The sequence below is a fragment of the Triticum aestivum genome, chromosome 3D, assembly GCF_018294505.1.
Source record: "Triticum aestivum cultivar Chinese Spring chromosome 3D, IWGSC CS RefSeq v2.1, whole genome shotgun sequence".
Lineage (NCBI taxonomy): Eukaryota > Viridiplantae > Streptophyta > Magnoliopsida > Poales > Poaceae > Triticum > Triticum aestivum.
In genome coordinates, this window is record NC_057802.1 from 105,280,484 (window position 1) to 105,352,572 (window position 72,089).

At 46.6% G+C, this 72,089-nt stretch overlaps 1 long non-coding RNA gene and 1 pseudogene across 2 annotated transcripts; one reads left to right on the plus strand and one right to left on the minus strand.

Annotated features, from left to right (window-relative positions):
* Positions 1–10,141: 10,141 nt before the first annotated feature.
* On the plus strand, positions 10,142–45,753 carry LOC123076181 (probable RNA-dependent RNA polymerase 4; annotated as a pseudogene).
* Positions 17,960–23,644, minus strand: LOC123077714 (uncharacterized). Of its 2 annotated transcripts, XR_006436789.1 has the most exons (5): positions 21,269–23,644; positions 20,867–21,086; positions 19,068–19,202; positions 18,403–18,478; positions 17,960–18,306 (listed from the first exon to the last, which is right to left on the minus strand). It is a non-coding gene; the product is annotated as an uncharacterized lncRNA (long non-coding RNA). The 2 variants fall into 2 exon arrangements; XR_006436788.1 differs by having other exon boundaries at positions 18,403–19,202.
* Positions 45,754–72,089: the final 26,336 nt, after the last annotated feature.

The window sequence follows — 72,089 nt, forward strand, 5'->3', positions numbered from 1 at the left end:
CGGCCCTGTCGGCCACCCCACCAGACCGGCCCAACACCCCCACTACACCTACCCCCACTTCCCAGAAACCCTAACCACCCCACTCTCCCCCACTCCTCCCTCTCCCCGCCCCGTTTCTGGATCGGGGGAGCGACCCCCTTTTCCCCTCCCCCCCGCGCGATCTGGATCGGGAGCGCCCCAGCGCTCACCGCCTCGATCCCGCCGCCGCCCGGAGACCCCGTCGCCGACCATCGCTGCCTGAGGTCTCCGCCGACGCCGCCATCGCCCCGCGTGCCTCGGCCTCCTCCTCGTCCCGTGCCGAGGCCGCCGTTCCTGCGCCGCGCCATCGACCCCGTTGTCTCGCCGCACTCGTCGCCGGCGACCCGGACGCCGCCCCTTCGTCGTCCTCCTCCCCGAGCCCACTGCCCCGTCCCTACGAACCCCCAGTGAGGCCCCCATCTTCTTTTCTCCCCACTCGTGGCCTCACCGTGCGCGCGACGCGCCCGCACACCGTCGCCGTGTTCGCCTGGCCCAGTGCTCGCGCTCACCGCGACCTCGCCCCGCCCGGCGTGCCTCTGCACGCACACCAGGCCGCGCCCCTACCTCGCGCGCACCCTGCGGGCTGCCCCCCGCCGCCCTGACCCCGCCGTGCCCGCCCGCGCCGGCCATGGCCTCCTGCGACCAAGCACCGACCGCGCCCAGCCCCTACCGCCGCCCGGCCACCACCGCCTCCATCCCGCGACGCCTGGCCGCACCCGCGAGGGCCGCCGCCGTCCGGGGCCGCCCCTGCTCTCCGCCTCCTGCCGCTGTCGAGCGAGGCCGCCGGCGCAGCTGGGCCTCGTGCCCTCGCTGCTGTGGCCTCGGGCACGGGCACCCATCGCCCGAAACCACAGCGCCCCTACGCCCGAATCACCCGTCGCCCGCGCCCTGTATGGCCTCTAGGCCAATGACAAACGGGGCCCACGCCCTGAGAACGAAAATGAAAAAAAAGGTTTTTAAAAAATGATAATAATAAATAAAAATACTAAATAGTTAATTAATTAATAAATTAATTAATTAACTTAATTAATCTAGTTTAATTAAACATATCCAATCCTGCTTAATTAAACCCTAATTAACCTGTTTAGTCTATGGCAGGTGGGTCCCATTGGACCCACATGTCAGTTTGACCAGTCAACGGTCAGAGTTGACTGCTGATGTCATGCTGACATCATAAATGCAATTTCGAATTAAAATAATCTGTTAATTCTAGAAAATGATTTAAAACTTTAAAAATTAATATAAAATAATCCGTAACTCGGATGGAAAAACTTTGTACATCAAAGTTGCTCAGAACGACGAGACGAATCCGAATTCGCAGCCCGTTCGTCAGCCACATGTCCCTAGCATAGCAAACACGCAACTTTCCCCCTCCGGTTCACCTATCAGAAAACGCGAAACACCGGGAATACTTTTCCGGATGTTCCCCCCCCTTCGCCGGTATTACCTATCCCTGCGTTAGATCACCTCTAGCACCGCGTATTGCCATGTTATGCTTTGTGATGCTTAGATTGCTCTGTTATTTATTGTGTTCCCCTCCGTTACTTCTTTCCGGTAGACCCCGAGGCCGCTGTCGGTACCCCTGTGATCGACTACATCAACGACGACCCCTCCTTGCCAGAACAACCAGGCAGCCCCCCCCTTGATCACCAGATATCGCCTATTCTTCTCTATACAGCTTGCATTAGAGTAGTGTAGCATGTTAGTGCTTTCGGTTAATCCTATTCTGCTGCATAGCCTGTCATTGTTGCTACAGTTGTTACCCTTACCTGCTATCCTACTGCTTAGTATAGGATGCTAGTGTTCCATCAGTGGCCCTACACTCTTGTCCGTCTGCCATGCTATACTACTGGGCCGTGATCACTTCGGGAGGTGATCACGGGTATATACTATATACTTTATATACATGACACATGTGGTGACTAAAGTCGGGTCGGCTCATTGAGTACCCGCAAGTGATTCTAATGAGGGGGCTGAAAGGACAGGTGGCTCCATCCCGGTAGAGGTGGGCCTAGGTTCCTGACGGCCCCCGACTGTTACTTTGTGGCGGAGCGACATGGCAGGTTCAGACCACCTAGGAGAGAGGTGGGCCTGGCACTGGTCAGTGTTCGCGGATACTTAACACGCTTAACGAGATCTTGGTATTTGATCTGAGTCTGGCCATTTGGTCTATACGCACTAACCAACTACGCGGGAACAGTTATGGGCACTCGGCGTCGTGGTATCAGCCGAAGCTCTTTTTGACGTCAGCGACTGAGTGGCGCGCGCCGCATTGGACCGTAAGCTCGCGCTTGTATTAAGGGGGCTAGGTCTGCTTCCGGCCGCGTACGCAACGTGCAGGTGTGCAATGGGCGATGGGCCCAGACCCCTGTGTAGGGTAACGCAGCAGAAAACAAAAAATTTCCGACCTACGCACCAGCCCAGGACCACTATGGAGACTGCATACATGGTTTGATCTTTTTCGTTACCGACTCATAGCGCAGCGGGAAGTAGATTCGATGACGATCGGCGGTGCAGATCCCCGCAGCTAGGATTTACAACCTCCCAACCGCGAGGATGTATACCCTCATCTGCTCCTCGGACAGCCCTCCGGGAGGCGGTCGAACAGCCCCCCGGACGGTGTCGCGGACAGCCCTTCGGGAGGACCTTCGAAACTCGAACGGTCACTCGGACAGCCCTTCGGGAGGACATTCGAAACTCGGACGGTCACACGGACAGCCCTTCGGGAGGCACTCACGAACTAAGACCGAAACTACGATCTCTCTACAGAGTTGCACACATACGGTGTCATCTATCCGGCAGGGCTTCGCCGTCCAGAACTAGTTCCTGCCGGAACCCAGACAGCCTTACGGCTCTACGAAACTCTTTTCGTGGGAGGGAGAGAAGAAGCCAGATAATGCATGGCATGTGTATGAGAGCAAGGGATGATCCTTTAGGCAGCCCCCTCCACCCCTATTTATAGGCCAAGCCCAAGGGTGGCTTCTCCAAGAAGCCAAGGGGGGAAATACCAAAAAGGCCCTAAGGTGGCTTCTCCAAGAAGCCAAGCAAAAAGCACTTTCACTATTCATGACGACATTTTTCAGCGTCCGTTCGAACTGAAAATATTTATGTGGGCTCAGAACATTTCCAGTACCCACTAAAATAATTTTCAACGCGTTCCGAAACAATTTCGGTTTAGTGATTTTCATCTGCGAAAAGCAAACAAGAATGCGTTTTCACTATTCATGAAGACAATTTTTCGCGTCCACTAAATCCGAAAATATTTCTGTGGGTCTTAGAATAATTCTAGTACCCACTAAAATGATTTTGGATTCGTTCTGAAACAATTTCAGATTAGTGAATTTCATCTACGAAAAACAACCAAAGCGGTACCGGCAGCTCCGAAACATTTTCGGTTTTTATTTCTGAAAATTCCAAAAAGTTTCCAAAATGATTCTGGCACCCTCCAAGAATTATCAGGCATGTGCCGAAACCAGTTTGACTTAATGGCATACCCCGAAACAACTTTTTCGGTTTCACCGAAACTCATCCGGTGACCTCTCTGTGCGGTACGATTCCGCTGTCCGAAACTTTTCGGTGTCCGAAACTTTTTCGGTGATTTTCTCTCAGACTCCTTGTCTAGTATTCAGCAGATAGATGACCCTTAAGCGTGTGACCCTATAGGTTCGGTGAAGTATAGACATGACTGGAACCCTTTCCGATCAATGATCAATATCGGAGCCGTGGACACCCATATTGACCCCTATACCCACACGAATAAATATTCAAGTGAACCTCCAGTTGCCGTGTGCTATTCCTGTTGCTTCGCGATATGTTACAAATACCCGAGGTGAGACATGTTGGCATTCCCGTGGATCAACAACTTGTCCACTATGCTAGTTACCTCGTTACCGGTATTGTTCTCTTTTCTCGTTATCGTGTTCCGGCATCCCCGTGATCAAATCACAAAGTGTCTGGCCAGACAATGATGGATACCGTAACACCGAGAGGGCCCAGAGATATCTCTCCATCGTCGGAGGAGCAAATCCCAATCTTGAGCTATCAAGTTACTTGACACACTTTTCCATGAACCCGTAAGCCGCCGTAATAGCCACCCATTTACGGATGACGTTTAACAAACCCCAAAGTTCATGAAGCAAGCATGAAGAAACTCGATACTCTCATGGTCTAAGGAATAATGCAAACATTAACCATCTCTGTGTTATGTACCATTAACTTGTAATGAATGAATCTCATAGCATAACATCAATCCGGGTCGATTCAACACAAATGTTCTCTTAACATTTTGCCCTCAAAGTTGCTGGCATAGACATGCCCATGATCAGGAAAACAGAACCATCATGCAACACTTGAGCTAGCCTTAGAGGCCAGACTAGGAATACTTCTTACCGTTTATTATTCCACACGTGCATATGAGTCTTCCTCCGAGCCTCGTGGATATTGCAGACTCGAGAATCATTGCAGTTATAGCATGGAACATAAACATAATTGTGAACTCGGAGATAAATAATATCATTTATTATTGCCTCTAGGGCATATCTCCTACACCCTGCGCATAGGATTTAGACCGGCGTGCTGACCTCTCTGTTGAGCCTAGGTGGGGCTGCGACGTGTTGATCTTCCGAGGCCGGGCATGACCCAGGAAAGTGTGTCCGGCCAAATGGGATCGAGCGTGTTGGGTTATGTGGTGCACCCCTGCAGGAAAGTTTATCTATTTGAATAGCCGTGTCCCTCGGTAAAAGGACGACCCGGAGTTGTACCTTGACCTTATGACAATTAGAACCGGATACTTAATAAAACACACCCTTTCAAGTGCCAGATACAACCCGGTGATCGCTCTCTAACAGGGCGACGAGGAGGGGATCGCCGGGTAGGATTATGCTATGCGATGCTACTTGGTGAACTTACCATCTACTCTCTTCTACATGCTGCAAGATGGAGGTGGCCAGAAGCGTAGTCTTCGACAGGATTAGCTATCCCCCTTTTATTCTGGCATTCTGCAGTTCAGTCCACCGATATGGCCCTTTACACATATACCCATGCATATGTAGTGTAGCTCTTTGCTTGCGAGTACATTGGATGAGTACTCACGGTTGCTTTCTCCCTCTTTTCCCCCTTCCCTTTTACCTGGTTGTCGCAACCAGATGCTGGAGCCCTGGAGCCAGACGCCACCGTCGACGATGACTCCTACTACACCGGAGGTGCCTACTACTACGTGCAGGCCGCTGACGACAGCCAGGAGTAGTTTAGGAGGATCCCAGGTAGGAGGCTTGCGCCTCTTTCGATCTGTATCCCAGTTTGTGCTAGCCTTCTTAAGGCAAACTTGTTTAACTTAGGTCTGTACTCAGATATTGTTGCTTTCGCTGACTCGTCTATGATCGAGCACTTGTATTCGAGCCCTCGAGGCCCCTGGCTTGTATTATGATGCTTGTATGACTTATTTATGTTGTAGAGTTGTGTTATGATATCTTCCCGTGAGTCCCTGATCTTGATCGTACACATTTGCGTGCATGATTAGTGTACGGTCAAATCGGGGGGCGTCACACCATCGGCGTCGACGCCTACTCCATGGGATCGTAAGCCACCGCTCTGCTTCTCGCCACCGCCGCCAGGATTGGACGCTCTCATTCTCTCGCCGTCAGGATTTGGACAGGGGAAAGGGGAAATAGGAGAGAGCTAGGGATTTGGACAGGGATAAAGTGACAAGGGAAACAGGGACCGCGGGCATCATTTTCACAAACGTTGAAGGGTTTTCCGCAAAACAGCCGGTCCGACCAGGTGTGCCACGCAGCAGCCAGCTGGGCGCCAATTGTCCGGCTCTGATTGGCTGTGGATGAGTTGATCACCTTTTGCAAATTTATGGACTAAACCATCACATCCAATGCAAGTTTCTGGGTCTCTAGTGCTCTTGCCTCTTTTTCTACTCCAGTTTGGCAAAGAAAGGACCGGGGAAGCGTCGCGCTGCGAAGGCGGGCTGACAGGTAATGAAGGCGGAACGGCGGCCGCACAATCTGAGCTGGTCAGACTACTTTGAAGGGGAGTGCCAGCAGAAGCTTGCGAGAAGCCGACCCTGGTCACCTCGCGGCCGCTCTCGAGTACGTAATCTTCATGGAGTACTTGGTTGGTCGTGAAGAGGACCCCAAAGCGAATGCCAGTTCCATGAGCATAACGCACGCTCAACGGGCGAGGGACCTCCTTGCAATTGTCGAAGCCGAGGCGGCAGCCGCCCGTGCTGGCAACGGAGAGGACTCTCACGAAGACGACCTCTCTCTGTCAACCCCAGGAAAAACACGAGGCGGTGAAGACTAAGGAGAGACGGGCCCTCGTTCGTTGGTAGCCAGCCTTGTGTAGAAAACAATGTTTTGAACAACATGTACGTATGAAGAAACCTTCAATGTAGCAATGTACGGACACGAGCGTTTGCGTTTTTTTTTTTTGAATCATCACGAGCGTTTGCGTATTAGCACAACACGAACTACGGGCAGGCTGTTCTCGTGAATGGCGTCGGACCAGCCAACGCCCGCGTGCAAAGAATAGCTCAGAGCAACGAACTGAGAAGGCTATACACATACACACGACAAATCTGCGGCCGGTGCCCGCACGATTCGTATCGTGGCAGCACGAACAGCAAGCGTACATGCAGGAGTCAAAAAGATATATAGACATTCGTCCGTGAAGCAATTTTGATTTATTTACGATGGTTTGTGCAATTTCCTATTCGACTAAAAGGAAGTCATGCCTGACTGCTTGAACTGACCGCTCAGGCCTTTTCTACTGGCCTATTCTAGCTGCCGCTGCCGCACAGACTGTGAGGCGAGTGGACTACTCGGGCTGCAGCGTTGACGAAGAGTTCAAGCGACCTGCTATCCACTGGCACTGGCAGTGGCAGGCAGCCATTCCCAAGCGCGGCCAGGTCCCGCCACGTGGCACAAGGGCCCGTCCCGCCGTCCCATCCTTGCCGCACCACCTTCCTTCCCCTCCAAGGCTTGAAGCGGTACTACTGCTGCTCTGCTCGCGCCCCTGTTTCCAAACTCTTTTCCATCGTCGTCCAAAAAAGCTTCAGCAGAGAGTGGAGAGGAGAGGGGAGAGCACGCCCCGCCGCCGTCTCCCTTCGGTGAGGACCTAAACCCTAAACCCTAATGAGCAGCCCCGGCCCGGCCTCCCCGGCGCAAATGCGCGCCCCGCCGCTCCCGCCCGCGGTGGGCTGGGAGCTGGAGCGGATCGAGGCGCGGCTGGATCAGCACGCCGACCCGCGTGCACGGCAGATGCTGGCGGACGTCGGCGAGGCGGCCGTGCTGCGGGTGCTGCGGCTGATCGAGGGGTCGCGCAAGCCCGTGCGGAACTTCTCCGGCTACATCATGTGGTGGGCGGCGAGGAACGCGTCGGACGCCCCTGGCGCCGAGAGCGCCGTCTACGCCTCCGGCCCCTCCAGCGGAGGTGCGGATTGCTTTTCTTTCGAAAAGGGGGACTCCCCGGTCTCTGCATCAGAATGATGCATACGCCATAATTATTGATAAACAAATAAGTTCAACAAGGTCGTATCGTCTGAAATCAAAATAACGGCAAGCTCACAAAGAGCCACAAGGCCAAGCACAAAAGGCCGAAAAGCCACAACCGGCTGGCAAAACAAAGATAGGTAAACTAATGGCCTATCCTATTACATGACCGCCATCCAAACCGGTTGAAGATATCCTGCGCTAGCATCTACCACCGGACAGATCCAGTACCAAACGCTCCCTGGCCTCCGTCGGAGTGAGTAAGGACCACATACGGATCAGCGCCGTAGCTCGGAATAAAACCTGCAAAAATGAATATTTGTTGTTCGGTTAAAAGCCAAATCATTTGTGCAGTTCCAAATTGCCCATAACAAAGCACATACTCCTACGCGAATGTGTCTAGCTGTTTCGGACTCTATCCCAACAAGCCACGTTCCGAATAACGTACCGACCGAATTCGGAGGAGTAATGTTAAAGGCAATATGAACCGTGTGCCACAAGACTCTCGCCAACGGGCAGTCAAAGAAAAGGTGTTTTATGGTTTCGTCCCGAGAAACTACACCTAGTAAATCCTGTCCAGTTGCGCTCAGCTAAATTATCCTTTGTTAAAATGACTTGTTTATGTACAAACCACATAAACACTTTGATTTTCAGAGGAACCTTGACTTGCCAAACATGTTTGGAACTAGGAATAGTGCTAGAGTTAATGACATCGATATACATCGACTTAACTGTGAACTCTCCAGACCTAGTAAGCAACCAACACAACTGATCGGGCTGATGAGATAGCTGAACCTCCATCCGTCTACTCACCAAATGAAGCCAAGATTCCCATCGGTCGCCAACAAGCGCCCTCCTAAACTGAATATTAAGAGGAATGGACTGCATAATCGTTGCAACAAGAGCATCGCGACGTTGAACAATACGGTACAGGGACGAATACTGAATCGCCAACGGCGTTTCACCAAGCCAAGTATCCTCCCAGAAGCGAGTGGTGTTACCATTACCGACTATAAATTTTGTTCTCTTAAAGAAGGCAGCTTTGACTCTCATAAGCCCCTTCCAAAACGGTGAGTCAGTCGGTCTCACTGTCGCCTGGGATAAGGTCTTGGACTGCAGATACTTACGATGGAGAATCTGTGCCCACGTGGCCTCAGTCTCAACTGATAACTTATACAGCCACTTACTGAGAAGACATCTGTTATTGACTTCAAGATTCTCAATACCAAGGCCCCCCTGGTCCTTTGGTCGACAGATAATATCCCATTTGGCTAATCGGTACTTTCTCTTGAGTTCATCACTCTGCCAGAAAAATCGGGATCGATAGAAGTCCAGCCTTTTCCTAACACCAACTGGGACTTCGAAGAAAGATAAGAGGAACATAGGCATACTCGTGAGCACCGAGTTAATAAGAATAAATCGGCCTCCATATGACATGAGTTTGCCTTTCCAGCAACTCAGTTTCTTCTTAAACCGATCCTCGATGCACTTCCATTCTCTGTTTGTTAACTTACGATGGTGAATGGGTATGCCTAAGTACGTGAAAGGTAATGCCCCCAATTCACATCCAAACAATTGCCTATAAGCCTCTTGTTCCTCCTTGGCTCTACCAAAATAGAACAACTCGCTTTTATGAAAGTTAATTTTCAATCCGGTCAACTGTTCAAATAAGCATAACACCAGCTTCATATTTCTCGCTTTTGCCAAGTCATGCTCCATAAAGATGATTGTATCATCAGCGTACTGCAGGATAGACACACCACCATCAACTAGATGAGGCACCAGGCCACCCACCTGATCGGCCTCCTTTGCCCTACCTATCAAGATTGCCAACATGTCGACCACAATGTTGAATAAAATAGGGGACATTGGATCACCTTGTCTCAGGCCCTTGTGTGTCTGGAAATAATGACCAATATAGTGAGGTGCGGATTGCTTAGCTGCTCCGGACTTGCTATTTTGGGTCGTTTTGGTGGGAATCGTTTCTGTTTGATTTTTTCCCCTTATTTGGGTTTCATTCACTCGTGGCGGGCTTTTGGGTTTTCTCTGTACTAAAACTTACATTTTCAGCGGAATGGTGTTTCAAAGATCCTTTTTAGTACTGATTTTGGTTTGTTCGAACCTACTGATAATTAGCACAGTATTTCGCGAGGGGGGAACGCCTGTTCTTGGACTGAAATTTAATTCTAGAGTGAACTACTTGGCTTGCGTGGCTACAACGATTACTGCTTCGAGCAATCAAGCACATTGACCGACTTCCTCTTTGCCACCTTATTGTTGTGGAGCTTGTTGTGTTCGAGTTCATCTGATCCGTGCGTGTTCTTCAATAAAAATGTCTCTGGCATGCCAATCTACACCTTTCTCTGGATCAAAATTCTCCTGGTTATTTTTCTTCGTTTTACCACCATGATACTACCGTTACAGTACTCTAATCATGAAGTCTTTCATCCAACAGATGACTCTGTACTGGGACCAATGCACGATGATGATGTTCAAATGGACGATAACGCTCCAGGCAGTGAATTGGCTTTCAATCTCAAACCATGCCATGATCGTGGTCGAAAGCCCTGCCCGTCAGACGCCTCACGGTTTACATAGCAACAGCAACGGGAGCCCTGTTGGGGCAGTTGCTTGCTTGTTGCCGAACCCAGTTGCAATGGAGGTTGATAAACCTGATTGCAATGTCCCAGAAATGTTACCCGTGATGCCAAACCAAGGAGGAATGGAAGAGTTTGTCGAGCATCCGTCTTTCAGGATGCAAGACCAGGTACAACCGTTGCAGGTTGATAGTCCTACCCCGCCATTGGCCCATGGGGTGCCAGACCATGCTATGGTGCAAGTTGGGAGCCCTGGCCTCGGCATGGTGTCTGGGTTGCAGCATCAGGTGGGGTTTGATAGCCCGGTCCGGTAGATCATTCCTACGTCTCCAAGGATGGTTTCCACCCCAAGTCCAGTGCGCGAGATCACAAGGCGTGTGCATGAAATGGGGTGCCCATCAGGAACTGTGGGGGTCCAAGCATCACCAACCATGGAGTGCATGATGCCAGCAGACCCTCTTGTTACTGCAAACGCATCAAGGGCAACCGCGAGCCGTCAGTTGTTAGCGCTGGGAGAGCTAGAGTTTGTTCAGATTTCCATGATATATGTCTATCTTGCAGGGTAAGTCTTAATTTGGTTTATATTTTACTTTAGCGAACAAATAAGCTACCGTACAACACGTGCACCTATTGTTGTGGATATCTGTTGTCTTCATTATATTGTTACTGATCTCTTGCCCTCATTTGTAGTAAGAAGATAGAAGATGTGGGTGTACTACATGAGGACTATATTAGGTCCTTGAATTCACTGCCCATGGATCGTTTTGAGTTGGAAATATGGAACAAATTTGGTCACAAGTTTCTAGCAGAGTGTGATAGGAGACAGGTTTTGTTCTCTTATTCATTATCTATTATGTTTACTACTGGCTGCAACTATCATGTATACAGCTAACACAGGATGACTCACGCCCCCACCCACCCAATATTGTTACATGTCCATTTATGGCATAGTTTCTTCTATTTTGTTGGATATATCCGTTCTGTGCTCTGCCTCTGACAACTTCCTGTTTGTTAATTGTGGATATTTAGTCAGTTTACTTAAAAGCCAAGAATTTCTTACCTTTTTATCTTGCTGACTCATGTATAAGTTTAATGAGAATAAATGTTTAGGCCATAGCCCATATTATGCATCTCCCGGAATGCACCTGTAGGCTCATGTTGCAATAGCACCCACCATTTGATGCCTATTGATATGTGAAATTTATAGTCCCCATTTGGATAAGTCAAATATATTTTCCTTGTTCGCGTGTTCTCTTTCTGTAAATGCCAGCATGCGTCTCATGGAATTATCATTGAACTGATACTTGTAGAATCTTGATTGGGACCCAAGCAAGACAAGAGTGTACCATTGCCATATCGAGCAAAGAGGTGATTCCATAGTTACGGTTTTCAAGGTTCGGAAGTTTACTTTGTTCTCTTGAGCCTTTGTATCCATTACCCTAGGATACACATCAGTTTTTCCAAATCTCCTAATTACAAAATTATTTGGTGCTCACGGGTGGCCTATTTTGTAGAAAGTGCTTGATTTGATGCTCCATTTGTCTGACAATTCACCGATGTAGTGTGTGCAATGTTATTAGTATGTGCAAAGTTTAAATATCATCATGTACATTTCAGAAACATGAATGCGGGCACTCATGGGCACCAAAACAGTGTTCTGTATATACACAGCTGTCGAGTGGTATTTACATCTTGTTAATCAAATATCTAACTGAACATTTTAATTGCTCAGTCATTTAATAAATTGAAGAAATTAATTTGGATGGTCAAGTTCATGTGTCATTTCTTCTCTAGCGTTGCAATATTGGAGAATATTTATGAATTTATCTGCCTATTCTTTTCTATATTAATTTCAAATTGTCAACTGCGATTTTTGTTTGGAGGATCTTACTTGAAAGTCCTTAAAAAAATGCTAGTCTTAGTTGCTGACTTGCTGTGAATAGGTAGTAGACACCATCTGTAAAATGTTCTTCTTTTTTTCTTAATTATTCTATTTTTCATATTGAGCATTGGTTACCAGTATATTGAGATTGCATATAACTTCGTTTTGTTTTATTTTGGCTTTAGGGGCCATATATAGAGAACACAAGGACTAGTCTACAGAAAGTTGTTGGGGACGACAATGTTCTTGTTGTGAACTTTTCAGATATATCTGGGCACACCAATGCTGGTGATAACTTCGAAACCGGCTGTCACTTTTACCATCACGTTTTTTAAGATGGCATCATCTTGGGTGTGCGTCGCTATCGCTTTTTGAGTAAGTTTCAGTATCTTGGAATGAAGGTTAAATTTTTTACTAGACGTAAATTCCTTGTTTTTCCTCTTGCTGGCGCCTATCTCACCTAAGCACATGCCTAGCAGTGTTTTTTTTATCATCACTTTTATCTCGAAAAGGGGGAGATCCCCGGCCTCTGCATCAGAACGATGCATACGGCCACATTTATTAATAAGCAAATAAGTTCAACACAGGTCTTGAAGTCTCAAACAAACGAACCAAAAATGCTAACAAAGAGCAGAAGAGTAAAAGTAAAGCCACAACCGGCTGACAAAAGAAAGATAGGAAAACTAATTGCCTATCCTATTACATGACCGCCATCCAAACCGGTTGAAAATAACTCGTGCTACCATCTCCCATCGGATAGATCCAGTAACCAAACGCTCCCTGGCCTCCGGAGTGAGTAGCGACCACATACGGATGAACGCAGTGGCTCGGAAGATAACCTGCAAAAAATGAGCATTTGTTGTTCTGTTAAAAACCAAATCATTTCTGCAGTTCCAGACTGCCCATAATAAAGCACATACTCCTACACGAATATGTCTCGCTGTTTCGGAATCTATCCCGTCAAGCCACAATAACGTGTTGATAGTATTCAGAGGAGTAATATTAAAAGCTATGAATAGTCCGCCATAATTTTTTTTGCCAACGGGCAGTCAAGAAAGAGGTGTTTGATGGATTCATCCCGGTCACAAAAACTACATCTTGTAGATCCAGTCCAGTTGCGTTTTGCCAAGTTGTCCTTAGTTATAATGACTTGTTTGTGTATAAACCACATAAACACTTTAACTATCAAAGGTACTTTGACATTCCAAACATGTTTCGAACTAGGAATAGAGCTAGAGTTGATAACATCCAGATACATGGATTTAACCGTAAACTCTCACTTCCTAGTTAGCTTCCAGCACAACTGATCTGGTCGTTGAGAAAGCTGCACATCCATTAGTCGTCTCACAAGATGGAGCCAAGCTTCCCAACGGTTTCCGGCTAGCGTTCTCCTGAAGTGAATGTTGAGAGGAGTGGACTGAAGTACTGTCGCAATGAAAGCGTCTCTCCGTTGAACAATGCTATAAAGAGAAGGGTATTGAAGCGCGAGGGGTGTTTCCCCCAGCCATGTATCCTCCCAGAATCTCGTAGAGGTACCGTTTCTGACTATAAACTTTGTCCTATTCAAAAAAACTGATTTAACTCTCATCAGTCCTTTCCAAAAAGGCAAGTCCGTCGGCCTCACTGTCACCTGGGACAAAGTTTTGGAGTGAAGGTACTTATTACGCAGAATCTGCGCCCATGTGGCCTCCGTCTCTAGAGATAGCTTATACAGCCACTTGCTGAGAAGACATCTGTTCTTCACCTCAAGATTTTCGATACCTAGACCCCCTTGGTCTTTCGGTCGACAAATAATATCCCATTTAGCAAGTCTATATTTTCTCTTCAGGCCATCACTCTGCCAGAAGAAGCAGGAACGGTAGAAGTCCTGTCTTTTCCGAACTCCAACTGGTACCTCGAAAAAGACAAGATAAACATGGGCATACTTGTGAGTACCGAATTAATGTGAATTAATCGGCCCCCATATGACATCAGGTTGCCCTTCCAGCAGCTCAGTTTCTTTTCAAATCGATCCTCAATACACTTACATTCTCTGTTTTTTAGCTTACGATGGTGAATTGGTATACCCAAATACGTGAAAGATAAGGCCCCCAATTCACACCCGAACAATTGTTTGTACGCCTCTTGTTCCTCATTAGCTCTTCCAAAGCAGAACAATTCGCTTTTGTGGAAGTTAATCTTTAACCCGGTCAATTGTTCGGATAAGCATAACACCAGCTTCATGTTTCTCGCTTTTGCCAAGTCATGCTCCATGAAGATGATAGTTCATCGGCGTACTGTAGGATAGACACACCTCCATCAACTAGATGAGGTACCAGGCCACCTACTTGACCATCATCCTTAGCCCTTCCTATTAGAATCGTCAACATGTCGACTACTATGTTGAACAGAATAGGTGACATCGGATCTCCTTGTCTCAGGCCCTTATGTGTTTGGAAATAGTGACCTATTTCGTCATTCACTTTAATTGTAACACTCTCTTTTTGTGTGAAAGATTCTACCCGGTGTCTCCAGGCCTGATCAAAACCTTTCATACGCAAGGCCAGTTGAAGAAATGGCCATTTGACTTTATCGTACGTTTTTTCGAAATCCACTTTGAAAACAACCCTCTCTAGTTTTTTGTGTGAATTTCATGGAGCGTTTCATGAAGGACCACAACCCCTTCTAGGATGTTTCTGTCCGGCATGAAAGCAGTTTGGGATGGCTGCACTACAGAGTGCGCAATCTGCGTGAGTCTATTAGTCCCAACCTTGGTGAAATTTTTGAAACTTACGTTAAGAAGACAGATCGGCCTGAACTGCTCAATTCTCACAGCCTTTGTTTTCTTCGGAAGCAAAGTTATTGTTCCAAAATTTAGATGAAACAACTGAAGCTGTCCAGAGAATAAATCATGGAACATCGGTATCAAATCCCCTTTAATAATATGCCAGCATTTTTTATAAAACTTCGCCGGAAATCCATCCAGCCCCGGAGCTTTATTATTCTTCATCTATGAAATAGCTTCAAACCCCTCTTTCTCCGAAAATGGGGCGGTCAATAAATCGTTCTCATCCGCAGCAAGTTGAGGAACATCCTCAATCCTAGACTCATCCAAGGACACGAAATTATCCTCCGGAGGCCCAAAAAGCTGCTTGTAGTAATTGGTTATGTATAATTTTAGGTTTTCCTGTCCTAAAATCGTCCCCTCGTCTTGCTCAAGCTGAAAGATTCTTTTCTTTCTATGCTTGCCATTGGCGATCATATGAAAGAATTGAGTGCTGGCGCCCCCCTGGACAACTTTGCGAACCTTAGCTCGCAATGGCCACTTCAATTCCTCCTCTCGCAGGAGTTCTTTCAATCTCATCTCCGCGTCTACTTTAGCATGAAGCTCCGTGGTTTCTAAAATTGTGGACTTGGCTTTTAAATCTAGGGACTGAATAAGTGTAAGGAGCCTTTCCTTTTCAACCTTATAAATCCCACTTAGATGCTTAGCCCACCCTCGTAAGAAACTTCTCAAGTGCCTTATCTTATTCTGCCATCTCTCAACAGAAGTCCTCCCTCCTGCATCTTTAGCCCATTCCCTGGCTATCAGATCCAAGAAACCTTCTCTTTCAAACAACGCTAGTTCGAAAGAAAAGGTATTTTTATTCCCCACATGCGTTGCCTCACCAGAGTCAACCAACAAAGGGGTGTGGTTCGAGATACCGCGTGATAACGCTTGGACTATTACCAGAGGGAATTTCTGCTCCCAGTCGACGCTCGCGAGGACTCGATCCATCTTCTCAAACGTCGGGTTTGGCAAGGTATTAGCCCAAGCGAATTTTCTACCCGAAAGCTCTATCTCTCTCATATCCAAGCTTTCTATAATGGTATTAAACATAAACGACCACCTGCCGTCAAAATTATCATTGTTCTTTTCTTCTCCTTCTAATAATGTTAAAGTCACCGCCAACCAAGATTGGAAGCTGCTCAGACCCGCAAATACGGATGAGATCCGCCAAAAAGTCTGGTTTGAGTTCTGGCTGCGCGGCACCATATACTGCCACCAGTGCGCAATTAAACCCATCGACCTTGGATCTAACCCAAAACTTGACGGCGAAATCTCTCATAACCACACTTTGGACTTCCAACGTCTCGCATCTAACCCCATGTAAGATCCCACCTGATCTTCCTCTCGGGGGAAGGCAATTCCAATCAAAATCAACACCTCCCAATAAAGTACTTAGAAACTGGGGGGAGAAATTGCCCCTTCCTGTTTCAGAGAGGGCGATAAAATCCAACCTATGTTCAATGGAAGCATCCACTAGAAACCTTCTTTTAGCCAAGTCTGCCAGACCTTTGCTATTCCAAAGATTCCTCTCATAATTCATCATGAATTTTTTTAGTAGTACGGATCCTAGCACTTCTACGCACCGCCGATGCTGGATAAATCTTTCGCCTCCACTTGCGTTTAGGCTTATTCTGATCCTCCACCCGGTCCTCACAACCGGGCTCCGTGGACCTAACAACCTGATCCTCGATCGGGGAAATATCCCTTAGGGGTATAGAACCGTCATCCTCCTCTGTCCCAGGGAGGGATGGGCCAAGATCCGCACAGAAAGTATCTAGCACCCTCACTCCCAATGCATCTATGTCGGAATCGTTCATAGGTTTGACCGCTGCTAAGTTGCGAATCAGTTCTAAAGCGCGTTTTGCTTCAAGATCCAGGATATCATTAACGGATTTAGAAATTTCCCTATCATTACTACCTAGTGAAACTCCTAACTGATTTGCATTATGAATAATCTCATCATTAGAAAAATGCAGAATGGAATTGGAAGTGTTGACCGGCATACCATTAGTGACCTCAATGTCACGAAGCTTGGCCGCCCGCCTGGCGCACCTCAGCTGCATGTCATCAACATCCGGCTGGTCCTGGAGGCGGCAGCTCATCCGTTGCCCTTCAGACACAGGACTCGGAATGCCTCCAAAAGCTATGACCTCCTCCCGAGTGGCCCCGTTTGGGGTAAGGCCTCCAGCCCCATCCCCAACGCACGGCCAGGCTGCAACACCCGGAGAGTCACGAAGATCCATCGCACACACCGGCGGGATCCCCAACGCCCCCGGCGAGCGCGGGGGAAGTGAGTGCTGGGCCACCTGCCCACGCTCCCCACCCGACCCAGCCCTCCGACCGGAGGGAGACACGGCCAGCACGTCCGGCGTCCCATCCAAAAGCCCGCGAGGGGGAGTGAGTGCGGGGGCCGCCTGCCCCGCTCCCCACCCGACCCGACCCTCTGGCTGGAGGGTGACGTGGCCACCCCGGTCGGCGTCGGCTGGATCAGCACCTGCAGTTGAGCGGGCGTCATCCGACTCTCGGGGCCCATGGATGCCGCAGGCTCGGCCACCCTGGCCGCCACAGGAGAAGAAGGGGCCGAGGCCACCTGCCCGGGTCCCCCTCCCAAACCGGTCCCGTCACTGATCGGCAACACACTCACCTCCGCGGCCGGCCTCGTCGGAGTCCTCACATGCGGCGAAACAGCAGGAGGGGTGGGAGTATGGGGGCCTCCTGCCCATGGTCCTCCCCCCCTCGACCGAAGTCATCGCAGTGACAATCGCCTCCAAGCACCCATCCACTAGTAGAAATCCACGTTTTACCTAGAGCCATATACCCTAGGTGAAAGGCAAAAAACCATAGGGAAAGTCTCTACCTAGAGCTTGCCCTAGGTAAAGAACCCAAGGTATAGTATAGTCGGGAAAGAGCTCTTTCCCTAGGGTGCATGTGGCAAGCTCTAGGGAAACTCTTTACCTAGGGGAACATGCCCTAGGGAAAGATTGTGGGGTCCATCAAAATTATGCCACCCCACAACTTTCCCTACAATTCTTTCCCAACCATACGTTTCAATAATACCCTAGGGATACATCATATACATATCTCCATATACAAATATGAAATTTGAATTTAAATCTATATCCAGCAGAATTAAAATAATCAAATTTAGAGCCATTATTCAAATTTATAAATTGCATTCAAAATTCATCATACAAATCAGATTATCAGCGAACACATGCAATCACACTTATGGTCAATTTTGAGCCTGAATTCCTCACAACAAAAACATATTACAAGAACTACAACTTAGAAGTTGTTCACATTCTGCTAAACTATGCTCACTGTGTTTGATACACAGAACTAGCCTGCTGTCCATTTGCATGTCATCGTCACCCTCTATCACTATAGTTTTCGATCTCTTGTGGTCAAACTCAACATTATCTTCACGTGTGTGCTTCAGCGACTCAACATAAACTCCAGTAGCTCACAACATACATTTGATGATGAGGCCAAACCAAAGATGCCCTGCGTTGGATGTAAATTAGAGCACCAAAAGAAATAGAACCATCAAGCTGAGTAAGAAAGACTGATCTCGCGCCAAATACTAACATGAGCAGTTACCTTAAACCAAGCTCCTGTCCTTTTTCCTTTTAACGTTGGAAACGTTTTATCGCCTTTGCATCATCTTCTCTCTTACCTATACATAACGTATTTCAGTAATACTTACAGTAGAACAAATAACATGACGTACAACATATCAACAAGTCTCAATACTTAAAAGAAAAATAAACATGGAACTGACAACCAAATAAAAGTTATCTCGTTATTAAAACAGAAAAAGGATGTATACAGATAATGCAGTAATGTCACGCATGGGTTTCACCGCTTGTACCAGCAGTGATCCCCTACTCATCAATCCTACATCAAACATGCGTGGAACCTCGCTCCACCTAAGCAAAAGCTACTCCCAATGACAGTAAGATCCTGCCCTCATATGATAATTAGATGTTCTATACATTTATTCTTAAGATCATGTAACGTTAATGCTAAAGAATTAAAGTCTAACATTCCTCACACAAATAGGATTGATAAATGAAAAGGAAGCACACTGCATTTACAAAAATCTGAACTGATCAAACCCAAAATCAGGTTTTATCAGAGTAATAAGCTATCGGTTGGCAACAAGTACTTTCGTTGATAGATTTTGCTGCAACTCAAATTCTTTGATCACTATGGCGTCCAAGAGACAACCTATACATGACTTAATAGATCATGTTAGAAACAACCTGTTCCTGTCAATCTGTACTTAATGGCACTAACACAATTGAGCATTGTTCCCGCGAACATTGAAGTTTGATGTCTGACTCTCCATTTAGCTTCAAACATGAAGATAGCTGGATTTCTTGGCTATTTTCGAGAATCTGCAAAAGAAGAGTTAGGTTCAAAAATTTGTATTTCCAAGGGAAAACGACAATTGATTGATTACTTCTCACATAAGACAGAAGAAATAAATATGTATCGGCAATGGAACAAACCGTATGTTGCTTTGCTTATAACATGTGTAAAAACGTATGAAATTCCTAATAGTTTTGGGAGTAATAGGAGAAACACAATATTTAAGACAAGTGCATGGGCATGTGCATCAGTGTATAAAATTGAAAAACATGGATATCTCCCTAAAATCCAAAGTTTCAGGATATAGATTGTATTATTATATACTTTCTAACAATTGGTGTAGATGATAAGGATACCGTGTCCCACAAATACCTATTAAATTTCTACATCCTAAATGTGTGAACCTAGAGGGATAATACAATATCTAGCTTGTAGAGAATCTAAGGCTACTATCGGATTTAGCGAAAATAAGATGATGAAGAGCAGCTTTCAAGTATTTAGTCTATAAACAGCAGAACCCTCTGATTGAGCTAATAATCTAAAGGAAATTAAACATAGATAAGACTATAGAAACAATTATGAAGATAACTGGGGGTATATACTAAATAGCTTCATCAATAAGAATCCCATAGGGTCTACGTCGAGGCGCTTTTAGCGGGCGCCTCTGCTGGAGTGTTAGCTAGTTGCTCTTTTGTGTCCGGTTTTGTAATGAGATTGAACTAGTTGGTGCTGTCAGGTTTTCGCCCCATAGTGCTCGTTTCGATGGCGGACGAGCACAGTGGGTTTCCTAGCAGTGCGTTGAACTCACTACCCTCTTTTCCTTCTTCCTGGTTATGTCTGGCACTATTGTATTTCCGTTTAATGCAAATGGAAAGGGGTACGCCCAGTTCAAAAAAATAAGAATCCCATAGTGCAAGACAAATATAAAATTATCCTTTAACCAACAACTTTTTCTACTAGAACAATCACCAACATAGATTAGAAAAATGCAACTGAACATTGCATTATCTAATAAGGTAATAATATATAATGTTTTTCCATTCAAAAATAAAAGGAGCGCTACTACCTGAAGGTTCTAAAATTGTACTTACAAATGTTCTGGGATCCTGACCTTACTTTTGTATCTCTTGGAATGTATACAGTTCTAAAGGAAATCACTCCTATGCCCAAGGTTGGGAAACCAGAAAGTATTCTTTAGTTATAACTATCCCCAAAAAGAAAACAATGTCATCATTATATATAGGAAGTTGACATGATGGCCTTAAATATAAGATTCTACAAATAAACAGAGGTCACGAGAATTTAAAAACATTACACTTCATGTCCTGAGCTCTACATGAAAGAAGAAACTGCAAAAGCCTATAAAATCCTAAAGTTGTAGAGCGAGGGAGCTCTCAAACAGTTCACAGCTAGTATGTAGCTACAAACTTTGAATGAACCTCTCATGTGTTTCTACTGCTTCTAATTAGTTCCTATAAATCTACACTATCATCCGAATCCAACATCTAGTTGAATGCCTCATTTGGCAAAATAACTAACTCACAGTCAAGGCAATGCAATGCACACACCAATTTGCAGCAAAGGCAACAACGATTTGTGCAGAAGTGTAACATTATACTGAATCTGATACGCTTTACTGGTCATGCATCAAACAAAAATGCCAGAAAGTACGAGACAAGTGCAGCATCACCTAGGCAGTTGGGCGTCATGGCGTCATGACAGGTGTGGAGGTGGAGGTGGAGGCGGGAGGTCATCTGGATGAGTGGATGACGGTGTAGTCGTCTGAGCCGAGCGGCCAGCAGTGACGGCCGTTGAGCGGCGCTGCCACCGCCAGCTCGTCCTCCACGGCCAGCACCAGTAGCCTGTCCCCCACGGCCTCGATCTCTCCATTCAACATCCCTCCCTGGAAGCTGCATCACACACAAAAAGGGGTATGCCATGAGATTCAGGTTCTAGAGCACAAGATAAAATGCTCCCAACCAAGAAGTGGCGAATGGGGCCGTGGATCTGGATCTGGAGCGGCCAAGCATGGGGAGCAAAAAGGGGCGACACCGGGGAGCAGGGGGCGATGAGAGAAAGAGCAGGGAGTCACCGGCGGTGAGGGGGGAGGCGGCCGGGGTAGGAGGGCAGCAGTTAGAGGCCATGGATTGGGGATCTGGATGGGGCTGAGCACGGCGGCGCGGCGATGGGGCATGGCTCGGTGCCTGATGGATGTTTCAGGGGGAAAGAGGGAAATGTTTGGGCTTTTGGCAGCACTTCAAGAGGGAAGAGACCTAACTAGGACCAAATTTTGCATCCTGCCCGCGCCTTTCACGCTGCGCGCCGTTTCTAAGTGGGCCATTCGACTGAAATCTCTTCCCCTAGGGTGTACTGTTCCTTTGCTTTACTATCCCTTGAGTAGGTCAATAAGCTCTAGGTAAAGAACTTGGCCCTAGGTAAAATATGGATTTCTAGTAGTGATCCAGAGAGCCATCTGCCTCAGCAAAGTCCAGGGGAGGGAGCGTGCGTTCTAGCACATCCTCAGACTCCACCCGATCGCTCCACAACTTAGGAGGGGCGGAAGTTGGCTCAAAAGAACCAAATCTCAAAGTGTTCATAGGCACCGTAGCTGAAGGTGCAGCCCCATTCCCGGGCATCTGTGAGGCAGAACCCGGGCCGTTTGGCAACTCACGCCCAACATCCTCCCCTCGCGCCTCCGTATTACCCGATCCATCATCCTTATCATGCATATCCACATCAGTCCCTGCCAGAGCCTCAGCAAAAAGATCTGTGTCCTCAAACTCAATCTCTAGGTTGTATACCTGGCCCCTATGCGTCCACTTGACCACATCGGGCACAAACTCGATATCCAGGACACTCACCAGTAGTCGGGCCACCCCGTTAGCTAGGGTAAAGGCCATGTACACCCTCTCGGTCTTCCCGACCAGTATCCCCAAGCTAGCAGCGACCCGAGCATCTTGAAGTGGCTTCGACGGAGCCCCCGAGAATCGCAACCAGACCTGAGTGAGAGGCTTGCCCTGTGGCTCCACCTTCTTCCACTCATGAAACTCGAGGATGCACTCTGTGCCAGGTACTTTGCACAACCCAAAACTGAGAAGACACTCCAAGTCCTCTGTTGTAGGGAAGTCAACCTTATACATATTGGCCTCGAGTCGAATAAGCTCCCATTCAAAATTACCTGGAGCTAACTCACTCAGCCTCTGCATAATCTGAGCCTCAGACACATCACCTTTTGTGACTTTAACAATCCACGTGGTCGTGCTCTGGGGCTCCTCAGGGATCTCCCTCGCACTAGGAGACTCAAAAACATCAACTCGGCACAATAAACTCCATAAATAGTAATACTCGGCATCTGATCACGCAGTATCGGGCACTCTCCCGTGTCATGCGCTGGCTTGAGGCAGGTATCACATAACTCAGTCACACATTCAGCTATAAAGTGGCCCCTCTCACCACAACGATAACACAACATCTTCTCCTTTTTACGAGCCCCTTGGAAGCTCTATCACCATCTGTCTTGTCTGCGGCACCGACAGCACCCGTCACCAAGGGCTCAGTCTCAGGCACCTCAACATTAGCCAGCGCCGTCACCACATCCATCGCCTGACTGGACAATTCCGGCGTCTGTTCGGAAGCAGCCACCTCCGAGGATGCCGTCGGTTCCACAACAACAGGCGGTGGAGGTTGGCGGTAACGGTTCCTCCCACCGCGACCACCACGATGACCTCGGTAGCCACCTCTCTGCCGGTAATCTAGGCCAGATGCCCCCCTCAACAAAGCCTCCCGGGGGACCATAAAAAGGTCTTTCTGCTGTTCCATCACTCTGCCATGCATAGCCACGCCCGCCGCCCGTCGACGACGAGCCACGATGTTGGCCCTCAACATAGGCGTTGCAGCCATCGTCACCCCACTGTCCCCGAGGCGGTTAACCGGGAAACGAGCATGTCCGCGCCTCCATCGCCCCCATGCTCAGGCTGAGGCGGCGGAGCGTGCGTCGGCACCGGCCCAACCCGTTTTTGCGGCGGCCTTGCAACGAAGTGGGGCGGCGGCGCAGCCCGGGGCTGCTGCCCATGTGCCTGCGTCTGCTTGCGAGGCGCCACCACGACTGCCCCCGTCGGCGGCGGCCTAGGCCCCTGCGCGTTGCCCCGCCCCGCAGCGGCTAGCACGGGCGCCGGAGCGGCCGGCCCAGTTGCCAGCGGCCTAGGCCCCAGTGCGCCACCGCCGCGACCCGCAGCGGCCGGCATGGCCCCAGCGGCCACCGGAGGTCTCTGACCCGGCAAAGCACCACCACCACGCCGGCCGACACGGTCCCAGCGGCCATCGGAGGTTTCGGTCCCCGCGGACCACCTCCACACCACGCCATGACCGCGAGAGGAGGGACATGGGCAGCGCGACCAGGTCCACACTTAGGAAACCCGGGAACGGCGCAACGCTGACGAACCCTAGGCGGCGGCAGCAGTATACTACGATCACGAACACAACGATCTGTCGATGTGCATGCGGCTACGTGATCGGTAGATGGGATCGGTGTTTCCTGGGCCTCATACCCAGTAACACCCGGTCCGATCCGCCGTGCCTCACAGCTCACATGCTGGGCCACATACCCAGGCATGCAAGAGCCCATGACGGCCCGCTCAGCCACATGCCCAGGTTGGCTCAGTAGCTGATTCAAACGGGACTCCCTGGCCGCCCGGATCTCAGCCGTCGTGCTGGTCACCGGCGCCGGCGCCGCTGCCACCGGCCTAACCTTCCTCTTCTTTCTAATCACGCGAGTCCAGGAATCCGGCAAAAAGAAATCTGACAAAGTGATTGGCTTGATACATACCTTGGGTAGAGGGCCTTTCCATGGCCGGATCGCAGTCCTTGCCGCGCTGGATCGTCAAGCGGCACGACATCATCCACAATTGTGGCCACTTCCTCCTCTGAATATCCAGGATTAAATGCCTCACAGATCACATCCGAAGGCGTCGGCGAGTACACCTCCGGCGAGTCTCCGGCGCGGTCCCCGTCGTCGTCGTCCTCATCGTCTGACTCCGCGAGACCCCAAAACCTGCCGCCGACGTGCCCAAGTCCAGGGACGACGGAAGCTGGCGTCCGGACCGCGGCGATCGCCGCGGGCGTCGCCCGTGTCGCCCTCATGTATTTTATCATCACTTAAGAGTGCAGCATCCATTTGGATCTATTTTCTAGTTTGGTTAACATGTTTTTTCCTGCTTTCGTGGCTATTTCTGCAGCAGATTTTAGAATAAGTTTAGCACAACATAGTTCAGCAACCACAAACTGAACCTCAGTAATTGGTGTTTTTTTAGAACCCACAGGAGCTCTGCACGCCTATAAATTAAGAAACAAAGTAATTGCTTGTTGAAATATTTACTCCACTACTATTCTACAATCATACTGAAGTCAATTGTAGCTTCCACAGTTGGAGTATTGAGTATACCAGAGTAACTGATATCATATTCATGTTGAACGAAAATGAGTCTCTATTTACACTACAGATTAGATAATAAGATCTGTAGGGAGAACCGGAATATTGAACTTCATCTAGACCACAGTTTTCCCACTTGCATCTTCTTCTGATTTAATCCTTACTTCACAAACTAGATTGGTCGTGCTAGCGTACACTAGAAATCCTGTGGGCAAGTAAAGCTAAACAACCTTGGCCCTATCACATCTCACTATCTCAGTCAGCTCTTAAGTTTACTCCAGGCTTGTCCAGAGTTATTAATAAAATCTACTATACCATATGTGAGACAAGATGGTATACATGCTATGGTACTAAGGACCAATAGAATTAAGCATGGCAAAGAGAAATCACACAATACATGATCAATCCAAAATGTATGCTATACGGCCTTCTTTTTTGGGTAAGTTTACTACATGATGTCCATGTAGTAGTCATAGTGCAATAAGATTTTGAGTTTGATTTCAGTCCTGTTGAGTCTGAGTTCCTATATGTGCTATTTAAGCCAAAAAGAATCGTGACTTTTGGTCCAAGCACTACTGGAATTTTTCTATACGCCAGTTATTCGGCTCTTCGCCGAGAGGCAAACCACGGGCACTCGGCAAATGTACAGACGCCGACAGCCACACTCGGCAACCATGGCTTCACGGTAACTAGCTAATGTTGCTGACACAGAATCACGGCGAACAAACTACGTTCGGCAAACAACGCATACGCCGAGAGTACCACACGGCAAAGAGAAGCCACGTGGCATGCCCGTTCGCAACTGACGGCGCTGTCACTTCCCGCTATCTATACCGAGAGCCATGATGTTCCGCTCGGTAAAAAACCGTCACAGAAACATTCAGACCTGACATGTGGACCTACTGGACTAGTTATCAGTAAAACTTTCAAATGATTTGTCAAATTTTGAAAAACAATAATATGACACTCAGTTGACTGATACCTTTGCCAAGAGCTGTGCTCGACATACCACCGTTGACTGATAGCTTTGAAACTGACCGGTGGGACCCATTGGCCCACATGTCAGAGGTACTTTTACCGAGAGCCACCGGCCTCGAAAAAGAATGCCACGGATGGAGTACTGACGAGCCATTCTTTCTTGAGAGTGTCCCTCGGAAAAGAATGTCTCTACTGGAGTGCCATTCTTGTCCGAGAGCGTCCCTCGGAAAAGAAAATCACTACGTAGTTAAAGTGCTCAGGCGACCCCTTTTCCGAGAGCGACACTCGTGAAAGTGAGTGTTTCCGAGTGTTGCTCTCGGTAATATGTCCCATTGCTTCTGTTGTGAAGCTATTTCTTATCTAATCCCTGCAACTGAAAACAACTAGATACATATTATGTCTATATCTTAAGTGCAGCAAATGTTATCATATCAAATGAATGTGGGAGCTAGGAGTTGCCTAGAAATTCCTTGAGCAACACATCACACACATAGGCATAACTCAAACTAGTTCACATAAGGTAACTCAAACTAGTTCACTTAGGCCATTGTGTCATACAAGTTCATAGAGCAAAAAAATTTCTCGAGCACATCACACACAAGTTCACATATTCATACACAGGGTTAATTCATTGAAGTTCACATATTGCAAAACACATGCACATCACACAGAAGTTCACATCTTCATACATGGCCTTGAGGAGGGGCATCGTTTCCATGGGGTTAACCTTCTGGAGGAGGAGGAGGAGGAGGAGGGGCATCATTTCCACCGCCTTGAGATTTTATAAGAGCCTATAAGATTAGAGTCACGTGAGCATTGTTCATCGCTATATAATGAATGGGCCAAATTTAGAGAATGTTCTACCTCTAGTTTTTTCTCGAGCAAATGGGCCAAATTTAGAGAATGTTCTACCTCTAGTTTTTTCTCGAGCAGTTTGAACCTTCGTTCATTTCTGCTCGTTCCTTCTCTCTTGTCTCCTCCTCAGCCTGCTGCCTTTACTCAGCTTGCCGCCTTTGATCCTCTTCAGCAGCCCGTCGGTCCAATAAAGCCTGTAATATGGCATTAGGCTCATATAGGTTGCAAGGGTGGTATTTCGAGACATGGACATAAATGAATGGTTATGATGCTAACCTTGAGACGCGTGATCTCACGTGACGCGGCGGTTGGGCGACTCTGTATGGACGGAGTTGAGATTGTGCTCGACGCACGTATCTCATGGAGCTTGCGATGCGAGGAGGTGGCGATCGCCCGGTTGCAAAGGAGGTGGCGGCCATGGCCCTTCCCCTCGTCATCAATGATGAGCAGCTCAGGATCAAGTGGCTTGTACGTAGGTTCGGCGTCCTGCCTGTGCACCTCCTGGAAGACCTCTTTGAAGGTCCCATACCTCTCCTTCGTCGATAGGCTGCAGAACTCGGCGCCATCCTTCCCCTTGTGGCCTTCTTTCCAGGCCTCTAGGATGTGGACCGGGCGACCAAGCTCCGCCTCCTGCAAAAGTAACCATCAAGCTTAATGAACGGAGATGCACCGTGCGAAAAAGTTAACATCTTATTACACATACCATGTGTTGCTTCAGAGTGGTTAGGTTGCGGCTCGTTCCCCTGGACATGTGCCGGGCCTGGCATTTTCGCGCGATCGTTCCCCTTCTCCACATGTTGCGCCTGCCATGCTAGGTCACACCACATGTCAATCAGGGCCTTCGAACAATCTTCCTTGATCAAGGGTGAAAGATCGTGAATGTCGCCTAGAGGGGGTGGGGGTGAATAGGCGCTTTAAAATAATTACGGTTGAGGCTTGAACAAATGCGGAATAAACCTAGCGGTTAATTTTTCAAGCACAAAACCTACAACAACTAGGCTCACCTATGTGCACCAACAACTTATGCTAAGCAAGAAAAACTACTTAGGTGATAGCAAGATATATGACAAGAAACAATATGGCTATCACAAGGTAAAGTGCATAAGTAAAGAGCTCGGGTTATAGTAAGAAGAGGCAGGGGAGGTATGCCTAACAAATAGAGGAGTGAAACCTCCAACCGAGAAGAACCGGCATAACCTCCAACATCGAAAACATCATAGAAGATGCGAGTGAACTCTGTTTTCGACGAACTCGAGCTTGTCATCAAGATGACCATAAGCTCCAAAACTCACAAAGAGAAGAACCAAACAAGAACCAATAAAGATGATGCAAGGATGCAATGGTTTGAGCTCTCTATGAACGATACGATCAAGCTACTCATCGAGAGCCCCCCTTGATAGTACGGCAATCGATCCTATAACCTGGTCTCCCAACTACCAACATGAGACCGGTAAAATAGAAAACCTATCAAGAGCAAACCTTTGCCTTGCACATGGTCCACTTGAGCTAGATGATGACGATCTTGACTCCCTCAAGATGGACCACCTTTCTTGATTGCGTTGGCTCGATGAAGACTAGTTGATTGCTCCCCCATACTCTACTATGGGTGAGCCACCCTTCCGCACATCTTCACAAGTCCATTGTGAGCACAATGGACGGCAAGCTTCAAGCACTTGATCTCTTCGTGATGCTCCACTTGAACTTGCACACGGCAATGTTGATGACGATCACCACTTGATGTCATCCTCTCCATGGGTTGAGTGATATCTTCCTCTTGACGCAAGCCCATGAACACGTACCTAACCCCACATAGAAATCTCACATAGACCATGGGTTAGTACACAAAGTACAATGGACAATGCTTACCATACCATGGGATCACTTGATCCCTCTCGGTACATCTTCTACGCTTTGTGAGTTGATCAACTTGATTCACTCTTGACTTAGTCTTGATCAACCTAGAATCTTTCCAACTCTCTTCATTTGGATGATGTCTTGAAGGTAAACATGAATGATCACACAATCTTCTTCTTCAAGACATGCTTGCAATAAGCTCAACTCTCACATGACCAATCTTTGGATAATTCCTTAATAGCACCTTGGTCAACACAAACTCTCCTTGAAACCAACACATGTACTCCAAGAAAAGCCTATGGACAAAACCTTCAAATATAACTCAAGGCAACCATTAGTCCATAGAGATTGTCGTCAATTACCAAAACCAAACATGGGGGCACCACATGTTCTTCCACAGGGTTCCCTCACCTAGTCAGACATAATCGAATCATTGACTAATGCATGTAACAAGCGGCAGATGACTCAAAGTACTAGCAACCAATGTTGTCACTTACCACCAACAAGTATTCTTCTCTCTCCAAGTTAGTCTTGCAAGCAGTTTTCCTCGTCATCTTAAGCCCCTTGTCATTGAGCGGCCAACATTGCATCACGGCCTTGTACCGCAGCGTGTGCTTGACGTCGAAGAGTATCTTCCGGGCTGATTTCTTAGCAAAGGCAGCACTCGGCGTATGTTCTGGGACCCGATAATCAGGTGGTTGACACGTGGCTGTTTCCTATTTGCTTGCTTTGCCCAGCGTGGCCGCCGGCAAAGTTGGGGCTCGGTGTAAGGCGTGGGACCCGCTTGTTAGTTAGTGGACACGTGGCTATTTCCTACTGGTTGGCTTTGCCGAGCGTCGCTCTCGGCAAAGATAGTGCTCGGCGTATGTTGTGGGCTCCACTTATCAGATGCTTGCCGTGTGGTTGTTCCCTATTGGTTGGCTTTGCCGAGCGTCTCTCTCGGCAAAGTGAGCTCTTGGAGTACGGTGTGGGTCCCGCCTGTTAGGTCCTCGCCACGTGGCTGTTCCCTATTCTCTAACTTTGCCGAGAGCCGCTCTCGGCGTATATCGTGGGACCCGCTTGTCAGGTGGTTGCCACGTGACAGCTTCCTATTGGCTTCCTATTGGCTAGCTTTGCCGAGAGCCACTCTCGGCAAAGAGACACCACGTGGCAACCTCCGTTTCCGTCTGTCGTCCGTGAGTCTCTTTATTTTGCCGATGCATACTGTTTGGCACTTGGCAAAGAGTTTGCCGAGTGCCCGTGTTCTGGCTCTCGGCAAATTCCTGTTTGCCTGAGAGGTGTATGCTGGGTGGCCTTTGCCGAGTGCAACTCTCAGCAAAGCCTTTGCCGAGGGTTTTAGGCCCTTTGCCCAGTGTTTCTGACACTCAGCGTTGGTGGCGATTCCAGTAGTGAAGCAATAAGATAATCCCTCGTCTCTGATTCTTTTGCCCTTTCTCAACCCTTCCAAAAATTTAATTCCTGAGTTCCTGACCTCCTGCAAAGAATACCATGCTGAAAACGGCACCGACTTGTCAATGCCGTTAGTGCTACTATGGATCAAGTCAGCACGGAAAATTTATGTACTGTTAGTGCTACTATATCTTTGTAAAAGAGGTCATTCGTCATTTATAACTACAAATTGATTCACTTGTATCATGGTCTTGACTGGTATGCCTTTATCGTCAGTTTACAAAGATGGAGGGAGGGAGAGGAGAATAAAAGCGGAAAAAAGAAAGAGAGAAACAAGAAATGCACTTCTTCTGTTAGGTGCTACTTTGTTCGCACCGAGTGTGACTGGGACAAGGGTGTTCCTTATATCCTCTCCAACAGAACAATTGGTGATGCCCGCCAGCTTTTTATGCACGTACACACTGTCCCCAGTGTGGCAAAATATGTGGCTAGGTTAGCAATCTTATGTACTTTTGCTACCCAGTATCACTAATAATGCATACTTTTAATCATAAATTCTAGGATATCTCATGTTGTTACTTGTTAGTAAATCTTGTGCTCTTGCTTTCTGCATTGGACTGCTTACAAAATAACCAAAAAGAGGTGCCACACTGTGAAAACATGAAGTTTGATTATATTTGGCGATACATTTGGTGCAAGTCATTGCCCATTTCTCTTTTTGCTTGTTTCTTTCAGTTTTCCAAATATTACTGTGCATGGATTTTACAATGCCTTATACGATGGAGATGAACATAAGATGTTATTTCACTTTTTGTCATTGTCTGTGGTTGTAGCCACTCTCTTTTGGGGGGGGTAAATTTATATAGTTGGTTTATGGGAATGACAGGTTTGGTTTGGTATTGTCCAAAACTATTACACTACTCGATGGTGAAGACCTATCAAAAATTGACGTTGTAATTGTTGATGATGTACCTTGCAAGGTTACTATCTCGTTCCTTTGATGTTTTGGCTTGCTACTAGAATATACTGTTATCTTGTATACTCAATGAAATATTTCAGGATAAAAACGGAAACATTGTTCTCAAGCATAGGGAGGCTTTGATCCACACTGACGGGACTGGCCTAATATCAGAAGATTTAGCTAAGAAATGCCCTACTGATGTATTTAAGGGGAACCTTTTGAGGATACATGACGTGAGTGTGTGCTTACATGTCCCCCATATTGAGTTCATGCTCCGGCCAGTTGCTCCAAAAGTTCAAACTGATGGAGAGAGGCGAGCAATATATTTCAACACCCCATTGTGCATCTTGTCAGAAAATATGATTTTTTTATTTCTCAATTACCATATTTGAACTATATATTAGGTCTCTGAAGGTTATGGTTTTGTGAAGATAATGACTACATTTGGGCAAATTTTGATATGCCAAAAGAAAACTTGGATACACACATGGCCCAGCTCCTTTTAGTAATACAAACTTGACACATAGTTGAATTTTGAATCAGTGCGGTTTGAAACTTTTAGCTGTTTCACCATGCTATGCTTTAGGTTCTTCCATAGAATGCATTCTGCACTCGGGCACTGATTATAGTGGAAGCTCATTGGCACCCAATATCATCGGTCACACCAATTGTTCTCTCAGTTGTGAAAAGATTGGTGGTACCTTATCTTACTTTGCAACTCACTCCATTATGAGTTGGACGGCACTCGACTTTTCACCCTAATGAGCTTCTTAATAATATGGCACACATCCTAATAAGCTTAATAATATGGACATTTGTGTTAGTAGTGGAACATCACGTTCTGTACTTTGGTAAAACTGTCTCCACTAGATCCTAGATGATTGTGTCCCTCTGCTTGTTTAATCTCATACTGAACTTAAAGAACCTGGCATGTCGACCATGTTAGATCAGCAAACACATCATCCGTAGATTGTGATACACCATACGATGTTACCATTGGTTGCAAACTTGCAATATATCATGTTACAACATCAAGTCCATCCCATTATTGTTTAAAAGAACGACAGATTTAAGACAAGATGAGAAATTTGTGGACTCTACTAACAAATAGGTGTTAGTGGTTAACTTTACCCCAAAAATCATGTTTTGGAAATAGCTCATAGTTATCAAAATTGTTGCTTGCTATTTCTAGCTAACTCTGCTTTTCACTTTTTAGTTTTATTATTAATTATTTTGGTACTATTATTCAATTCAATGTTATAACTTACACATGATAGTGTGGATTCAAAGGAGGATCAATTTGACATCGATGATCATGTAATCTGTGGAGTAAACAATATCATGATCTTTTCTCAGTTATTTTTCAAATGCTCCATTAGATAACTAAGCAGTGTCTTACTCTTCCCCTTCCTCTCTCTAGCCTCTTCTTATGCAGGTCCGTATGTTCTATAATGGACTTGTTGTAAAGGGAACCCTTCTTGTTGTTAGAAAGGTATATATTTATCATGGATGGCTTGAATTTATTGTCGTTGGAGTGTTATCGTTTAGAGCAAGTATAATAAGGGGCTTATAGCCCGCTTACGCGACACTTTTGTCTATATGGAGGAGAGAGACAAGAAAAAATGAGAGGAGTGGTTTCTCATGCAAGAGCTCACCTCTACACGTGCTCCTAGGCAAATGTAATAAATATGGAGAAAGAGAACGCGAGAGGGTGGAACAAAGGACTAGTATAATAGCCAACTTCATCATATGAGTGACTATGTATGATGTCTATAAATGACATGACAGCGTCATATGGCCATCAACTGGCTATACTATTAGCCATGCTCTTAGCAAATTAGCAGTTCATGTGAACAAATGGTTGCATGGAAACATTACCTTCATTTCCTATCTTTCCTATTTGCCATTTTGTTGTTGGTACCTTTTTTCCGCATGTTCAATTCTTCTGGCCCACAACTTACACAATGTCCTGAGTTAATGACAGTCTGAGAATCCAATACTAGTAATATAATTGAGCAATCACATCAATTATTGGTTTTCTTTTACATCATTTTTGTTCACTTTATGTCGGTCAAATTTTGAACTTTTCTTAACATTTTTTAAGAATATATTTCTTATGTTTTGCAGCTTCCTGAAAGGACTATCCATATACGACCATCAATGATAAAAGTAAACTCAGATCCTAGTCTATAAGGTGGGCACTCCTTCAAATCACTGGAAATTGTTTCAACGAGGTAAGTAACCTGGATATGCATTTACTGGATTTCAGTATGAGTAGGGGGGATATCTTGCATAGGCCATAATTTAGAATTTTAGATGTGATCGTTAAACTACTTTGGTTTTAGCAAGAACTGGGAAAGTTCCCATAAAACTGTGAAAGGCAGTTCTTTACTTGGTACATGTTTTGTCTTCGATTTTATAGTATTATTAAGGTCACCCACGCTTAACTAACTGATTAAGCTTTCTGTGAATCAGTTTGGTAGCTGAAGTCACAGAGTTAATTTCTTTGTAGTGGTAGTGCTACGGTTTTGATAAATATTGAGATATTTTTCTTGAGCATTCTCTACAGCTAATGAAATTCTTGCCTTTTGTTGGCACTTCCCAACATTTTTCCAGCAACCAACCCAAAAGGGCATTGACATCAAGGTTTTTAATCACGCTGCTTCAATATGGAGGGGTTCCAGCAGATTATTTTATGGAGCTCCTAGGGAAGGCACTAAAAGATGTCGAGAAAGCTCGCCATAAAACTAGAGATTCCCTTGAAGGTTAATTTGAAATATCATGAATAGAGCACGTATTTATGCTGCATTTTGCTATAAATATGGGATATGTTGCATTTCTTTGATGTTTAGGAATTTGTTACTTTTAACATCTCAAGTATGCATTTACCTAGTGGTAGTTATGCCTTCACTTGCAATTTCTATTAATGTGATCCCTCTTACAGTTGCATTTAACCATGGTGACATGGATGATTTAATGTCTGCACGGATGATCCTTTCTGGAATTTGACCAGAAGATGAAGCATACTTACAACACCAGCCCAAGGAGGAAAGAGAAGGATTCAAACAAGGCAGGCTCCCTGTCGATCAGTGTTATTATCTGATGGGCACAACAGATCCTACAGGGACACTAAAGTCCCATGAAGTCTGTGTGATATTGTAAGTGGTCCAGTAACCCACCATATCCTTTCTATTTCTCGGTCTTTCCTTTATCTCTTCCTTATGCTTTTCAATTTTTACGACTGCCATAATCTTATAATTTTACATAAACAGGATATTGGTTTCTCTGGATCTGTTTATCATGTTACAATTTGTTGTAGAAGGGGAATGCAGAACCTAAACATTATTTTGTTTCTGTTTTTAAACCAGTGAGTCGTTAGATAATGCATTGAAATAGCTTAGACTTTAAGTATTGGTATATTGCTCACCTTTTCTGGTCAGCTTAGACTTTTGGATGACCTTTCCACACCCACCCCCTCTCCCATAAATAATAATATTTTGGATGAACTGGTGCTTGCAACCGAACGTGTACCAGGACCAGGATCAAGAGGTGTTAGTTCAAATCCTTAGTAACTAAGTTTTAAGAACTATAATTGCAGTTCACTGACTTCACTCTAGTCCATATCTTAGGCTTGAAGGAGCCTAGACACGAGTGTGACTGTAAGTATGTTGCTCACCGTTTTCATCATCTAGCTTAAGCTTTTAGGTGTTGTTGGTGTATGCAACTATGCACCTTCATATGGACTAGAGGTTTCTGCTTTGGTTTCATGAATGCATTAAAGAACACACTTCGTACATCAATTTGATTTTTTTCAAGTCCTTGAATAGTTTGATGATCATCCTGCCCTGAAAGAAGAATGTCTGATAAGGAAGCAACAACTTCAGCATGTACCTTTTTTATATAGACTGGTCAGAACATGGTTTAATAAATGCATGGTCTGATCTTGGTGGATGGTATGTTTTCGTGCTGGATTAAGTATGTGTGACTAATTACATATTGCCAGGGCACAAAATATGTGGGACTTCTAGACTTTGGTAATGTTCTAGGTTTAATTATAGACCATACCATCCTTTTGAAGGGAACTAGAAGGTTGAAGTGTTCGTCTGTTCCTTTTATTACTAATTATGTCTCATCAAACAGGGACCATGACCCCATTTCTGGAGAGGTTCTTGTCTAGACATCCTGGGCTGCATTTTGGTGATATACATGTCTTGACAGCCACATATAGTGAGGCTATACAGGATTTTGTGGGAGACTCCAAATATGCTATTCTTTTTCCTGTTTCTGGACCACGATCTCTAGCTGATGAGATGGCAGGTGGTGATTTTGATGGTGACATGTACTGGGTCTCGAGAAACCCACAGGTTGGTCATTGTTTCTGACATGTTGTAGTGAACTGTTTATTTTTGCTATCCTTGCTAACAAACATAATCCTTTGGAGCATATTGCACACTAGTTTATTAGGGAGTATATATATATATATATATATATATATATATATATATATATATATATATTTATTTCGAGAAAACGCAAAGGACCTTTGCGTTTCATTTCATTGAAAGGAAAGAGAGAACAAGCCTCCTAAGAGGTGAGTTTTACAATGCCATTGGCAGATCAGTGCACATCCCAGGAAGTGGCAGGACAACCCCGAGTCCCTGGGCTCCGGCGTTTGCCCAACAGCGGGCCTCGTCTTTGATCCTATCTACTAGCAAATCAATTGAGGGCGTCTCATTGTCAAAGACGCACTCGTTCTTGTGTTTCCAGATCATCCAGGGAACTAGCAAGGCAATGGACCTGAGGGCCTTGCGGCGCGTCATCGGCGTGTGCTTGTTCGCGCGCAGCCACCTTGCCATGACAGTGGGCTCCTGGTCCGGTGGCCGGGTCGGCATGCGAAGCCAAGCCAAGATGGCATACCAGGTTTGGCGAGCGAAGGGGCAGGTCAGGAGCAAGTGCTGGAGTGTTTCAGTGGCTTGGTCACATAGAAGGCACCTGGGGTGATGCTGCAGCCCGCGACGAGCGAGCCTCTCCGCCATCCAGCAGCAATCTTGGTTCGCCAGCCAGTGAAAGAATTTTACTCTTGATGGCGCCCAGCTTTTCCAAATCAGCTTCCAGGACGTGCATCGTGTTGAACCATGGAAAGTGGCCGCATAGCATGACTGCGCCGAGTAGATACCGTTGGCCGTCCACCTCCAGAGCAGCTGGTCTGGTTCATTTGAGAGGATGGTACGGTTCACGGTCTGCCAGATCATGAGGTATTGGCCTATCTCGTGAAGGCCAAGGACTCCCTGGATATCATGAGCCCAGGAGTTCCCTGCCAGCCCTTCTGCCATCGTCCTTGAATTTCGTCGCCGTTTGGGGATGCACTGGTAGCGAGCTCGCGGTTGGACTTTCCGCTAAGCCAGCGGTCCTCCCAAAACAGGGCAGACTGGCCGTTCCCGATAGCCATGGTCGTGGAGGCGAAGAACAGCGCGCGCTCCTCATGGGAGAATTGTAGGTCAAGCCCTTGCCAGGCACGGCCCGTGTCCACGCGGGCGAACCATAGCCATTGCAGCTGTAGCGCCAACCTGGCGCGCTCGAGATCGCGCACACCTAGGCCTCCGTACTCGATGGGGCGGCAAACATGTCGCCAGTTGACGTGGCAATGTCCACCATTAGCAATGGCGCGTCCAGCCCACAAGAAACCCCTCTGAATCTTCTCTAGCTGCTTTAGAGTCTTCTTTGGAGGGGCGAATGCAAGCATTTGGTGCACGGGAATAGCACTGAGCATCGACTTGACCAGAGCAAGGCGCCCAGCCTTGTTCATAAGCCATGCCTTCCAGGTGGGCAGCTTGGCGGCCACCGAGTCAACCAAGGGCTGCAGCTGGGCGGCAGTAGGGCAGTGTGTCGTCAGTGGGATACCAAGGTAGGTAACAGAGAGTTGCACTACCGGGCACCCAAGCTCGGCAATCACGCGTCAGCCGCGAGGTCACCATGGAGGATGGTGGCTGAACTTTTGGCGTCATTCACCTGAAGCCCACTCACCTTTTCGAACAGGGTCAAGATACCCTTGACAGCGGCCACGTCTCCCGGCGTCGCGTGACAGAAAAGCATGACATCGTCGGCGTACAAGGAGATCGTCGGCATGTGCCGACGAGGGTGTAGCTGCTGCAGAATGCCGATGTCAATGGCGCGGCGCATCAATCTGCTGAGGGTGTCCACTGCCAGCATGAAGAGTTGTAGGGACACGGGGTTACCTTGGCGCAGCCCGCTGCGGTACCAAATCGGCGGGCCAGGCTCGCCATTTAGTAGGACACGGGTGTTGGACAACGATAGCAGGATCGCAAGCCACTCCCGGAATCGGTCTCCGAATCCATATTGGCGCAATACCTCGAAGAGGAATGGCCAAGACAGGGAGTGAAAGGCGCGTGTGAGGTCGAGCTTGATCATGATCCGCGGGGCACCAAGTTGATGCAACATCTTAAGCGACTGCCTGACAAGGATGAAGTTGTTGTGGAGGCTGCGGCCGGTGATGAATGCATTCTGGTTGCGGCTAACCAGACTGTCCAGCTTTAGGGCGAGGCGCAGCGAAAGTGTTTTAGCGAAGACCCTGGCCACCAGGTGAATCAAGCATATTGGCCGGTAGTCGCGCAGTTCGTGGGTGCCCGCGCATTTGGGCAGCAGGGTCATGAGGGCCTGGTTAAGCTTGCAGAATCCTCGGCCTCTCAACACGTACAGCTGTTGGAAAACATCCATGATATCTTGCCTTACTATGCCCTAGCAAGCCTGGAGGAACTCCGTGGTGAACCCGTCCAGCCCCGGAGCCTTGTGGGCGGGGAGGCGCTTGACAGCGTCCCATACCTCGTCTGCATTGAAGGGCGCATCGAGGCTCGCGAGGTCGCCCGGGTCAATAAGCTGCTCCAGGTCCATCGTGATGTTACGATTGGCGGACGTGCCCAAGATTCTGTCAAAGTGCTCAAACGCCGCCTGCGCCATCTCATCATGCTCGGTGAGCACATGCTCGTCCACGGCCAGGCTGAAAATCCAGTTCTTCTGCCGACGGAAGGAGCATTGCTGGTGGAAGAAGCCAGTGTTGGCGTCGCCGTCCTTGAGCGTGGCAACGCGCACGCTGTCGGGCGATGGTGCGCTCGAGGGACGCGAGGCCAAGGTACGTACCGACAATCCTCCTCAGTTCGGGCAGTTCCTGACCATCACTCGGATCGGGCGAGCCGGTAGTGGCCCCTACACAATCCTCCTCGAGGCCGAGGCATGGTGGTTGATTTGAGACTCCAAGAGCTTCTAGAGTATTGGCGGCCAGTGGGGTGGCGCCAAGTGGCTCCGTGGGGGGCTCTGTGCATGTGGTAGAAGCGGTAGTAGCCAGCGTGGGGCCGCCAACTGGCTCCGCCTGCACGACCCTGTCCTCCACGACCGCGGCGACAGTTGTGTCCTCAGCCAAAGCACACTTTGGTCTACTTTTGCCCTTTCCTTTTCTGGCACGACGAAGTCGTTGGGCGGGGCCGCGGTGGTCATGTTGACCAAGCTGACCTGGCCACGGAGCCATGGAGCATGTACCGGACGGTACGGACGGCGGCGACGGCGCCGCGTTTTGGGGCACCGGCCATGCCTGGTCGACGGCCACCCCGTCAGCGCGCGCGGGGCGGTTACCAGCGCGCCAGCCCAAGGAATACACGACCATGCCATCGACGCGTCCAGTGGGCTGCGCCTCCGTGCGCCGGCGCTTGCGACCGCGGTGGTGTGAACGCCCAGCACCCAGGCCGCGCCCTTGGTCGTTGCCGTCACGCGCATGGTCTCCGCCAGGTCCGTCGCGCGGCTGGGCGTGTCGAGGTGGAGCTCTGTTCATCTACGCGTGAGACAGGATATGTGAGAGTCCTGATGGTCGGTGCCTCGGAGCTCAGACAAGCCGGGATCTGCTCCACGATTTCCAGGACGGCTGCGCGGCGTATGCTGGCGGGGTCGTGTATGCGCCCAGCCAGACGGAAAACTGCCATGTCTGCTTTGGAGCGAGTGCCGGGGTGGAGACGTTCGATCCAGCAACTGTCCCCGAGGATGTGCTCTGCGGTCGAGAGATGCCACGCCTGGGCGGGTATGCCGCATAGTTCCAGCTCAACGTTGTACTCGAACTCGCCGGTGCCCGCATGGGCGAGCTTGCTCCAGGGGCGAGAGGGGGAAGCACGGAGAGCTGATGAATGGTCACCGTTGAAGCGGCGCATGGTGGTGCGCGAGTTGAAGAGGATCAAGAAGTCCCCGGGGTGGACATGAACCGTGAAATCTCCATCAGCAAGCTCGAGGGAGGTGAGGAGCAGGTCAGCGACCTCGGCCGCGGACACCTACGGCTGGTTACCGGAGATGGAGGCCACCATCGCGCGCGACAGAACCTCCTCTGCCTCCTCCATCTCAACGAAGTGTGACATGATGACCCTCACCGGCTCGAGCACATGCGGTGCGGGTGTGATGAACATCGGGGCAGCGAGAGGGGGCGGGGGCGGAGGCGGGGCCTGGGGAGCACGCGCCCTTGCAGCGGGGCCAGCGCGGCTGGGGCCGACGCAAGCTTGCAGGGCGGCTTGCCTTGCGGCCTCCTGGCGCTGAGGGGTGCAGGAGCGTGAGTCATGGCCGGACAGGAGGCAGCGGCGGCACCTGACATCGTTGGTGCAATCACGCACCCAGTGGCCTTGGTCAAGACAGCGGAAGCAGAGTCCGGCGACCTCCTCTGGGGAAGGGCTGCGCCGTCGAGGCAGCAGAGGGTTGGGCACATCGTCTTGTCGGGGGCAGCGGCGGCGGTTCCGGCGTCGCGGCTCTTGGAAGCCATCTGCATCGACCTGGACGCCGCCCGGGGCGCGGTGCACCTCGGAGCGGGGGCTGAGGCGTCTCGCAGCGGGCTGTCGAGGAAAGACGGCGACGGCAGCACGTGCGGGGGCTGGAAGCGCGAGTCGCGCGGAGGTGACCGGTGGGGTGCGTGCGACGTTGCTGTACGAGCGCGTCGAGGACTCGCTCTCCGAGTCGAACCAGCGGTCACCGGAGGACACGCGGTCGCCGGAGAGGGTCGCTCGGAGCTTGAGGGCAGGTGGGCTAGAAGGTAACTATTCATATTTCATATAATCCTAGAGCATGGAATTTGGGATGCATTGCTGATTTTATTTACACAGGGTTTCTGCAAGTTGAATTCCGGTCCTACTTACTACACGCATTGCTGATTTTATTTATACAGGGTTTCTGCAAATTATATAAAATGCATATTTTTGTCTCACTTCAAAATAAAACAATGATATTTAAACGTTACCATCTAGTGGATAAATATAACATCAAATAGCTAATATTGTTTCTGAAAGTTGCATCATTCAGGATATAGCCTAAATTTACCACTCATTTGTTCCTATAATCTTTCCTGGTATTTTTAACAGAAAGGTACATTTGATCCAAATGTGTTGACTTCTTTTTAACTCGGCTAATGATACAAATTAGGTTTTGTGTCCTTTAGGGTTACCTTTTTTTGTTCTAAAATATAAAATACCTTGCGTTGGGTTTTCAGAAATTGTTAGTGTATCTTTGAAGCATCATTTTGTTAATTAAACTGCCCACCTTTTCCCCTCACCATGAGCTTTTGGCTGCACTGGTTGGTTCTCAATATGGTATCAAAGCTAAGAGGTCTTGAGTTCAAGAATTGACTCACATATTTCTTTCGATAGAACATACAGCCCACTTGCAATTGGGGTCTTATTGTCTTAGGCATCAGAGAGTTCGACTTGAGGGAGAGTGTTGAAGTATAAATGCTGAGAACATATAGTTCACTTGCAGTTAGGGTCTTATTGTCTTAGGCATCAGAGAGTCCCACTTGAGGGAGAGTGTTGAAGTATAAATGCTAAGCTTTTGGTTGGTGCATGATACTCAATAAGTTTGGCACCAAATTGTTTTGGACTATTGGTATGACATCATACTCTGCGCAGCATTGTAACTATCATTAAAATGACCTTTTCAGTTATTGAAGTACTTCAAACCATCGGAACCATGGGATCCAAGAAACCCTCCAAGGAAGGCTAAACAAGAGAAGCCTCAGGATTATGATGAATCCAAGCTAGAACACATTTTATTGCGTGAATTTTTTAGAACTAGGTTTACACCAAGGTATTATTTACTCGTAATATTTTTTTTGCATGGGCACTTAACTCAGCTATTTCTGTTATGCATCTAAGCCCGCAGAGCGTCTTGACATTGAAAGGCCATCGGAATTTTGAGAAGGCCAAAATACCTAAAATGTATTGTTCGAGTTACCTAAACTGTATTTTTAATATACAATGGTCGTCTCATTTACCAAGTCTGGACATAAACTGACAGGATCCAGGTCATGTGGCGAAGATCGTACAAATCGACATGTGTACACCTATAATGAAGTCAATTATGATTAATAAGTGTTGAAGTGTATATGTGGATTGCCTAACCCTTTCTATCAGTTCGGACTTTTGGTTGCGTTGGTAATGCATGAAGCTTAACATGGTATCAGAGCCTAAGGTCTTGTGTTCAAGTCCTGGCTTTCGCAGTTTATTCAAAATTTGCTGCTACCCCCCTCTTATGTCCACGTATAGGCCTCTTGAGCCATACCTCTGAGTCTATTCACGTGTTGACTTCCCGCGTCACACGTGAGAGGAGGTGTTCTGTTCACGTGTTGACTTCCCGCGTCACACGTGAGAGGGGGTGTTTTATTCATGTGTTGACTTCCCGCGTCACACGTGAGAGGGGGTGTTGAAGTGTATATGTGGATTACCTAGCCCTTTCCATCAGTTTGGACTTTTGGTTGCGTTGGCTAGTGCATGAAGCTTAACAATAAGATTCTACCACATATTGAATTACTCATCATACCTTCTTGGACCAAGATCATTGTTATTAAGAACTTTACATCATAATCATACATTAAGTTCTAGTTATAGATAAATTTGTTAAGAGAAAAGGAACAATGTTGACATATGCTACCGTTTCAAAATATTATGTCCTATATTTACAGTGTCCAGTAAAAGAAGTATTGGTTATTTGTTTACAGATAACATCACATATATTTTGATATTACATCTGCTCAGCATGTTGTAGTTTCCTAGTTTTGCCATGACCATTTTGTAGACCCTGTATTATATATGACCTATGCAAGTTATGTGGTCTAACGTTGTTTGAGATTTTTCCTTTCTTCAGTTATGTGCTGGGTGCAGCTGCAGATTGTTGGCTGGTATATATGGATCGGCTACTGACATGTGAAGTTCAAGAAGACAAAAAAGAATGGGAGCCAATAAAGGCTAAGATGCTTGAATTGGTTGACATTTACTATGAGGCTCTGGATGCCCCGAAAAGTGGGAACACGGTTTGAAATCCTCTGTTGATATACACTATAGTTACTGTAATTTTTACTGTTCACCTACTGGTACGGGATTAAACATCCAAAAACGTTATGTGTTACAGAATTAGTGGCGATGAGTTAGTAAGGATGGACTTTAATTGTGTAGAGTCCAATTATTTCTTTAGTTGAGTGCTTGAGTTGGGATATAAAGAAATGGATCAAAGCCCTCTATAAAAAAGGTAGCTAGTAGTTGGATTAAGAAAAAGAATGTAGCAACCCTCCCTTCCAGTTGCTAATCCCTATCCTCTATAATTTTCTATCCCTACTACTGCTACCCTTCTTCACAACCATGATATGAACTCAGTGGATGATGTATGGTAGAAAAATTCGATATAAATGCTACTTCCGTCCTGGTTTATTGGTCCTCTTCGTATTTTGTGTCAAAATTTGACCATACATTTAACTGACAAAAGGTCAATGCATGTCATAAAAAAATTATATCATTGGATTCGTATTTGAACATAGTTTCCAATGATACTATTTTTTGTGACATGCATTAACATTTTGTTAATTAAATCCTTGGTCAAAATTTGACAAAAAAATACTAAGGGGACCAATAAACCAGGACGGAGGTAGTACTGTGCAATGTGTATGATGATGATGAATCTGTACATGTGGCCCAGGGGGTTCTGGAACACCCCTATCCTGTTGTAACAGGGAAAGACTTGGCATGGATATGTCATGTTCCTTATGGATTTGGCACTTAAACCAACTATAAGGAGATTTTCCCTTAGTTGCTCCATCTAAGCCCAATCAAATCAAAGAAAGATCACACCTTACTCTTCTAAGAGAAGACATCTATATAAAGGACCCGGAGGCCTATGCGGGAGGTATCTTACAATGACAACTCAACTCAAATCACAACACAACACAAAGTTAATCAACCACCGATGCAATTTACTAGTGTACTTTTAGCTAATATTGGTGACTGGATATGTGATGATCCAGGTACAGTGACGATGTAGATTACATAAAAAACCTGCATACAGTGGATGATTCTTTGTATGCTTTCATCACCAGGACATTAACCGTCTTTCTTAATAGTTTCATTTTGTTTTGCAACAAAATGATATTACATACATCGTACTTCAGCTAAACTTTCTTTCTTCATCCATCTTCCAAATAGATCACTATGCCTCGTCATCTGAAGGTTGAAGTATATCCGCACTTTATGGAAGGGAAAAGGGTTTACACCTCCCTACAATTCCACATCAGTGTTGGGCAAAATCTATGATTTAGCAAAGTCGCATCAGCCTGAAGCAGTTCACCCAATCAATAAGTTGATATTTCTAGTTGGTTATATATGTTTTTCATTTGAAACTGATTTTTACTGATCATGTGTTATATATGTACAATCTGCAACGATTGCTGAGGAAAAAATGTGGAACTTATAGTACAATTATATAATCGCACAGTAGCCAGACTAGGGGCATTTGTGCTGAGCTGATAGCTTTCGAGAGATTATATGTAATTTTATAGTGTCTGTTCACCATTAGTTCCTTGATTTGCTAGAAAATCAAATTTAGGCTCGATCAACCGGCAACACGATAGTGGAATCTTTGGGCCGTTGTGATGCATGTCTGATGTGTCTCGATGATATTTTTTTTACCTAACTAGGTTTGGTGGTTGCCAGTTTCCAGTATACAGCTGACCTCTCTTTTGCTCCTACGTGCTTTGGTTGCACTGAATTTGCAAGTGCTGAAAGTATCTCTGTCAAACAAATAGGCAGTTTCAAGCAGAGATGAATCCTGGCAATCAGGCCACTATGAGTTATGGAAATTCTGGATTTAGCATAACACCATTGGTGACGTAGTTAGATGCATTACAGTAGGACTATCGAGGATAAGTAGTGACCAGCCAGGCGTTTTGCAAACTTCTGTATAGGCTGTAGGGTGAAGATGCACACCTCCGGGCTTTCGGTAGTGCTGTGCTGGGGCAGAAACTCACCTGAGTCTGTAAAACGTAGGTTTTGGGGGAACTGGCTCAACCCTCAAAGGGGTGGTCTATCATATATATATATATATATATATATATATATATATATATATATATATATATATATATATATATATATATATATATAAAATGATGATGTACAAGTCCAATACCAATACGGTATGGTTTACACAGTAGGGCTACAATACGAAGTCTAACACCCTCCCTCAATCTCAACTCACTCCTGTAGTATCTAGGAGGTTGAGATTGCGCCTACAGACCTCAAACATGGGAGAAGATAGAGGCTTGGTGAAGATGTCTGCAAGTTGATCTTTTGAAGAGATAAACCTGACTTGTAGTAGCTTCTGTGCAACACGTTCCCTCACAAAATGATAGTCAATCTCAATGTGTTTAGTCCGTGCATGGAACACCGGGTTTGATGACAGAAACGTAGCACCGATGTTGTCACACCAAAGGACCGAAGGATGTGGCTAAGCAACTCCTAGCTCTCGAAGTAGGGACTCAATCCATATAAGTTCGGCAGTCGCATTGGCAACCGACTTGTACTCAGCTTCTGTGCTAATGCTCTTGTGACTGCGCTTGGTCGTGATTTTGCAGTTAAGGATTTGGGACAGCTTCATTTCTTCCTGGGTATTGAGGTTGCTCATCAGTCTCGTGGTACAAGTCCAATACCATGTAAAACGTAGGTTTTGGGGAACTGGCTCAACCCTCAAAGGGGTGGCCTATCACATATATATATAATGATGACGTACAAGTCCAATACCAATACGGTATGGTTTACACAGTAGGGCTACAATATGAAGTCTAACAGAGTCCAGGTATGCGGAGTAGAGAGAATAGGGAGAAGATCTCTTTCATGATAATTTTTGCTATATAACTTGACAAAATCCAATGGAATATAAAGTTGCATAATTTGTTATACAGCTACAACAGTTAGATATCTCTATCTGATTAATTCACAGCGGTGGGAATTCGATGGTTTTAGTCCTTATCCATCTAGGCTGTTTATGCATTTCTAGTTGCGTCTGTTTGGGTAAGAAAGATGCACCCTAGCCATGGCTGTGCTAGGAGTTAAGCTGGGAACATAAATTAATAAAGCTTATAATCTGGTTAGAAATAAGGCAAGGTCAGTTAGCACTTTCATGCCAACTATCATCAGCAATAAGGTAAGGTCAGTTAGGACTCTATCATCATGACGTTCGTCTTGTTCACTGTCTCCATTCTGTTCTTTTTCAGATATAACTCCGCTGACATGCTTCACCGAGGAAGTAGTAGCCGAAGAACGCAACATGTGGGGTCTACGTTACGACGAGTATCGGAGAGCGAGCACATTGCTATTGGACAGTAATCGCCCAATCTCTAAAGAAGAGAAGAAGGCGAGGTTCCGGGAGCTAGACCAAAAATACAAGCAGGTAAAGCGTGGACCAGTCCACTGCTGGCTAACAAAGTCGTGAGAACATCATGCATTCCCTGACGGGCTCGTGAGAACTGGGTTGGGCTGCAATGCAGATGCTGTACGACGCGGCGGAGCTGGAAGAGAGCCACAAGCACCCGTTCGCCGTCTACAGGGAGGCCTGCGCGATCTACCATCTGGTGTACGAGCACGCGGCGCGGTGCCGGTGCGATGACGAAGGAAGGCGTGTCGAAAGGTGCGGCTTATCGTGGAGGGTCGCCGGCCGCGCGCTGTGCGAGTTCTACGTGATCAAGCGCCGCGGCGACAGGGTGGTCGCCGACATGCAGGTCCTCCGCGACGCCTTCAGGAAGGATCGCGGTGCGTAGCATAGCTTGCATGCATGCATGCAGAGTACGGCTTTAGGTGGAATATCTGATTATCTATGTATGTACAGTACGTAGTAGTAGCAGCAGTGTGGTGTACGCGTACAGACCTGTGTACAAGTTTGCATTACTGGTGCATGTGTATTTGATGGATTATGGATGGGCTTAGGCCCATATAAGACAATAATTCCTAGTTAATCTCTAAGGCCCATGCATGTGTACGCAAGTGGTGGGAAGTGTGGGAAGTTTAGTACCGACCTCTTTATAAGGGCTGCTCTACCACTTGCTATTGGGAGCTTGGGAATAGGAGCTGTACACGCACGCTCCTTCTTCTCCGCCGCCTGCTCGCCACACCACGCCTCGTCACGACGCGCGCGCGCCGCGGGTTGCGGTAATTAATGAGTCGCTTACGGAAGCGTCACTGTCCGAGACATTGGACCATGGGCTGTTCGCGGACTCGATCGTGGGCCTGGCCCAGGCCCATCTACCTGACGGCCTATATAAGAAGGCGTTGGCCAGTGGAGTGAACCCTAACTCAGTTCACTCACTCCCTCTCGTACAACCCTAGCCGTCATCTACTATTCCTCTCTCTGTGCTGCTTCCGGCGATCCCATCCCGACGACCGCGTGCATGGTTGGTTGGGAGAGCAGGTGCCTCTGGAACCCTATTGTTCGAGATCTTGCCCGGGAGAACGGCAATAAGGTTATTGGGGAGCGTCTCGACGCGATTGCTCCCGATCCGTCCCCGTCTCCGTCCGCCTCTGCTTCCACTACTTCCCCTGCATCGACTCCATGGCTGACGACGAAGCCACCAAGAAGAAGGCCAAGGCCGATGCCGAGGCTGCCGCTGCCGTCGCCGCGTTGGCCTGGCCAACCGGAGGGTATGACTCGTTCATCCCCTATTTGCTCGTACATGTGCTGGCCGTATATAAGCTGCTCATAGATGTTTCGGTTCTATGTACTATACGTGCTCACATGCTTAGGTTTCTGTATGAGATGCATACCGTATTTTCCATGCTTACTTTTTACTCGTGGATTAGATTAGTCAAAAAAGTGCTAATATTTTCAACAATCCAAAAACTTTATTTTAGCCACTTTTTGACTCATGGCTTCGCCGCTACTCTGAAACCGGAAAAGTTTACTGGAACGCATTTTAAGCGTTGGCAGACGAGGACTACCTTGTGGCTCACAGCAATGAACGTGTTCTGGGTTGGTGGTGTGTCTCCCATGGTAACGATTGCTCCTGAACAGGAGAATGCGTTTAGGGAGGCAACCACCATCTTTGTGGGAGCCGTTCTTACTGTGATCGGAGACAAGCTAGTCGACGCGTATCTCCATATGCGTGTTGCCAAGAATTTATGGGATGCGCTCGAAGCTAAGTTCGGCGCAACCGATGCTGGAAGCGAGTTGTATGCTATGGAGCAGTCCATGATTACAAAATGGTTGATAACCGTTCTGTATTGGACTAGGCCCATGAGATACAATGCATCGCTAAGGAGCTGGAGCTCCTGAAGTGTGAGTTACCGGACAAGTTTGTCGCGGGTTGCATTATTGCAAAACTCCCTCCTGGATGGAGGAACTTTGCTACTTCTCTCAAGCACTTGAGACGTGAATTCTCTGTTGAGGATGTTATCGGTCATCTAAGTGTTGAGCAGAACTCAAGAGCAAAGGACTCACACGTGAAAGGGGCGGAGGGTTCTTCTAGCACCAATGTGGTGTAGAAGAACTTCCACAAGTTCAAGGGAAAGAACTCTGTCTAGCAGTATACTACCTTCAAGAAGAAGGGTAAGAAGAAAGATAAGAAGATAGATGGCTGCTTCACTTGTGGTTCAGAGGAACATTGGGCAAACAAGTGACCAAACAAGTATAAGAAGCTAGGACAGGACGCAAAGTCTGTCAATGTGACTCTGAGCAACAATGATGCGGCATCAAGGTATGGTAATCTGTTTACCGTACTTTCAGTTTGTCAGTCCACAGATTGGTGGGTTGACACTGGGGCCAATATTCATGTGTGTGCTGATGTGTCTTTGTTTTCTTCTTACCAGGTCACACGAGATTGTTCCGTCCTGATGGGGAACGGCTCACATGCTTCTGTTCACGGTGTTGGCATGGTAGATCTGAAGTTTACTTCGGGAAAGATCGTGCAACTGAAGAACGTGCAGCATGTCCCCGCCATCAAGAAGAATCTCGTTAGTGGTTCCCTTCTATTTAAAGAAGGGTTTAAGTTAGTATTTGAGTCTACCAAAGTAGTCGTATCTCGTTATGGACTATTTGTTAGAAAAAGATATGAGTGTGGTGGTTTGTTCCGCCTTTCCCTGGAAGATTTCTATAATAAAGTCGTGAACCAAATTCATTCCAATGTGAACGAATGTGAGGTTTGGCATTCACGTCTTTATCACATAAATTTCAGTTGTATGACATGGCTAGCTAAGATGAATCTAAATCTGAGTTTCACTTTAGCCAAAGGCTCTAAGTGCCATGCGTGTGTACAAGCAAAGCAACCTCGTAAGCCTCACAAGCCTGCGAAAGAGAGACACCTGACACCACTAGAGCTCATACATTCAGATCTCTGTGAGATGAATGGTGTGTTGATTAAAGATGGAAAGAAAAACTTCATGACTTTGATTGATGATTCCACTAGATTCTGTTATGTGTATTTGTTAAATACAAAGGATGAGGCTCTACACTACTTTAAAATCTACAAGGCTGAAGTTGAGAACCAACTTGAGAAGAAAATAAAACGAGTCCGGTCTGATCATGGTGGAGAGTACTTTTCTTGTGAGTTTGATTTATTCTGTGCGGAACATGGTATTATTCATGAGAGGGCGCCTCCCTATTCACTCCAGTCAAACGGGGTTGCCGAACGGAAAAATTGTACTCTAACAGAGTTGGCTAACGCCATGTTAGATACATCGAGTTTATCCAAGGCATGGTGGGGGGAGGCTGTATTGACATCATGTCATGTTTTGAATAAAGTTCCCGTGAAGGACAATGAGACTACTCCCTATGAGCAATGGGAAAAGAAAAGAACTACACTCTCTTACTTGCGCACTTGGGGTTGTTTGGCGAAAGTCAATGTGCCGATCCCCAAAAAGCGTAAGCTTGGACCAAAGACCGTGGACTGCGTTAATTTGGGCTACGCTAAGAATAGCGTTGGCTATAGATTTCTAGTAGTGAAATATGAGGTACCTGACCAGAAGGTCGGTACAATTATAGAGTCTAAGGATGCTACATTCTTTGAGGATATTTTCCCCATGAGAGATATGCAAATCACTTCTAGACTGGAATCTAAAGAGACTCGTGAACCTGCCATTCTGATGGAATACTATGAACACAAAAATGATGAAAGTTCCACAGAGGATGACGAGGAAGCTCCTGTTAGGAGCAAGAGACAAAGGACTGCAAAGTCTTTTGGTGATGATTTTCTCGTGTACCTCATGGATGATGACACTCCCAGTTCCATTTCAGAAGCTTATGCATCTCCGGATGCTGACTACTGGAAGGATGCGGTCCGTAGCGAGATGGATTCCATCATGGCTAACGGGACATGGGAGATCACTGATCGTCCTTATAGTTGCCAACCATTGGGATGTAAGTGGGTGTTCAAGAGGAAGCTTAGGCCCGATGGTACTGTTGAGAAGTACAAGGCTAGGCTTGTGGCCAAGGGTTATACCCAAAAGAAGAAGAGGATTTCTTAGATACTTACTCACCTGTGGCTAGGCTGACAACCATTCGAGTGTTACTCGCTTTGGCTGCCTCGCATGGTCTTCTCGTTCATCAGATGGACGTTAAGACGGCTTTCCTTAACGGAGAGCTAGACGAGGAAATTTACATGCAACAACCGGATGGCTTTGTAGTAAATGGTCAGGAAAGAAAGGTGTGTAAGCTAGTGAAATCTTTGTATGGCCTGAAACAAGCGCCTAAGCAATGGCATGAGAAGTTCAATACAACTTTGACATCTGTTGGCTTTGTTGTTAATGAAGCTGACAAATGTGTATACTATCGCTACGGTGGGGCGAAGGAGTTATACTGTGTCTGAATGTCGATGACATACTGATATTTGGGACCCACCTCAAGGTCATTGAGGAGGTCAAGGCCTTTCTATCTCATAAATTTGAGATGAAAGACCTGGGCGTGGCTGATGTTATCTTGAACATCAAGCTACTCAGAAATACTGAGGGTGGAATTACACTTTTGCAATCCCACTATGTTGAGAAGATTTTCAGCCGTTTTGGATATTCGGAGTGCAAACTTTCTGCAACACCATATGATCCTAGCGTGCGGATTCAAAAGTTCGAAGGCACGACTGTAGATCAATTGAGATATTCTCAAGTGGTTGGTTCACTGATGTACCTAGCTTGTGCTACTCGTCCTGGCATCTCATTTGCTGTGTGCAAACTGAGCCGATTTGTTTCCAATCCGGGAGATGTGCATTGGCATGTTGTTGAGCGAGTGATGCATTACTTGCAAGGCACTGTGAACTATAGAATTCACTATTCTGGGTACCCGACGGTACTTGAGGGGTATAGTGATTCGAATTGGATATCTGATGCTGATGAGATGAAAGCCACAAGTGGATATGTCTTCACACTTGGTGGTGGTGCTGTTTCCTGCAAGTCTTGCAAGCAGACGATCTTAACGAGATCGACTATGGAAGCAGAACTCATAGCATTAGACACATCATGCGTCGAAGCAGAATGGTTCGAGAGCTTTTGATGGTTTTGCCAGTGGTTGATAAACCAGTCCCGACTGTCCTTATGAACTGTGACAATCAAACTATGAGTGCTAAGGCTGAGAGTTCAAAGGACAATATGAAATCCGCAAAGCACATAAGAAGAAGATTAAAATCTGTCAGAAAATCAAGAAACTCCGGAGTGATAGCGTTAGATTATATCCAGACGGCTAAAAATCTGGCAGACCCTTTTACGAAAGGGCTATCACGGATTGTGATAGAAAATGCATCGAGGGAGATGGGTATGAGACCCACGTAAGTTGCCATGGGGGTAACCCAACCTATGTGATCGGAGATCCCGTGAATTAGAACATGGGAAAACAATCCAGCGGTTAACCGAGGAGAGTATCCTTAATTAACCCACTCCGTTGGAGATGCATAATACTCTCAATTCTGTAAGGCAGGCTGACTTTTGTCTTAATGTGTTCCAAAGCTTATGAAAGCAAGATGCTAACCTACAGAGCATTCTTTGGAGGAACACACCTATGTGAACCCGACTACTGGTCACACAGTCTATGAGATTGGGTGATCTCTAGGAAGCTCATGAGAAGGTACGGAGTATGACTAATAAGCTCCACCCGTGGGGTTTAGCCTTTGGCAGCCACGTATCAGCTGACAATGGGCGAAACTTCTACAAGGCAAACTGACAATTCAAGGCATAGTCCATTGTTCAGTTGTGAAGAAGTCTAATCCCATTGCTCTAGGTGGAAGTTCAACTTAACAGTCTCCACTGAAAATTCTGGTATATCAAACATTGTTTGGAACAGTTGACAAACTTATGTGCCTTGAGATCTGGTGGGAGATTGATGGATTATGGATGGGCTTAGGCCCATATAAGACAATAATCCCTAGTTAATCTCCAAGGCCCATGCATGTGTACGGCAAGTGGTGGGAAGTGTGGGAAGTTTAGTACCATACAACTACAGTAAGAGACCTCTTTATAAGGGCTGCTCTACCACTTGCTATTGGGAGCTTGGGAATATGAGTTATACACGCGCGCTCCTCCTCCTCCGCCGTCCGCCTAGCCTCACCACGACGCGCGCGCGCGTGCCGCGGGTTGCGGGAATGAGCCGAGCCGAAACTTATTTTTGCCGCTCAGAAATGGTTAATTAATTAACGAGTCGCTTACGAAAGCGCCACTGTCCGAGACGTTGGACCGTGGGCTGTTCGCGGAGTCGGCCGTGGGCCTGGCCCAAGCCCATCTACCTGACTGCCTATATAAGAGGGCGCTGGCTAGTGCAGTGAACCCTAACTCAGTTCACTCACTCCCTCTCGTACAACCCTAGCCGTTATCTACTATTCCTCTCTCTGTGCTGCTTCCGGCGATCCCATCCTGACGACCGCGTGCATGGTTGGTCGGGAGAGCAGGTGCCTCCGGAACCCCGTCGTTCGAGATCCTGCCCGGGAGAACGACAATAAGGTTTTTGGGGAGCGTCTCGACGCGACTGCTCCCGATCTGTCCCGTCTCCGTCCGCCTCTGCTTCCACTACTTCCCCTCCATCGACTCCATGGCTGACGACGAAGCCGCCAAGAAGAAGGCCTCGGCCGATGCCGAGGCTGCCGCTGCCGCCACTGCGTTGGCCTGGCGAACCGAAGGGTATGACTCGTTCATCCCCTATTTGCTTGTACATGTGATGGCCGTATATATGTTGTTCATAGATGTTTCGGTTCTATGTACTGTACGTGCTCACATGCTTAGGTTTCGGTATGAGATGCATACCGTATTTGCCATGCTTACTATTTACTCGTGGATTAGGTTAGTCAAAAAATGCTAATATTTCCAACAGTATTTACGTGTACATGCATGTAATTAAAGACGTTCTCCTCTCTACAGAGAGCATGTCCTCTGCCTGGGTAACCCTTCTGCGAAAACGGAGCCCGTCTCTCAACAGCAGTTGGCCGTCCATGTTGCTCTCCAGGATACGCCCGGAAAGGTGCATCACAGTTATAGAAAGAAGCGCCAAAGAAGGGGACATGGAGCATGTAATCCCGAGCATCAGTGATCCCGGATGAACAGTAAAATCCAAAAAAATAGTATTTTTTTTTTAAATCTGAATTTTTTTTTCAAGAAACTTTGATGGTTTTTCTACCTGCATGCCAATTTTCATGATGAAATAACATTTGTGGAGGTCTCGGCAAAAAAACAAAATCATGCTCCAAAAAAACTGTTTTTGGAAGCATTTTGGAGCATCGATTTTTTTCAGAGACCTGCATGAATGCCATTTTGTCATGAAGTTTTGCACGCATGTAGAAAAAACATCAATGTTTGTTGCCAAAAAAAATCAGATTTGTTTGAAAATTTTAAATATTTTTTCGTGTGTACTGTAGTAAAGGGTGTCTGTGAGATCGAGCTCACAATAGCACTTTCACAAAGAAGGCTTATAACCAACGGCTAAAACTTGAAAAAAGGTGCATCAGAGTTATAGAAAGAAGCGCCAAAGAACTGTTGAGACATCTGTAAGCACCGTAGAAACTACTTTTTTTTACAATAACCACCTCTTTTATCAATTGGCTACGATCGTATCATCGGAAGTACTAGTAATAAGAGGAATTACAGCCCCTGGGGCAGCATCCATCCAAACATTAGGAGGAGTAAATTTAGCTATCCTAGATACTCATGGGCAACCTTATTGTTCTGTCTATGAAATGCTCATAAATAATACGGGTAAAATCTAAAGACATAAAATTAGCAGTCATCAAAAACAACACTCGCCACCGAAAAAGAGTATCCCTCCTGAAGTGCAGCGACGACCTTTGGACTGTTAGAATTCAGCTGGATCCGACGATTTGGGCTAGGTTCATGCCAAACCTTACTGCAATCGCTTCAACTGTGAAGGCATCATAACAAATTTCGAGCCTTTCATTAGCAGCCACAATAAATTGACGTGTGTGGTCTCTAAGAATAGCTCCAACAGTTCCTTTTGTTCGCACACGAACATGTCACCGTATACCATCGACGACGGGGGTGATGCACCGCAACTCACGTCTAAGGAGACCCGACCGGAAGCATGGTACGCAAGCAATCAGGCGGGCGCTTTTATAGACCCAAAACCCCACACGCCCGGGATGGACCCCATCAGGGCGCCCGACGGCTATGGGCTGCCCTAGGTCGGCTTGACCGCCCCTAGGGCCTCGAGGTTCGTCGCCCTGCAACAAGAAGAACGAACGAAGAACGAGGAAGAAGAACTAGGGTTAAGGAGAAAGATAAAAAGATAAAAAGGGGCAGATGATTTGACGATTTTGTGTTGTTCAATCGGCCGTCACCTCTTATCTATTTATGAGGCGGCTGGACTTCCCGTACAAGAAAAGGACTCCAAATCCTTTCCAAATCTTTCCAAAATCAACCGAACTCGGATTTAGGCAAATTTGAGACATCAGTTGAGTTTTTGACTTTCACATGCCACAAACGACCTCGGATGAAGATGCGCCCAAAAACAAATTAACCGTCTCGACGATACGAACAATTTTCACGTTGAACGCTTTTCGATTCGAGGCCATCCTCAGGGCCGAATCGCTCGTGCAAGCCAGACTATTATTCGCGCTACCATGTCTGATGGGGCGTGACACTTTTGGCTGGCCGCACTCAGGTGGCTCTAACTTTTACACACGATCACGGATTGAAACGATTTTTATACCAAAATCGACCGTTTCGACGAGGCGAAAACAATTGTGTAGAAAGTTTTCTCATTTGATGCCGTCCTTGAGGCGTAATTGGCCGAATAGTACAAAATCAGTATTTCGAACACAACTTCGGCCTTCGAGATGAGATTAGACGGTGATGGCCCAAACTTCAAAGATGTTCATGTCGACAATACGGGACTTTTCCATGAAGATCACTTCTCCATTTGAGACCATCTTAATTGTATTTCATACCATGCCAAAATTTGGTGTCAACACCTTCTAGCGAGTCAGGGTCAAAACCCACATTAACATTCGGTTTACATAACCAAGCCTAGGTCTGGTCCAAGCTTCTATACGAAGTTTTGTCTTAGGTGTACAAGAGAGGGTAAAGTTCGATGGTAGAGCTCTTACTGCCAGATTGATTGGGTCTGCATTTTGTATGTCTCCCCCATGTGTTAATTTCCGACGTTCCCACCACAAATACCAGCAACAAGTGGCCACCGCCCTGTTTCATTCGAGTGCCTTCATTATTTCATCATGATATCCCAACAGTTTCCAAACTTCTGCGGCCACCGGGCATTCAAACAGTAGGTGTTGAATAGTTTCTGAACCTAATTTGCAGGAAGGACATTCGGCCTTGATTTTAATATGTAGATCAGCTAATATCGTACGACAGCGAATAGCACTCCATACCACTCCATATGAAAATTTTGATTTTCGATGGGCATTGGAGGCTCCATAAAGAACCCCACTTCGTATTTGGTGATGATAAGCTATTACTAGTAGCATGTAGATTATTCCCAAAGTGGTGCTCCCAAACAGCATCATAGGCGGACTGAACCACGTAAGCTCCTGTTTCTGACAAATTTCAAGCCAAGAAATCTGACACCTCATGTACAGGTAGAGGAATTGCAAGTATTCTTTGAGCATCAACATGGCAAAAAGTCTGATTCACCAGATCTGTATCCCAATCTCTAGAAGAGAGATCAATGACATCTGAAACGCGGGATAGAAGATGACTACCTCTACTCTCAAATCTTAATTTTTTGTCCATCTCCTAGTCTTCAAATATGACCGTGTCTCTATGTATCAACTCCTGCCATTATACTTTGTAATATACAAGAAGCCTTCTTTGCCGAAAAAGGCTTTCGTCCGCTTTATATATAAAGCAACGATCATCAACAACCCGGTACAAACTCACGCCATCACAACACACGCACACACCCAAGGCAGGATACATAGGCGCTGAGCGCAGCAACACCACCCCAAGCACTACAAGACCAACTGGGGTCCTCAGTTGTGAACACGCCATCGCGAAGAGATGAAGCCGCATATGACGAATTGTAGGCTTCAAGGTGGCGCCTTTAGAAAGGGAACGACACCGGAGCGCCGCCACAGCCCGACCCGAGGGTCAGAGTTTCCCCTGGAGCAACACGAGGGCAGTGAGGGCCGCGACGATGCCTTCAAGAAGGGAACGAGTTTCGCCGCCGCCGGTCCATCTGAAGATAGAACAGGTTTTCACCCCGGCCAACACTCACCGCCACTGAACGCCACACCTCGGCTACCATGCCGCCCACACAGCCATGATCACCGGGCAGCACCAAGCCACGGGCTTTGCCCATGAGCACCGAGCTACCACCACCAGGGCCGCCGCCCAAGACCCTGACACCACGTCACCCAAGATCTGCCACTACCCCAACCAAATAGACGAGTGAAAAAGTCCCGCCTTTCGCACCACTGGGAGGCCCCCAACGCCGGACCCAAAAGGACGGCCAAAACCGGCCTCCATCGACCCGTCCTGCTGCACCGGGCGCGAGACAGGCTCGGTCCTGCCGCCGGGCGCGAGACGAGCTCGGTCCTGCTACCGAGGCGCGAGACAAGCAATGGACCGCAGCTGGGAGAGGGTCAGCCCTTCGATGAAGGTAGTGCTCGGACGACGACGAGAGGCATCGAAGGCCGACACAAGCCGCTCATCGACCGTCCAACACCGCAGAAGTCCAACCGCCACCGTGGAACGACCGACACTACTGCCATGAGCCACCACCAAGCTGTAGCAGCCCACATCCATGCCAGGACCCTGAGGGGCAGCCCCGAGCCGCCCTGCAGCAGCTACGCTGCGCCGCCGAAGTCGCAGCCCACCCCGGCCATAAACGCCCAACGCCCCACCACCCCCGAAGGAGCGGCCTGGCCGCCAGCCGCCTCGCCACTGCCTTAGCTAGGTCGCCACCACCACCCACGCCCGCCGCCGCCCCACCACTCAGATCTGGGCTGGGGGAACCAAATCCGCTGCCAGCGAGTCCCCCAACCACGGAACCCCACGAGCCACCTCAGGGAGGGGGAGCAGCACCACCGGGGCGCCAGGCCACCGAGTCATGTGCGCTTTGACTTTGGACCTGAAATTTTTAGGAGTTGTAGCCACAATCCTTGTAAACATGCACATTTTTTCAGATTTTTTTTAAACATTTAAGAATGCTTTTTTCTATTTTGGAGCACCGGGAGTACCTCAAGGATGGGAGTACCAGATACTTTCCCTTGGCAACCCAAGTATTTATCATTAATAGCCTCCGTCATGATATTAAGTATAGAGCAAACCCGAGCCTCCATATTCACATCTGTACTAGGGCCGAAGAAAATACTCGATTTATCCACACTTACTAGCTGGCCCGGTGGCCCGCAATATAAGTCCAGAAGGGATTTGAGACAGTTAGCATTTTGCACATTGGCCTTCATCAGTATTAAAGAATCGTCAACAAACAAAAGATTTGTGATGGAAGGTGCATTGCGACAAACCTTGACTCCCACTAGTTCTCTGGATTGCTCTGCATGATCCAGAAGGGTCGTAAGTCCCTCAGTGCACAACAAAAACAAATATGGTGATAGCAGATCACCCCGTTGAAGCCCTCTTGATGGTTTGAATAATTCAGTCCCTACTGGATTATATCTCACCCTGTGTTCCACAAACGATACACAGAGCATTATCATTTTCACCCATTCAGCATTGAACCCCAGTTTCGACAATACTGCTTCCAAGAAGATCCACCACCCGATCATAGGCTTTGTGCACGTCAAGTTTCACCGCACACCAACCCTCTTTGCATGCTCTCCTTTGTTTTATTGCATGAAGACTTTCATATGCTATCAAAACGTTATCAGTGATTAATCTCCCTAGAACAAAGGCACTCTGCGTTGGGCTAATAATTTCTAGGAGCAAAATTTTCAGCCTAGCTGCAATCATCTTGGAGATAACTTTATAGACAACTTTGCATAAACTAATGGGTCTAAACTAGGACACTCTCGCAGATGTGTTCACCTTGAGTATCATAACAATAGTCGTATCGTTTCAGCCCCGTGGCATCACTTGAGAGTTGGCTGCATTAAGAACCTCCATCACTAGGTTGTCAGCAAGCATTGGCCAAAACCTTTTATAAAACACAACATGTAGTCCATTTGGTCCCAATGCTTTAAGATCACCAGTCGAGAACAATGCTTTCTCTTACCTCCTCTGCCGTGTAAGGGGCCATAAGAGAGTCATTCATCACATCCGAGACTCTTCGTTGCACTCTGCATAACATTAATATCTGGGGCTGGGACATGAGAGGTGAATAAGTTGGTGAAGTACCCCGGTATAATAGATTTCAAGCAAACACAACATTTTGGCAAAAAAACGTGAACAAATAATGGTATGTTAGACTTTAAAAAAATGGCATGTTAAAAAATCCAAATGATAAATAACACATGCGTGGCACGAATTCCAGCGAAGCGTTAAATGACCGGGTTGCGCCCACTGCACGCCCTGCTATTCCTGCCCTTCATCTCCCTTTGCGTAACCATCATCAATATGATCTCTTCCTCGTCGCCGTCTGGGAGGAGTTCAATATCCGAATCATCCAGGGACAACGAAGAATCGAAGTTTAATTACGTAGTAGCAGTAGCAGCAGTGCCGTTGTACATGTACATATAGTAGACTTGTGTGCATGTTGAATTGTTGATGGACGTGTATTTATGTGTACATGCATGTACAGTAATTAGAGACGTTCTTATCTCTACGGGGAGCATACCCAACAGCGAGTGTTTTCACTCGTGCTGCCTGCGCAAGCGCGTTTCAACGGAAAAGTTGATGCCTGCGCGCTGGGTGGAAGGTCAAGTCCTCGAAGCTTGTGCCTGCCATGTACGTATGGGCCATACGTACAAGCCGATGGGAAGGCAAGCGTACGCCCAGTCTTTTCAATGTTTCTCGTATGTACCAAGACAAGCGTCGCGTCGGGGTGGAATTTCGTGTTTTGAGCAAAGATTTTTAGGATCAGGCCCTCGTTTAATTTTGTTTTGAAATCTGACCCTTTTTCTTACCACCATGGGTCCTGACGGTAGGGATACACATCCTACCGCCAGGAATGGCGGTAAGGCACTAATCCACGTCAGCAGCCCCAGATGGCCGCCGTCCCCCTCTACCGCCACTGTCCCTGGTGGTAGCCTGTATAACCTTACCGTCGTGGACCCTCACGGTAGGGTGCGAGTAGTTATATGGGCCGACGCCCCCGCCTCAGCCCCATCTCCCCCATCCCCTCTCATCCCAGCCGCCAAGAACTCTGTTCTTGCTCTCTCTCGCCCCTCTCTACTCCTCCCCTTGGATCTTCTTTGTTTCTTCACCATTTTTGCGGAACGAGATGGCTCCGAAGAAAGAAAAGTAAGCTCCTCCGATCCCTTCAATTACTTTTAGTCAAATAGCATCCGATTCGACGCATTATTTGCTTCAAATCACCCCTATTTTTGAACTAAGATTGATTTTTTTACCTAGGATTGTTTTAGGTTGATTTTAGATGTTCTCTAATCACTAGTGGTGTTGAATACGAACACTACTCACTAGTTCGAATGGTAGTGTGAAGATGAACCATAGTTCATAAAAAAATTTGTTTAAAAAAATGATGATATGATGCATGTTGGAGGAATTTTATTTGATATATGATGCATGTTGATATGATATGATGCAAGGTGTATAGTGGATGTTGTTGGAGAAAAAATGGTGAACCCTCAAGATGAACCCTAGTTTATAAAAAAAATGTAAAAAAAGATGATATGATGCATGTTAGAGGAATTTGTTTTGATATATGATGCATGTGGATGCTATATATGAATGTTGTATGAATAAATATATGAATGTTGTATGAATGAATCGACCATGTTTCATTTTTTATTTATGCTTATGCTTATGCTTATGCTTATAATGCTTATGTTTATGAAATTTTATTTAGGCGGGCACCTCTTGCGGACAACATCGGCAAACGGTACTCCATGCTTGACTACACGTTCGACAAGGGTCATCGTACCCGTTTCATAGAGAACGGAGTGGTAAGTACTGTGATCGAAATATTGTACCAAAGTTTTTGGATTGATGAAAATAAGTTACTAACTTTTGGCGTCCACTTTTTGACACATGCTCCCACCACTGCGCATGAGGGGTCACACGAATGCCGTGAGGATGGAGTACGACGAGCGCTACGCGCTGTTTTTCAGGAGAGCCCGACTGTTGGGTTTCGTCCTGTAGTTCAAGCGTCAACCGCCGACGCTCGTCCATGTAGCTCTCACGGCTTCGATTGACCGGTGGCGACCCGAGACGCATACTTTCCATCTCCCATGCGGGGAGATGACGGTGACCCTCGAGGATTGGGGGATGATTACGGCCCTACCGATCGAGGGTCATGCACTCACCGGGCGAGTGGAGAGGACCAACTGGCAGCAGAGGGTCACCACCCTCATTGGCGACTGCCCCAACACTAAGGGTAACCGGACATCCGGTGTATCGCTGCCCTGGCTCCTGAAGAACCAAAAAAATGCCCCGTAAATGCCGATGAGGGTAACGGTGGAGCAGTATGCGAGAGCCTATTCGAAACAAAAATAAAAAGGAACATAGTTCCAATAAAGGGAACCCAGGTGTGGTACCTTCTCACAGTGGTCGTGTTTCCAGACTGCTCCGGGAACTCTACCCTCTGGTCGTATCTCTTCTTCCTAGCCGACTGGGATGCAGGGTACAGTTGGGAGGCCGCCTCTCTCGCCTACCTATACCGCTCGGTAAGAGAGTATCTCATTGCTTTTTACAAGTGTATGCTCCATGATATTGTGTTGTATCTGATCATCAATTGTTGTTTGTAGCTTGACGAGGCAACCCAGAGGACAGAAGATACTTCTGGTATGTGTGGATTTGTGTGGATCCTCTCCATTTGGATGTGGGAGCGGCTGCCAGTGGGGCGCCCGGAGAAGTTGTGAAGACGTCCATGGGATGCGTATGGCGAAGATGGCGACTCTACTCGATACCCGACCGTAGCTTACGAGTGGGACGTTGTACGTCTCTACACGGGCACATCCAAGGATTCATACAAGGCCTTCGCCAACGAGATGGACACTTTGACACCTTCGCAGGTATATGAACTAGCTCACCTTTCTCTTTGACGCCACTTTCATCGGGAACTTACCAATGTTTGTGTAGTAGGTAAACTGGTCGCCGTATCATGACCGAGAGTGGGGGTTTGAGCTGAACGTGATGTGCGAGCAGGTCATGAGTCTCTGGTGGTGCATGGTGCCCATGCTATGTGCGTACGCCGTCGAGTGGCACTTGCCACATCGCGTGGCCACATAGTTTGGGATCTACCAGCATACACCACCGGGCATGCCGAATGATACCGGTGTCCACGAACTCCACTTGTGTGTGCATTGTTCTCCGTTACCATGATTTCGTTGTGTTTGACGTTCTTATGATGTTTTGTGTTGTTTATGCGTTGTAGGAAGAGCCGGAAGAAAAATCAGTTGATCACAGACTAGGGAGAGGAGCATAAAACTTTTGTGACGGAGTGGAATTGGCATAGGTGGCGTAAAGATGGGGAGAGGCGAGTGCTTGATTGGGATGATTACGCCCAACACACGAGGTGGTACGATGATGGTTAGAAGCACCGTCTTCATCTCAGGCCTCAGTGGACGACAGAAGATATCGCGGAGCTGGAGATGGATGCCCCTCCCCCAGGAAGAGGCCTACCATGCAAGCATCAAAGACATGAGTGGATTTAGGGAGTTTGCACCCCTGATCAACAGAGTGGTAAGTTGTGTTCTTCCTTCTTGAACCGATGGATGTATGTAATTTATTTTATTCGTCATTGTGACTCACTTATGCCTTTACAGCTCGGCGAGCTGAACAGATGCATCTTTGATGGCTCGAATGCACTAGGTGGTGCCCCCGGGACCGGAGATTCTGAGGACATCATGAGGGAGACGATGAAGGTAACATTTCAACCGCCTAGAATACCCTATGTTCTTGTTCATTTGCAATTATAAATCTGATCCGTATTATGTCATTGTTTCATTGTGAGTGCAGAAGTTCGTGAAGTGTTGTTGCAAGCTGGTAGGCCTGCTTGGGTGCGCTGGCTCGGTTGAAGCTCATGATCCTGCAGGCACACAGGGTAACGTCGCTTCATCGAGCCATGCTGCCTCGTCGGCTAGGTTGGTTGAGGACGAGGAGGAGGAGGAGGCCCATGAAGAAGAGGAGGAGGAGAGCAATTGGGAGGAGGAGTACGATGAAGAATACGGACCTCCACCAACTCAACCATCTCAGCTTCCGAAGAGGAATAAGCCAAAGAAGGATTGGCAGAGTCCATCCCCATTCCAGAAACCGATTCCTCGAGGAGGGCGCAAGAAGAAGCTTGAAGAGACTCATTCAAAGAACAATGAGGACCGTACTCCAAGAGGGGCGAAGCATGTAGTTGTGGTCTTGTCTTGTTAGCCTAATTGTTTTAGTTGGCTTTGTGAAACTACTTGTGTTAGTTGGGGTTGTCAAACTATGTGGAACCGTTTGCTATTTTTCTATTTGTGAAACTCTGTGAAACCGTTTGCTACAATTTGCTATGTGTGACATGTCTATTAGTTGAACCTTTATTAATATCTCGAGTGTGATACATGTTATATTGTGTGAGATCTGCATATTTTAGGCTCTTAAATATATATTATATTGTATTCTTTGCTGTGATAAAATTTTAGAATGAAACAAGCATTAAAACTTGCAAAAAATGCAAAACACAGACCTTACCGCCAGGGTATTGCGTTTTTCGGTTACAACATGTTCGCAGACAAAAACCCCAGGACCCTACCTACTGCCACGGGCTCGGCGGTAGGGTTCCATTGAAGGAAATATGCCCTAGAGGCAATAATAAAGTTATTATTTATTTCCTTATATCATGATAAATGTTTCTTATTCATGCTAGAATTGTATTAACCAGAAACATGATACATGTGTGAATACATAGACAAACAGAGTGTCACTAGTATGCCTCTACTTGACTAGCTCGTTAATCAAAGATGGTTATGTTTCCTAGCCATAGACAAAGAGTTGTCATTTGATTAATGGGATCACATCATTAGGAGAATGATGTGATTGAGTTGACCCATTCCGTTAGCTTAGCACTTGATCGTTTAGTATGTTGCTATTGCTTTCTTCATGACTTATACATGTTCCTATGACTATGAGATTATGCAACTCCCGTTTACTGGAGGAACACTTTGTGTGCTACCAAACGTCACAACGTAACTGGGTGATTATAAAGGTGCTCTACAGGTGTCTCCAAAGGTACTTGTTGGGTTGGCGTATTTCGAGATTAGGATTTGTCACTCCGATTGTCGGAGAGGTATCTCTGGGCCCACTCGGTAATGCACATCACTTAAGCCTTGCAAGCATTGCAACTAATGAGTTAGTTGCAGGATGATGTATTACGGAACGAGTAAAGAGACTTGCCAGTAACGAGATTGAACTAGGTATTGAGATACCGACGATCGAATCTCGGGCAGGTAACATACCGATGACAAAGGGAACAACGTATGTTGTTATGCGGTTTGACCGATAAAGATCTTCGTAGAATATGTGGGAGCCAATATGAGCATCCAGGTTCCGCTATTTGTTATTGGCCGGAGACGTGTCTCGGTCATGTCTACATAGTTCTCGAACCAGTAGGGTCCGCACGCTTAAAGTTCGATGACGGTTATATTATGAGTTTATGTGTTTTGATGTACCAAAGGTGGTTCGGAGTCCCGGATGTGATCACGGACATGACGAGGAGTCTCGAAATGGTTGAGACATGAAGATTGATATATTGGACGAGTATATTTGGACACCGGAATGGTTCCGGGGGTTATCGGATATATACCGGAGTACCGGGGGGGTTACCGGAACCCCCCCGGAGATTATTGGGCCTCATGGGCCCAAGTGGTGGAAGAGAAGAGGCGGCCAAGGGGCAGCCGCGCGCCCCTCCACCCCAAGTCCGAATTGGACAAGGAGGGGGGGCGGCGCCCCCCCTTTCCTTTCCCCGTCTCTCTCCTTCCCTCCCCTCTCCTACTCCAACATGGAAGGGGGGGAGTCCTACTCCCGGTGGGAGTAGGACTCCTCATAGGGCGCGCCAAGGGTGGCCGGCCCCCTCCCCCTCCTCCACTCCTTTATATACGGGGAGGGAGGCACCCCCTAGAGACACAACAATTGATCCCTTGGATCTCTTAGCCATGTGCGGTGCCCCCCTCCACCATAATCCACCTCGGTCATATCGTAGCGGTGCTTAGGAGAAGCCCTGCGTCGGTAGAACATCATCATCGTCACCACGCCGTCATGCTGACGGAACTCTCCCTCAAAGCTCGGCTGGATCGGAGTTCAAGGGACGTCATCGAGTTGAACGTGTGCTGAACTCGGAGGTGCCGTGCGTTCGGTACTTGATCGGTCGGATCGTGAAGACGTACGACTACATCAACCACGTTGTGCTAACGCTTCCGCTTTCTGTCTACGAGGGTACGTGGACACACTCTCCCCTCTCGTTGCTATGTATCACCATGATCTTGCGTGTGCATAGGATTTTTTGAAATTACTACGTTCCCCAACAGTGGCATCCGAGCCAGGTTTTATGCGTTGATGTTGTATGCACGAGTAGAACACAAGTGAGTTGTGGGCAATACAAGTCATACTGCTTACCAGCATGTCATACTTTGGTTCGGCGGTATTGTTGGATGAAGCGGCCCGGACCGACATTATGCGTACGCTTACGCGAGATTGGTTCTACCGACGTGCTTTGCACATAGGTGGCTGGCGGGTGTCAGTTTCTCCAACTTTAGTTGAACCGAGTGTGGCTACGCTCGGTCCTTGAGAAGGTTTAAACAACACTAACTTGACGAACTATCGTTGTGGTTTTGATGCGTAGGTAAGAACGGTTCTTGCTCAGCCCGTAGCAGCCACGTAAAACTTGCAACAACAAAGTAGAGGACGTCTAACTTATTTTTGCAGGGCATGTTGTGATGTGATATGGTCAAGGCATGATGTTATATTTTATTGTATGAGATGATCATATTTTGTAACCGAGTTATCGGCAACTGGCAGGAGCCATATGGTTGTCGCTTTATTGTATGCAATGCAATCGCCCTGTAATTGCTTTACTTTATCACTAAGCGGTAGCGATAGTCGTAGAAGCAATAGTTGGCGAGACGACAACGATGCTACGATGGAGATCAAGGTGTCGCGCCGGTGACGATGGTGATCATGATGGTGCTTCGGAGATGGAGATCACAAGCACAAGATGATGATGGCCATATCATATCACTTATATTGATTGCATGTGATGTTTATCTTTTATGCATCTTATTTTGCTTTGATTGACGGTAGCATTATAAGATGATCTCTCACTAAATTTCAAGATAAAAGTGTTCTCCCTGAGTATGCACCGTTGCCAAAGTTCGTCGTGCCTAGACACCACGTGATGATCGGGTGTGATAAGCTCTACGTCCATCTACAACGGGTGCAAGCCAGTTTTGCACACGCAGAATACTCAGGTTAAACTTGACAAGCCTAGCATATGCAGATATGGCATTGGAACACTGAGACCGAAAGGTCGAGCGTGAATCATATAGTAGATATGATCAACATAGTGATGTTCACCATTGAAAACTACTCCATTTCACGTGATGATCGGTTATGGTTTAGTTGATTTGGATCACGTGATCACTTAGATGATTAGAGGGATGTCTATCTAAGTGGGAGTTCTTAAGTAATATGATTAATTGAACTTAAATTTATCATGAACTTAGTACCTGATAGTATTTTGCATGTCTATGTTTGTTATAGATAGATGGCTCGTGCTGTTGTTCCGTTGAATTTTAATGCGTTCCTTGAGAAAGCAAAGTTGAAAGATGATGGTAGCAATTACACGGACTGGGTCCGTAACTTGAGGATTATCCTCATTGCTGCACAGAAGAATTACGTCCTGGAAGCACCGCTAGGTGCCAAACCTGCTGCAGGAGCAACACCAGATGTTATGAACGTCTGGCAGAGCAAAGCTGATGACTACTCGATAGTTCAGTGTGCCATGCTTTACGGCTTAGAACCGGGACTTCAACGACGTTTTGAACGTCATGGAGCATATGAGATGTTCCAGGAGTTGAAGTTAATATTTCAAGCAAATGCCCGGATTGAGAGATATGAAGTCTCCAATAAGTTCTACAGCTGCAAGATGGAGGAGAATAGTTCTGTCAGTGAGCATATACTCAGAATGTCTGGGTATAACAATCACTTGATTCAACTGGGAGTTAATCTTCCGGATGATAGCGTCATTGACAGAATTCTTCAATCACTGCCACCAAGCTACAAGAGCTTCGTGATGAACTATAACATGCAAGGGATGGATAAGACGATTCCCGAGCTCTTCGCAATGCTAAAGGCTGCGGAGGTAGAAATCAAGAAAGAGCATCAAGTGTTGATGGTCAATAAGACCACCAGTTTCAAGAAAAAGGGCAAAGGGAAGAAGAAGGGGAACTTCAAGAAGAACAGCAAACAAGTTGCTGCTCAGGAGAAGAAACCCAAGTCTGGACCTAAGCCTGAGACTGAGTGCTTCTACTGCAAGCAGACTGGTCACTGGAAGCGGAACTGCCCCAAGTATTTGGCGGATAAGAAGGATGGCAAGGTGAACAAAGGTATATGTGATATACATGTTATTGATGTGTACCTTACCAGAGCTCGCAGTAGCACCTGGGTATTTGATACTGGTTCTGTTGCTAATATTTGCAACTCAAAACAGGGACTACGGATTAAGCGGACACTGGCTAAGGACGAGGTGACGATGCGCGTGGGAAACGGTTCCAAAGTCGATGTGATCGCCGTCGGCACGCTACCTCTACATCTACCTTCGGGATTAGTATTAGACCTAAATAATTGTTATTTGGTGCCAGCGTTGAGCATGAACATTATATCTGGATCTTGTTTGATGCGAGACGGTTATTCATTTAAATCAGAGAATAATGGTTGTTTTATTTATATGAGTAATATCTTTTATGGTCATGCACCCTTGAAGAGTGGTCTATTTTTGATGAATCTCGATAGTAGTGATACACATATTCATAATGTTGAAGCCAAAAGATGCAGAGTTGATAATGATAGTGCAACTTATTTGTGGCACTACCGTTTGGGTCATATTGGTGTAAAGCGCATGAAGAAACTCCATACTGATGGAATTTTGGAATCACTTGATTATGAATCACTTGGTACTTGCGAACCATGGCTCATGGGCAAGATGACTAAAACGCCGTTCTCCGGAACTATGGAGCAAGCAACTGATTTATTGGAGATCATACATACTGATGTATGTGGTCCAATGAATGTTGAGGCTCGCGGCGGGTATCGTTATTTTCTCACCTTCACAGATGATTTAAGCAGATATGGGTATATCTACTTAATGAAACATAAGTCTGAAACATTTGAAAAGTTCAAAGAATTTCAGAGTGAAGTTGAAAATCATCGTAACAAGAAAATAAAGTTTCTACGATCTGATCGTGGAGGAGAATATTTGAGTTACGAGTTTGGTCTACATTTGAAACAATGCGGAATAGTTTCGCAAATCACGCCACCCGGGACACCATAGTGTAATGGTGTGTCCGAACGTCGTAATCGTACTTTACTAGATGTGGTGTGATCTATGAAGTCTCTTAGAGATTTACCGCTATCGTTTTGGGGTTATGCTTTAGAGACGGCCGCGTTCACGTTAAATAGGGCACCATCAAAATCCGTTGAGACGACGGCTTATGAACTGTGGTTTGGCAAGAAACCAAAGTTGTCATTTCTTAAAGTCTGGGGCTGCGATGCTTATGTGAAAAAGCTTCAACCTGATAAGCTCGAACCCAAGTCGGAGAAATGTGTCTTCATAGGATACCCAAAGGAAACTGTTGGGTACACCTTCTATCACAGATCCGAAGGCAAGACATTCGTTGCCAAGAATGGATCCTTTCTAGAGAAGGAGTTTCTCTCGAAAGAAGTGAGTGGGAGGAAAGTAGAACTTGATGAGGTAATTGTACTTGCTCCCTTATTGGAAAGTAGTTCATCACAGAAACCGGTTCCTATGACGTCTATACCAATTAATGAGGAAGTTAATGATGATGATCATGAAACTTCAGATCAAGTTGTTACTGAACCTCGTAGGTCAACCAGAGTAAGATCCACACCAGAGTGGTACGGTAATCCTGTTCTGGAGGTTATGTTACTGGACCATGACGAACCTACGAACTATGAAGAAGCGATGGTGAGCCCAGATTCTGAAAAATGGCTTGAGGCCATGAAATCTGAGATGGGATCCATGTATGAGAACAAAGTGTGGACTTTGGTTGACTTGCCCGATGATCGGCAGGCCATCGAGAATAAATGGATCTTCAAGAAGAAGACTGACGCTGACGGTAATGTTACTGTCTATAAAGCTCGACTTGTTGCAAAAGGTTTTCGACAAGTTCAAGGGGTTGACTACGATGAGACTTTCTCACCCGTAGCAATGCTTAAGTCTGTCCGAAACATGTTAGCAATTGCCGCATTTTATGATTATGAAATTTGGCAAATGGATGTCAAAACTGCATTCCTGAACGGATTTCTGGAAGAAGAGTTGTATATGATGCAACCAGAAGGTTTTGTCGATCCAAAGGAAGCTAACAAAGTGTGCAAGCTCCAGCGATCCATTTATGGACTGGTGCAAGCCTCTCGGAGTTGGAATAAACGTTTTGATAGTGTGATCAAAGCATATGGTTTTATACAGACTTTTGGAGAAGCCTGTATTTACAAGAAAGTGAGTGGGAGCTCTGTAGCATTTCTGATATTATATGTGGATGACATATTATTGATCGAAAATGATATAAAATTTCTGCATAGTATAAAGGGATATTTGAATAAGAGTTTTTCAATGAAGGACCTCGGTGAAGCTGCTTATATATTGGGCATCAAGATCTATAGAGATAGATCAAGACGCTTAATAGGACTTTCACAAAGCACATACCTTGACAAAGTTTTGAAGAAGTTCAAAATGGATCAAGCAAAGAAAGGGTTCTTGCCTGTGTTACAAGGTGTGAAGTTGAGTAAGACTCAATGCCCGACCACTGCAGAAGATAGAGAGAAAATGAAAGATGTTCCCTATGCTTCAGCCATAGGCTCTATCATGTATGCAATGCTGTGTACCAGACCTGATGTGTGCCTTGCTATTAGTTTAGCAGGGAGGTACCAAAGTAATCCAGGAGTGGATCACTGGACAGCGGTCAAGAACATCCTGAAATACTTGAGAAGGACTAAGGATATGTTTCTCGTTTATGGAGGTGACAAAGAGCTCGTCGTAACTGGTTACGTCGATGCAAGCTTTGACACTGATCCGGACGATTCTAAATCGCAAACCGGATACATGTTTATATTAAACGGTGGAGCTGTCAGTTGGTGCAGTTCTAAGTGAAAGTGCGTTATATCGACTAGAGGGGGGTGAATAGGCGATTTTTATGAATTCTTCACTGAGGAATTTGCGGGTGAGGAAATTCCTTAGCGAAGAACTACTTGCAGCGGAATAAGTACTCAAGAGTACGCATAGCAGAACATAGGCATGGTCATCATGATGAAATGAAGACAAACACAGAGTACAGAAAGCGTAAACACAGGATAGCACAGGATGAAGACAAACAGACTGAAGAAATTGAACTGAGGAAATTGAGAAAGTCTTCTGTCAAAGTCTTCAAACACAGATATGACAAGCACACAACACATTAATGAGGAAATGAAAGAGTTGAGGAAATAGAACCAGTAAGCTTGGTGAAGACAATGATTTGGTAGACCAGTTCCAACTGCTGTCTTAGTTGTACATCTGGTTGGAGCGGCTAGGTATTTAAACCTGAGGACACACAGTCCCGGACACACAGTCCTCACCGTATTCTCCTTTAACTAAGGTCACACTGACCTCGTCCAACCACTCGTGGTAAGTCTTCAGGTGACTTCCGAACCTTCACAAACTCGGTCACTCGGCGATCCACAATTCCTCTTGGATGCTCTAGACCATGTCGCCTAACCGTCTGGAAGAAGCATAGTCTTCAAAGGTAACAAGCGTCAGATCCACGCAGGATCAATCTCTTCAGTGATGCTCAATCACTTTGGGTTTGTAGGTGTTTGGGTTTGGGTTTTCCTCACTTGATAATTTTCGCTCAAAGTCCTCGGAGGATGGGATGCTCTCAAATGACAAATGTCAGTTTCTCTCGGAGCAGCCAACCACCTAGTGGTTGTAGGGGGTGGCTATTTATAACCTAGGAAGGAGCTCGACATGATAAGACATAAATGCCCTTCAATGATATGACCGTTAGGTGGATAAGATATTTTGGGACAGCTGGCGCGTAGCACAGCAACGGTCGGAAATATGAGGCTCAAATTCCTCAGGGCTATCATGTTCCTCACTGTGTAGGCAATCCGCACTGGCGAATTCCTAACTCCTCAGTCAGAACAAATTCCTCAGAGACCAGAAGAGCTTCGTCTGTGTCACTGAAGAATATGACTGAACTGTATGAGATTTCCAATGGCTTCACTCGAAGGGATTGGTAGGTGTAGGATTTTGAGTTGAGCATCACATGGAAATTTTTCCTTAGTATTTCCTCGACCCCCTTTAACAGTACGGTGTTTCCTATGACTCAAGAAAGAGAAAATGAAACTACGAAAACAAAAGTCTTCACGCTTCATGTTCCTCAAATGAATACCAAGTCTTCAAGGTCACACCAATTTCTTCACTTTCAAAGTCTTCAGAAAGTCTTCAGAAATCCAAAGTCTTCAGTCGAAGAACTTCATTTTTAGGGGTCGACTTTCTCTGTAAATATCAAACTCCTCATAGACTTATAGACCCGTGTACACTCATAAACACATTAGTCCCTTAACCTATAAGTCTTCAATACACCAAAATCACTAAGGGGCACTAGATGCACTTACAATCTCCCCCTTTTTGGTGATTGATGACAATATAGGTTAAGTTTTCAACGGGGATAAACATATGAAGTGTAAATACTGATATTGAGGAATTTGATTGCAAGATATAGAGGAACTCCCCTTGAAGATGTGCATTGTGAGGAATTTGCTTTTGAAGCAATGCACACTTGAAGAGTTGAATCATGGAGATCTCCCCCTATATCTTGTAATTCATACACGCATTTGACATAATATATGAAGAATTTGAAATGCATGATGAAATATGGTGACTGATGTAATTCAGCATGCGTGCAATAACATTAACGAGGAATAAGCATGCAGAAGAAACAGCAAAAGTATCAGGCCACCATAGGGTTTTAAGTTTACAAGTCGATCCAACAAAGTCATCTGAAGAACGAGAGTTGTAACTTAGAAAAAAACGCCCATATAAGATAGACCCGCTTGAAGACTAACTCAAATTTCTCCCTCTTTGTCATCGAATGACCAAAAGGTTCGAAAATGAGGACTAACGCGCCCTGAAGAATATCAAGTTGATGAAGGAGCGCCAGCGTTGTTGGGGTCGTTTGTTGATGTAGGGCCTGCCGCAGTGTCGTCCAAGTCTTCATGCTCATCTTTTTCGTGCAATAAAGAATAGGAGCTGGCCACCAAGGAAGGAACCTTGACCTTCTTGTATTTCTTCGGTGGAGGTGCAGACCAGTCAAAGTCCTCCTTGAGACCCATGTTCTTCAGATCTTCTTCGCTGTAAATGTGAGACAGAACAGCCCAGGTGCGACCGAAGACTTCATGGAGGTAGTAATGGTTTTTCTTCACTGCATTATGTGTAGCAGTCATGTTGTGAAGAATTGAACCAAACTGATGCTTAACCCATTTATGGTTTCGATCCACCTTCTGGTGAAGACTTAGCAGAAGTTCACGGCCAGTCATCACACGAGGAGCAGTAGCTTGAGGATTCGGCTTGGAGGCATGGGCAGCATAATCATGAGTGGCAGAGTCATCAATGGTGGAATAAGATGCAGCCTTGCGAAATTGACCATCCAATGGACGAATGCCTTCATCTATAACAGCAGAAGCCTTGCCCTTGTCATCAGCTGAGGAAAATGTCCGTTTGAGGACTTCAATCGGGGGCAAGTAGCTGCAATGGTTCAGTGTATCAGCTTTGTAGTTGAGTGAAGACCTTGTTCTGATGAATCTCATAATCCACGGTGCATAAGGCTTCAGCTCAAACGGTGAAAGTGCAACATTTGCCAGAATCCTCATGAAGAAATCATGATAATTGACAGGAATGCCATGAATGATGTTGAAAACCAGATTCTTCATGATGCCAACAATTTCCTCATCAGATGAGTCGTGGCCTTTGATTGGACTCATAGTCTTCGTCAGAATTTGATAGACTGTCCTTGGTACATACTGCAATTCCTTCACGAGGAATTTTTTCCTTCAGGCTTGACCTGGTTTCAATGGCTTCATCAGCACTTGCATATAGTGACCAGTAAGCTCAGGCTCTTGGTACATGCAACGAGCTCCTTCAGGTGGAGGACTGATGGGCAGGGCATGAAGTAATTCAGTGGCCGGTGCCTTATAGTGAGTATTTTCAGTCATCCAGTCCAAAACCCAGGAGTTCACATCGTCAGGATCTCCTGTGATGTGCAAAGTTGCGTAGAATTGAAGAATGAGTTCTTCATTCCAATCAACTATGTCTGTGCAAAAGTTGAGGAGGCATGTGTCATGA